Source organism: Hyaena hyaena, unplaced genomic scaffold (assembly GCF_003009895.1).
Source record: "Hyaena hyaena isolate Hyena2069 unplaced genomic scaffold, ASM300989v1 scaffold_24, whole genome shotgun sequence".
Taxonomy (NCBI): domain Eukaryota; kingdom Metazoa; phylum Chordata; class Mammalia; order Carnivora; family Hyaenidae; genus Hyaena; species Hyaena hyaena.
Window position 1 is genome coordinate 5156729 of NW_024080656.1, and position 71941 is coordinate 5228669.

Here is a 71941-nt window from a genome sequence, read left to right on the forward strand (position 1 = left end):
GATAGTAGTCTCCTGGTTCCCAACCAACATCACATTTGCCCTTATCATTTCTTTTACTTACAAATGTTAGCTAACTTGCCCAAAACGGGATTGAAATATTGGTTCTCCCCAAACCACTGAACAGATCTGACAAAGAACCATCTCTGTAAACACTAAAGTTTTTAATGGATGAAATAATCATAACAAAAGCTAAAGAAGGACGTATTTCCAGAGCTGTGAACATAGCTGGTGCTAAGTATTGAACATAAAGGATAGCTTATTGTCTCACAGAAAATGGTTACAAAAACCTCTTTATAAATGGATCCTCATAAACCTTCAATGAATTTCCAGCCAATTTTCACACCCTTAGTCAGGTTTGTAGATGACATTAATAACTTGTAGTAACTTCCGCCCATGCAGCCCTATCCTCTACGAAGCGCGGAACCGTCAATACGCGTGATGGAGGAAGCCTTTCCTGCCACCCAGACCTGAAGCCCTCAGAACCAGGTTCTAGCACCTCCACGGTACAGGTAAGGAATGCGCCCAAAGACAGCACTCACTCTCCAGATGGAGCTCAACAAAGGAAACAGGGGAAAACAAGTGGGAGTGGTTTAGTGGTAACTCAGCCAGAGCTTGTAGCTCAAGGGAACGCTGAGCCGGAAGGAGGCACAAAACACTGGGATGAAACATTTTCGTCAATGACAACAAGTAACAAAAGTTTGATGCAAATTCTAAAGATCAACTCAGCACAGAATGACCCTCACATTTCAGAGAAATTACAGGCAAGCCCATTGCATAGCTGTCGGGACGGCCTTGAAGCTGTGTGTATACAATTCCAGAACATCTGGTCAATTCAGCAACTCCCATCAGTCCCCCACTTGTTTGCTCTTCAGTGCGCCAACCAACCAACCAACTGACATTCTCATCGCTCAGCCCATCACTCTGGCAATGTGTCACCAGAGGCCGCGTGAAGGCCATGGAAGCTGTGAGTCTATGAACCTACAAAATCAAGCTTTTGAAAAGGGTTTTGGATCCTGGAGGTTTCTTGACTGACATAACAAAAACTTACTGTTTGTAAACCCCAGAGATCACACGGTGGCTTTCTGATCAACGTGGTAGAACTCTAGGGGGTTAAAATACCTGAAAAATAACCCAGCTGATTTCCACTTAATCACTGTCTAGCGGTGTCTTTTCTCTGGCTTGTTTTTAATATAGGCTTTATCAATGTAGAAACAGCCTACAAGGTCACCTAACCCATGTCTTCGCTGAGAAGTATGAATTCAAGCCTTTGGAAAACAGACAACTAATTTGAATTAAAGTCAGAGAATGTTTGTTCATTGTCCCTTAAAATAACTCCAGATCTCTACCTCCTGTCATGGGCAGGCACTCTACCCCAATCTGTGAGGACCAGCTCTGCTCAGGAAGCAGTGCTCACTTGATGATTTCAGACAGGTGACCAGGAGCTCGCCTATTCTTTTCACCTTCACTGTCTAGCTAGTAATCATTCAAAATCTCGTTTTTTTCTTTTATAATATCTTGAAAGTCTGTAGTAGGGTCCAGAGACTTCCCAAACAACCCTAAAATGGATTTCTATTTGGGAAGTGTGGCAGAGGGTCAAGAGAGTTACGGTTTGGGATGTGGAAAGTCTGCGAGGAGGACATGCTTTGGACTCTGAGGTGATGGTAACAGGACGCTGACAACTGGAACTCTTCAGAGGACCAGCTACTACAGTGTAAAGATTTTGTCCACTAATCCCCAGACCCATCCTGGGAATTTTTATTGAAGACCTCATCCTGGGAAGCCTGGTGATCGATCCCTTCATAAAACGAGCCACCGTTGTGCAGGAAAGTCCCTACAGCCCGCCCCTGCCGGGCATGACCCACGGCGTCGCTGAACACTTTGTTTATCTGTTCCTCCGAGGGCATCCACCAGTCGGGGTTGGAGGTACAGTGCATCCTAATGAATTCTGTGGGAATACACACAACAATAAAGAGAGAGAGAGAAAAACAGCTGGTTTTTGCAGAAGATGACAGGCAGGCTGCTTAAACATTTACAGAAGCTCTATAAGAAATCTTTATGGGAAATCCAATGTAATGCTATGATGATGTCACTCCTCAGACTCAACTTATTACATGTAAGTTTTCTACTCATGGGCAAAAGTAAAAATCCTCCTAAGGAACATCTGCTATTGGAATGAAAGGTAAATGTCATCTGCAAGATGTACGATACACCATGCTTAGTAAGAGTTATGGAGTACGTTTCAAACCTGTGGTGGTATCTAACATTTTTAGAATGTTAACTATTTCCAGAAATACAGCAAGTATCGTTGGCATGGTATTCTTTAACCAGCCACTAATCTGCAGAGTAAGTACAACAGAATTAACAAAATCTCAATGACTGAGAAACTGCCCAAATTGTAGTTCAGAAGTGGTTTCCACATTCTCAACACATATCGTAGGTTATACGTATTTCTCTCATTGGGATATCCACACATGTGCTGACAAATATTTTTTACGTCAGATTTCCTCTAAATATTTACTTTCACCAGAAAGCAATCAGTACACCTAGAAGGGTGAATATATAAAAAGTAGTTAAGACTCCCATGAAACAAACTCGGCTTCCCTTTGCATTCAGCTCAAACGACCCGTTCTTCTGGTTTTCTCAGGGGGTCAGGCCCCAGGCATAACCTCTACCTGGCTATGAACCCTCGTAAACTGAAGTGAGCATTTTGGAAAAAGTTCTAACTCAATCTGTGTTATTTTTGCATAGCTGATTCCAAGTGTGATGTGACTATTATTTGCACCCAGTTTCTTCTCCAACAGGTCTGGTTGTAGGACTGGATTTGTCTAAAATTACTGTGTGAAATCCTGGCCCTATCTGCCTTTGGGAGACGCTGATGCTTTTCAAGTACGTGGACCACAAAAATCTCAAGAACTGAATTCACTGTGCCCATCTTAGTAGATAGAGTATATCTCAATGGAGAAACAGGGGCATCACCAAGTTCACTGGCATTCCCTCCAATTTTGTTCCTGGGGTGACAGCCTCGCTCATCTCACCGGAGTCCCAGCCTTGGTTGCCTTCCTCAACGGAAAGAACAATGTTTGTTCAGCAACTCATCTTCCCAAAGTGCCAGAATCAGATGGCTTAGCCTTGGGCACAGACCTGGGAAACACTGAAGGATAATTCCCTAATCCTTCTCTGTCCCCTTCACACCCCTTCTGTATTTAGTTAGTGTTCAGTAACTTGTAGTTTCCAGTCGTCTGTGTCCGGACTCTTCACTCTTATCAACCCGAGGATTTAAAAGCTAAGGAATGAGGACACTGTGAACTTGCAACTCTGAGAATGTGCCACTCTGTGACACCTCTCAATTCCACCCTCTCTTTAGTGTCTGTTGTTGACATAGGACTTTCTCTAATATTGTGGTAAAGACTATTAAAATCTAAAGGCAGAATTCAGGCTGTTACACAGATAGGGAGCATTTTCACAGGGCCTCTTCCCTCTAGGGTCAAACCACCTTCAGCAGAGGTCAGCCTGCAGTTTGGTTCCATTTCGCAAGGCACCTTGTTTTCCATCACTAAAGTGTTCAATGGTCTGAGGTTTCCTCGGCTGTTCTAATCTTGCTTACGACAGGGTTGTCCACTTCGGGCATCACCAGGTCTAAGTCTTTAGGAAAGGGATGCCCTCTGGGTCACAGGAAGGCCTTAGGATTTCAGCCTTTGGGACAAACATGTAAATGCTCTAACTGGCTGCCCCTGACACAAACAGCCACCATGTTTTGCCTACATATCTCCACCCGGGGGCTGGGTGGATGCCTCTGGGTGTGTCCCCATGTGAGGCATGAGTTGGAGAATGTAGATTCTGGTTAGCCAACCTGGATTTTGTCAGTGTCACAGTGGGCCAGGCAACATTTCAGGACAGCAGCACCGTGGTTTGGAATGTGCGCTAATCCCTCGGTTTCACTGACTTGCTGGTTAAAATGTAAAATGTTTAATAAGAATTTCTGGAAAGGGATACAACTGTGAGGCCCCTTTTTGGGACTCCCCTTAAAATTCCTAGGGCAACCTCTTGGAGTACAATGTTCCCAGGAGTGTCCCAACCTCACAAATGCCTGTCACTCTTGGTGAGTAACTGTCAGCTCTGATGATGCTGAGGAATGAAGGAAACTATGACTAGTTTGCTAAGACCCTGGAAATTTCCATCACCCACTGAGTAGGTGGAATTTTCAGACTGGCCAACAGGGGGTGCTCTGGCTCACTCGTGCCTCATGGAGTGGTGGTTTCCTGGTGGTTTTCTCAAGGATGGGCCACCTGCACCAGAATCACCTGTGATGAGCAGCGATGCAGGACTCTCTCACTCCCACTCCAGACCTGCTAAATTGGAAGCCTGGGGGTGGGGTTGCTGAGGAATTTCAGCTGCTAACAAGCCTACATATGTGTCTTAGGCACCCTGACGTTCCGGACTACCACGGGCATCCCGGGAGGGAATGCTGGAGGGTTCTTTCTGAAAACCAAGGCCACATCAGTAATAATGTTTCTTTACTGTGACTGCTTCACCAGGGAATACTTTGATCCCTGCCCAAGTAAATTATTAGTTTTTTCCAACCAATAAAACTACTATTGAATTATAAAGGTTAATGTTTGAGCCTTCTGATGTGAATTTGTCCTGCGTGAACAGTGTTCCTGGTGGCACTATAATGTTTCTACCTGTCTAAATCTGTGTTTATTTGCACCTGCTGAATCAACTTTATAGCTCGATTCCTCCTTCTTACCCTCTGCCTGGCCTACCATCATGTGGATCAGCTGCAAAGTAATCAGTTGTTAATACAGAGGGAATGGTATTATCTAAGCAACATTATAAATACAGACACTTTAAAAATACTAACGAAATAAAGTCTGACTGGGCAATGAATACTTTAGGCACCCCAATTTTAAGGGAAATTAATTCTAAATAAATGTAATGAGTTAGGTGCAAGGGTGCAAATACTCTTGAGAAGGGTGTGGTGGGGGGGCACAAGCTGCAAATGGAAATGGGAGGTATCGTTTTACTAAGTTTTGGAAAATTCCATGTCTTCCCTTCCTCCGTGCATTTCCCAATGCTCCAGTTTTGCTGGAGGTGGCCTTCTGAGGCAGCCAAGAAACCCTGGATTTAAAGCGTGAAACATGAGGTGCTATGCAATGCTTATGTGCCACTGAGAACACCAAGGCTAAAAGCAAACAAAGGTTTTTTTAAAGAACTTCTCGATACCAAGTAGATGGGCCACATGAAGCCTAGAAAGGTCTCAGCAGGAAAAACCAAAATACAGTAAAGGCTGAACACTTGCACGGGGGAGCCACAGCCAATGCGGTGAAATGAGATCACAGATGGTGACACTGAGCGGAAGGATGCAGTACCTCGGAGGCATGTTACTTTAACTGGATCCAGAGGGCGTCTTTCAGGACCTGTCTCTCCTGACTGCACTGACCTTTTCCTTTTCCCAAGGCCGCATGAGTACTTAAGCTCATCGGTTGTGAAAACAAATCTGATGAGGTATCGAAGGAGCCGTCTCCCATCTTTCTTTGAAGAATTTACCGCCTCGTCCCACTGTTTGCTCGTTATGTAGACAGGATAGTTGTTCAACAGCTGCTTGCTTCCCTGGAAAAGCGAAGTATTTTCTCATTACCTACTTAGCCAGCCAGCCAAGGCGATCTCCATTTCAAAGGCAAACATGCTTTTTAACCAAGTGGCTCTGCTGACAATGAACCAGGTACTGAAGAGCACAGGTAATTGCTCACACTCAGAACGGGCACTTTTCAAATTACATTTGCATTTTCTATAACAAGAGCCAATGAGGTATAATGAACACCTTTGAAAAGACGAGCTATTTATAACTTGCATTTTAACAGGTAGGTTAAAATGTGTCAAGATCCAATGACAGGGAACAGTATTTAAATATAACCCGTAACTTTCCTTTTCAATCTATTAAAATATGCAAAAATGACTTTGAAGAGTGTGATCAAACAGGTCTCTTCATCCTTTGGTTGGCGGTTAAGTATTTTTAGAAATGATGCTAGTGGTCTATTTTCGTAAGGTATTACTTGTGTTTAGTTCACCTAACACCTATGATAGCCATTGCATAACAGTAGAAACAACATTAAAAAGTGAATTAAAAAGGGGGGAATTGTGAAAACTAAAAAAAAAATTAATAATAATAACGCAAACCAGGTTTCCTCAAATTATAGCTTCTGCAAATGCCACTATGTCAACTCAAAATTTTTCTTCCTTTTCATCTTAATTTATGTATGCTATAAAATTCCCAGGCTCAATAGCTGCAGTGGGACTAATTACAGGAATTTCTGTAACATTTAGAAGCCATGTTTAGTCAATTCCACCTACACAACCATTACTTTAGTTCTGGTTGTCCATAAAATTCTACAGTCCAGGACAAATTAATTAACCCATGATCTTAGTTTTAATGTACTCCTTCCCTAGTAATTAAGGTGTACCAAATAAAAAAAAAAACTCGTTCAGTTTTACAACTCTGCAAATTTACTACAGGTTATAAATTTGGCACTGTTTGGGTCTGATAGGGTTTTATTTCAAAAAGTGCTGTTAGTTAAGCACTGAGAAGGGCAAACAGCACAAGGCCCACAGGGAAGGTGCAGACTGTCCTCTGAAGCTGTCACCGAGTCACACCTACGGAAAGTCATCACCACACTGGTCACACTTCCTGGAACTAGGAGTAGTGTGACTCGGATTCCTTGTTAAGGGAGGCAGTTGAGGCACATGGTTCATACTTTGAATTTAGACCAGTTTGGAGTCTGAACTGAATCTTGGTTCCAGGTCTTATTCGTGTGTTTTGAGCTAGTGACTTCAACTGGTTGGACCAAAGTTTCCCTGTTCGTAAAATGGGAAGAACTAAATTATTGTGGGCTTAAGATCTGAGTATACGGGAGCATAAGCCAAGCCCTGGCTCTGGTGCTATACATGATTCCACATGGACAGGAGTCCAGAGTTTCCAAAGGGTCCCTTCAGCCCAGGCCGCTCTCTCACGGTGGGAGGTGAGAGACGGAGGGAGGACGGGGGTCTGGGGGTACAGAGAAGCGAGGAGGAAAGGTACAGGATCCAGGGGGTCAGACAACCATTCCAGTGAGCCAGGGTGTGCGGGACTGAGGAGTCAAGGTGATTCCCAGGTGAAATGGTGGTGTCTTTCACAAAGACAAGAAACAGAGAGAGGGTCACGGTGCGGAGGAAGGGGTGGATTGCAAGGAAGAGAATCCATCTGGTTCCCATGCACAGGGAGGAATGAGTTTATAAGGGTTGTGATGAGAGGAGCCCTCAGGACAGCAGGGTGGGGCCTGAGGAAGGGGGGACCCAGGGCTGGGCGCCTCAGACCACATATTGTGTCAAAAGTATTTCTGTGGAAGAACATTACTAATAACCGTCACCATTTATGGAGCCAGCAATGCACGGCCTGAGGCCAGCCCCGTGCACTCTGTAGCTTTGGTCTCTGTGACCCTCACGGGTGGTACCATTGCAAAGCTGGGCTCTGGGGCGTGCCTCAGACAGGTGACCAACATCTAAACTTCAGCTCTTTCTGTCACACTAAGAATGACAATCTTAGCTTGCAGGTTTGTGGTGAGGAAACTGCCAGTCTCTCCACCTGAAGATAAGCCCAGGAGGGCTGACGTGTTTAGTCTGTGCCTTCCTCAGTGCTCTACTCTCAGGGCTGAGAACAGCGTCTGACACACAGCAGGCACAATGGATATCTGCGGAATGACTGATGCAGAGGATGCTAGCGCAGCTGGTATGAAGCGCACACTCAAGAATGGTAACTATGATGAAAGTTCTTTCTTGTTTTCTCTCTTTTTATTGCTGTGGCACTGGGACATCTGAAGAGCTTCTGATGAATATAAATTGGCAAAGTGAAAGATCTTTAAGGAGAACAACAAAGACAAGGGTCTCCATTAAGCCCCCATTTTAAGTCCCCATTAAAAGCGGGTACTGGGGACAGAGGGCTTCCACTAATCCTTAATTTAAGATCATCCTCTCCATGATGGTCCTTGTAAGTACAATGTCAGCTTCAGAAAAGGAGACTGAAGCTGGTTGTTAAACCTTCTACTTATTTAATGCCGTGCAAGTTTTTTTACTACTAAAAAATATTTTTACTGTTTATTTTTGAGAGAGAGAAACAGAGTTAAAGTGCGGGAGGAGCAGAGAGAGAGGCAGACACAGGATCTGAAGCAAACTCCAGGCTCTGAGCTGTCAGCAGAGCCTCATGTGGAGCTTGAACCCACGAACTGTGAGATCATGACCTGAGCTGAAGTTGGATGTTTAATTGACTGAGCCACCCAGGTGCCCCTAATGCTGTACAACTTTTAAAAACAGCTTTCCCTTGCGTGTCGGAGCTCTTTGAGCTCATTGGGCAAGCCAGCGTTCCTGTAACTGTCTGGCCAAGGATGTTAAATCATTTTCCAAGGTCTCACAAGGCAAAAAGGCAGAACTGGGGACCTGGTCTCCGAATTCAGAGTCCACCCCTAATACCAGGGTTGAGTCTGTTTCAAGATGAGAGGTACCAGAGATGAGGAAGCTCACAAACCAAGGAGCTTTCTCGAATCCTTAGAAAGAATCCACTCGTACAGAAGAGCTCAACAGCTCTCAATAAAATGAAGCTCTCCATAAGTGTAAAAATACCATTTGGAGGTAATTTTCTTAAAAAAGGAATAGCAGGAAGAAAGCAATTTACAGTCCCAAACAACTCAGATGCTCCCTGTTTTGTGTAAGGACGAGATTTACCATACTGTTTTAGCATAGTTAATAGAAATAAAATGTGATCAATAATACTAATGAGAAAATGCCCAAATGCCTGAAATGACAGTAAAAATAGAATAATGGTGATGATGGGTAATAAAAGTTTAAATATTCCAATCCAGAGGAAATGTAGATATGTCCTTTTTTTATGTTTTTATGGAACTCTCACTGAATATTCTCTTCAATTAACCACCAACAGGTTATTAAAATCTGATCTATATGTCACTTTGAAAAAAACCCAACTCATTTAATGTTTTCACAGACTCATAAACAAATGGAAGACATGTATGCATTAACATTTAAGTAGCTTTTGAATTACTCTTAGGAACAATGTACTCTGTGAGCACAGAGAGGGTATGGCAATCAGGGAGAGCTTCTTGGAGGAAGTGGGCTTTTTGGAAGTGCTTTTCTGTATAATAGAAATGTCAAGTTCAGAAATGTGAATCCTATTCTAGGGAGCAATCAAAGGATTTCAAGCATGTGACATTTATTCTGGAATAAATGCTAGTTTAGAAAATTAACTTCCTAGTGTGGAGAAAGAAAAATCTTGTTGGAATAGCCCAGGTAAAAAGTGTGGGGAGGGAGAGAAAAGAGAAACTACTCAATGTAATGCAGCTGTGGAACAAACAGATGTCAGGAATGAGGAAGAGGAAGGAGTCAGTGATGACTCAGAAATTTCTGCCTGCGGTTATTGCTGCCTTTCCTGGAGAGAAAAGAGGGGTAGGGATGGGCTGTCAGAGGCCGTGTCAGGAGTCTGAGGGTGCGAGAGCATTCCACTGTGGGTCAGCAGTAGGACACAGTGGCTGGGAGTTGGGGACTGGTGGTCCAGATCTAGATGTGGGACTTGTTAGCCTGGATGTAGCTGGTGTCCAGAGCGAGAACATAACTGACCTAAGAAGGGTAGTGGATGGCGAGAGAGGGAGATGAAGGGGGACACTCTGGGGAACGATGGACGGGAAACTCCCTGAGGTGTAATAAGGCCAGGGAACCAGAAGAGAGTCCTGACACTGAGGCCAAGAGAAAGAGAGAGCATGGAGTAGGAGGGTGAGGTCCCAGGGATGATGGGAGCTGGAAAAAGGGCCTCGCACTGGATGGCTGGGAGCGTCCCCAGGGCCACTTGCAGAGGACTTCAGTAAGTAGTCAAGGTGCAGCCAGATTCCGGGGGATGAAGAGCAAGTTGGAAACCAAGAGCAGAGAAATGAATACAGACCAGTCTTTCAAGTGTTTAGTCACTAAAAAATGAAGTGACCATTCCGCAAGTGCCTTCAACAATAAGCGCTGGGGTCATGAGTGGGATGAGACCTGGCCCAACCTTCAAGGAACCCGATGCGCAGTGGTGCCCAGTGGAAGTCTGGACAGAGGCTGCACTGGGCCTATTTTCATGGTGGGAAGACTTGAGCGTCTGATACTCAGAGGAGCGAGCCAGTAAATCGGTGCACAAGACAAGGAATAACTGAAGGCACGAAGCCCCAGAAGGGGGAGGGCAGTGTGGGTGAAAGAACAGGTGTGGATGGATGGCACCGGCAAGGGGGTGGGGCAGGGCTTCCTGGGGGCGCCAGGTGTGCCAGAAGGTAGGAATCAGCACGGCAGAATTCGCTGGATTGACTTCAACTTGGCATCGCTTACTTATTTGCTGAATTCAAGAGAGGGAGGGTGGTGGGACCAGGCAGAGGGTGCTGGAGGAAAGGAGCAGGCCTCTGATGGAGGTCCGCCAAACTTCAGGGAAAGGGAGTGACCGCCAGACAGGTCTCACGCCACAGGTGAGTTTCAGGGTCTTTTCATCCTCTGGTCAATTTTATGTGCAGAAAAGTGGGAAGTTGTGTGTCCTTGTCTATATTCAGCAGAGAGGCATGGGTTCAGGGTGGCAGGTGTGCGGCTGGATCTATGAAGCGGTTCGCATGAGGACAGAATTTAAAAAAAAAAATTAAATATTTTAGAGAGAAAAAGGGAGACAGTGCAAGTGGGGGAGGGGCACAGAGAGGGGGACACAGAATTTGAAGCAGAATCCAGGCTCCGAGCTGTCAGCACAGAGCCCGATGTGGGGCTTGAACCCATGAACTGTGAGATCATGACACGAGCCGAAGTCAGATGCTTAACAGACTGAGCCGCCCAGGCGCCCCACGAGGATGGAATTTCAAGATGACTTCACTTAGACACAGTGAGTGTGGAAGGATGTGTGATGAGGAGACAGGAAGGCCCACAGCCTGCCATCACCAGTGAACAACTCACCTTGCCAAGGGAAGAAAACTATGTGAAAAGAGCTGACGTACTGCTATCAATCCAGGACATTTCTAACCTCAGCAAAGTACAGTGCTATTGTTTCCTCCACTGCATTTAGGTTTGAAAATTCATACAATTTAAACAACATATATTCGAAACCAAGCCTTGAAAATCTCGTAAAAATGTACCACATTTTTTTTTTTATTTTTTTTTATTTTTAAAAATGTACCACGTTTAGACCGACATACCAGCAGAACAGACCTTTCTCCTACACTTTGGGAGGGACTGTGGTCGCTCCCACTGAGCTCCAGAGGAAGAAATGCTCGCATTCCAGAGCCCCAGGTCAGGAAAACACCCAACTAAAAATCAAGAAGCACGGGTGGTGCCTTAGACCAAGGGGCCTTCTGGAACACTGGCTCTGCCAGAGAGAAGGGCGGGCTGGCGTTTCCCACTTCAGCCTCTGTGCGGAAAGAATGCCAAAAGACTTGCCTATGCCATTTAAACTGGTATTTCTTTGCCGCCCCCTTGAGAGTACAGCGTTGAATGTTGGTGAGTTCAATACACGCATGATCTTCCTCCACAGTATATGGACTCACAGGTAATAAGCACCGTAGACCTCGGAAAGTCAGAAATGTGTCGTGCCGGCCACCCTGTTGAGGCGCATCTGCGGAAGCTGTGGAGGAGCTCTGTCCGAGGGAAACTACAAACACAAGGACATCTACCTTTTGGCTGGAAACCTACCTCGGCGGGCTGGTCGGCGGGCTGCGGGACCAGGAGCTGGTTGTGATGCTGCAGCACGGTCTTCAAGTAATCCAGAACAGTCTGGCAGGGCACTGGGAGGGCAAGATGGCAACGGTGACACGTTAGCTACCCCGGGGCACGGAAATTAAGAGCTTTAAAGTTTGAAGAGATTTTTGATGTAAACTTCTAAAAAAAAAAACAAAGACTTATTTTCTAAAGGAAATAGAATCTTCTTTCACTTGACATCCGTAGTTCTTTCAGTTTGTAAATACAGAACAGATGCTACGGTTTGGGGAGAATTTTTAGGCTCAGCACAATTCACTGGAAACTTTCAAGTCATACTTACTCTGAGATGAATTTGGGTCAACGATAATGATCAATGAACCACTCACAGAAGAGATGTATCTTGTCTTCTTGAACTCAAGTTGTAACATCAGCACTCAGTGATGCTTTTTCAAATCAAGGTACTGCAAACTAATGTTTCGCGAGTTTTTAATCAATAATATAATGCTCATTTTTACGGACAGATTCATTCCTAGTTCTGCAAGAAAGCAGCTTCCCAACGTGGGTACAGCTGGCCACGTTGTGTATTTCATTATCTGTTGCACTCATCTTTTGAGGTTGAATCTCATAGATTCATTGACTAATTACCATAAAACTAAACAGATATTAACCCAACATGAAGCCTGACAGTTTCTGTACCACTGAAAAAATAATTCCTCCATCATAACTGATATAAGAACTGTTTTAGAAGTAGTACTAATTGCTTTTAAAGGTCTTGGTAGCTTAGTTAATAACCCAGTTTATAGGAATTATTGCCACTATCTATCTCAGCTGTGTGTTTTCTTCGGCTTTTTTTGTCACATTAAAGAAAATAATAAATATTTAACCTAAACCCCTAATTTAAAGTATCACCATTGCTTCCTACACTTGGTTTTTCTCACCTTTTTTTTAAGATCGCAAACAGAAGTTATCATCTTTATCCGCACAACTTACAGCTTTGGGGATTTTAGGTGATATCATGCTGTACTATAACAAATCAAAAACTAAATCAACATCCTTTTGAAGAACTTGAATGATAGGAAGTAGCAGCAGTTTAGGAATCTTTTCTTCTTGCCAAAAAAAAGTACTGTATATTCCTAAATAACCATCCTTGTGGACCTGTGTCTCACAGGCCTGTCACAGGCCATGCCAAAGCAGTCCTTCAAATATGGTCTTCAAACCTGAGAAGCATGTGCCAAACAACCACAAAGTCAACAAAAAGAAGGCATACATGTCTCAGTTTGAAATAGGCCTTTTCTTAAGCTACAGCTTAATAAAACCTGTCAAGCGCCTCTAATTTCACCAGCCTGTTAAGAGTCTAACCCACTTTACAGATGCCGCAGCAAGTTAAGAATGACTCTTTTGTTAATGGCATCGACTGGGGGGGGGGGGGGGGAAGCAGGGGACCTGGGAAGGTAATGCTGAGTTTCTGCTAACTGTGTGGCCTGCGGGACCCCACTGAGCTTGCATGTCTAAGTCTCCTGCACGCAGGGCTGAGTGGGAGGCACCTAACAGCAGCACTGTGTCCTTTGCAGTTAGCGCTCAGAACCAAACGCTGCCGGACACGTCACTGCTTTGCCAAGGGACACGTGCAAGGTGTTACTCTGGGTTTATTTGGGAAGTTTCAGTAAAACTTGCAAATACTCATGGACTTATTAGGATTTGGATGAAACCTCTTTTGATCCCTTACCCATGTTTTACAGTTATTAAGATCTCTATGAAAAAATGTTTAAGCACTAAAATGCTACAAGACTGAGTATTCACCATGACCTCAACCATGTTATGAACAGTTATGTACATAAAGAGATTGCAAAGAAATAAGCCGAAGGGTTAATAATAATTAACGATTATATGTTAGTGGAAAGATTATATTTTGCAGCAAGCGGCAACGATTATACAATACATCATCCTTGCAAAAAACCAGTTTAAATACATTTCTACACTGGGCACGTATTATTATGTAAAAGTGGTTTGAAGAATGTCTACATAATTATTGTCTCCCCTTCCTTTGCTATATATTATCTACAGTGTTCATCTAGCCCTGGAAAGGCTTGGAGGCCAACTCTCCCATCTCCTAGCAGTGCCAAGCTGTGACCAAGGCCAGCTGATTCAAATGTTGGAAGAAAACAGAATTTCATGCGCATTTACTGGGTGTAGGGGGCAAGTGGGTCCTGTAGGTCGGTATCTGGGCACAGGACCGAAGGCCAGGAAGACAAGACAAAGCTCCTATTTAGCCAGTTACAAAACAGAACTCAGTCGTTTAAGCATGCGACTCTTGGTTTGAACTCGGGTCATGATCTTGTGGTTTTGTGAGTCTGAGCCCCATGTTGGGACTCTGTGTTGACAGGATGGAGCCTGCTTGGGATTCTCTCTTTCTCCCTCTTTTTGCCTTTCCCCCACTTGTGGGATCTGTCTCTATCAAAATAAATAAATAAACTTAAAAAAAAAAAAACGAAACAGCCACGGGGCACGACACTGGGCCCTGGGTGACCCCCTCCTCCAACCCCTCCCTGGTGTGCTCCCAGCCCAGACCCTCACAAGCAGAGGCCTCCAGGCCCCTATCCAGCCTGGGGCTAGAGCCTGTCCCTGCTGTTACCAATTTGGAATGTCACTCCCTACTGGGGCTCTTTGGAGGGTTGCCTAGATTTATAATAGAGAAGCTGTACAATCAAATGAAATATTTTCAGTGAAAAAAGAAAGTCAGCCTGGAAAATAGAGATAGTTGTGTCTATTCAAGAGGGATGAGAGTGGAAGGAAACATCATCCTGACCCAGGGCTACACCACGCTGCCTTCTGGGAGAAGCGCCAGGCACCAAGAAGGCAACCATGGAAAACCCCTGCCCTCTTGCCCCGCTGTTCCTCAACCTACAGATCTGTGGACACACTGTGGAATTTCTCAGTGAGCACATGGGGCCCTCTGAGAAGGGGAATAAGGGGCCTCTGCTTCCTTTGAGATCCCTGCAGTCCTGGCCAGACGCTGTTCCTCTGGCCTCCAAGAGATAAGAGACAGGGTCAGGGCTTCTGGCAAGAAAAGAGCAGCAGGGTCCTCAAGGAGCCGATTATGTCCCAGATGCCTTCACATCCAACTGACTCCTCATGCACATTCTGAATATTAAGCAAGTCGTTCCTGCCGATGGAGAAGTTACCACCTTGGACCCACTGGGCAGGTTTCATTTATTTACTTACACATTCCATAAAAGAAAGGCACATGCACCGAGCAGGTTTAATGAGACAATAAATGAGAAACCAAAAACCCAAGCTTCTATTAAAGGGAAGGGAGAACAGGAGGGTACCCCAAATGTCCCTAGTATCTATCCTGATATTGAGAATTCTCCCTCCAACTATGTAATAGGATTTTAATTTTTTTATGTTTATTTATTTTTGAGAGAGAGAGAGAGAGAAACAAAGCGGGAGTGGGGGAGAGGCAGAGAGGGAAACAGAATCTGAGGCAGGCTCCAGGCTCTGAGCTGTCAGCACAGAGCCTGATGTGGGGCTTGATCTCACACACCATGAGATCATGACCTGAGCCGAAGCTGGACGCTTGACCAACTGAGCCATCCAGGTGCCCCCCACCATGAAATAGCATTTTAAAATGCATAACAGAATCCTAGAAAAAGCAAAATACCTGAGGCAAAAAAAGCAAGTTAGGAAGATCTTTTGTGTCAACAAATAAAGAATGAGAGAAACCGATTACAAATACCCTATAGGGTACATAAGACATCCAGATGAATATGCTACTCTCAAAAACAAACACACTCTTTGGCTTCGATGGTTTGATTTTCTCATGGTCAGAGTTAAGTCAGTTAAATCCACAAAGACAGGGTCTTCAACACATTCTCAGTACTAGTATATAACAGCTGACAAAAAGGCATGAGAAAAATTGGTCCCAAAGTAATTCTTGGGTACTTTCTTCCCTTGATGTACTGCCTCTGGCACTAGGAACTGTGTGATTCTGGGCAAGTTACTCAACCTCTCTTAGCCTCTGTTGTCTCATTTGTAAAACCTGGGCAATTGCCTACTGTATACGGTTACTGTGAAGATCGAAATGATACATGTAAAGCAGAAAGCACCCAGTAGATACCTGCCTAATGTAAGCTACTATTTTACGAGTAGGAGCCTAGAGAATTCCTTAAAGGTCACTTAACTGACTGCTGACTTTGTTTTAAGGCTCTTCCAAGGAAAACTGCTCCAATACTGTTTTCCCCCCATATTAAGGGTGCTTGGGCTTGAGTACCCAATTTTCATTGCAGATCATTACATTAAAATCTTGATCAGAGTTTCTCTTGTTTCTCAAGCATTATTTAATCTACTTTGCTGTATAATTATTTTTAAAGACTCATAAAACAACACCTATGACTTTATAGGGAGATTGAAGTTATTTACCATCCTCTGATGACCATGCCATCTGTGCACTTACATCATCTTTAAGTGTCCTACTCACATTGTGTCTGTAAAGTAGAAGCACTTGAACTGTAAATTTGTAGAGATAAACAATGAGCTTTAAGTAATGCTCAGCCTTACAGATGCATGTTTATGCTTTTGATTATGACAATGTCCCACCTCCATCAAATTTAACTGACGAGGGTAGATGCCACAAAATGCCTGACCCTAGGCTAGGATTTAGGAGACACAGATGATGCTGACTTCATCTCCTCAAGGAGCTGAGATGGCCTGCCCTCTCCTCATATTGGGACACCAGGGAGAAACAGAAAAGAGAACAAAAATACACACAGTAAAAACTTCCCCTGATATGGACTTTCACAGACGTATGCATGATATACTATGGCAAGCGGTTCACTCTGCCTGGGATCAGGGGGTAGAATTCGTTACAGAGGTTAGTGTCACCTGAACTGGGTACTGAAGGATAAGCTGGAGTTTCTCAAGTAGGGAAAAGAAAAGTATGTTCTTGAAATGGAAGGAAAAGCGGGAGTAAGGGAAGACCAGAAGCAAGTAAAAGGCTGCTCAGGAATCACAAATTGTTCCCTGGGGATGGAATGCTTGGTGTGTTGTGGGAACTGAGAGTCTAGTCTCCAAAAACAGACAGGAAAAGATTCAGGTAGCAAAGGACTCCACGTGTTATACTGAGTGCTGGAATTTACTTTACAGACCAGGTGAAGCCTTTGGAGGCTTTTCAGCAGGGAGAGGCTGGAGTCTGGGAGGAGGGGAGCAGCTACTGGAACAGTCCATGTTGAGACAGGCCCGGATGAAAACAGCAGGGGGGACCCATACCGATGGGTATGCAAGAGGTGGAATCCAGACAGGAGGCTGACAAGACATATGGGAGAGAGATGCATAATGGATGGATTGGACATTCCTAACTTGAGTCATTGACTGCATGCTGACCTCTTTTTAAGAACACCACTTACAATCTGGGGCGCCTGTGTTTCTTAGCTGGTTAAGTGTCCAGTTTGTGAATTTGAACCCTGTGTGAGGCACTGTGCTGTCAGTTCAGAGCCTGGAGCCTGCTTCAGACTCTTTATCTTCCTCCCTCTGCCCCTCCCCTACTCACACTCTGTGTGTCTCTTTCTCAAAATTAACCATTAAAAAAATAAGAAAAAAAGAATACCACTTACAATCTAAGAAAACCACTTAAAATTTCTGTATTACTAGGTACAGAACAGCTTCCCTCTCTGTTTCTTTCTTTTTAATGTTTACTTATTTTGAGAGAGAGAATGAGAGAGCAGAGGAGGGACAGAGAGATAGGGAGAGAGAATCCCAAGCAGGCTTGAGCTGTCAGCGCAGAGACTGATGCAGGGCTCCATCTCATGAACTGTGAGATCATGACCCAAGCCGAAACCAGGTCTCTGCTGCCTAACCAACTGCACCACCCAGGACCCCTCTCCTCTCTGTTTTTATAGTTGCTATTTATTGAGCACTTACTGGAAGACCTAACAGACACTCAACTGCTACTTAATGGACTTAATACTTCCAGTATTCTAATAGAATTATTAATCCCATGGTACAGAAAGAAACAGGCTCAGAATGGTTAAGTGGTTTGCCAAAAATCACAGCTGGCAAATAGCAGAAGCAGAATTCCAAACCCAGATTCGACTCCAAACCCACTGTCTTTTATCAAACATTCTGACTCTGGGTCTCATGGCCATAGCAAGAGTTGTGGGAACTTTTAACAACTTCTAAGAATTAAATCCTTCATACCTCTTTGTTCTTATCATTTGCTCTAAGTTTTTACTCAGAATATTTTCACAGGTCTTTGTCCTCCTTAGAACCCTCATGTTAAATGTGGACAATATACTTCCCAGGACTAGGAAGCGCCCTGAACCTTCCTGCACAGGCATTGCTGGGCACGCGTAAGTGGGAGGTTGCCGACATCCACACTGCACTCACTCCAGGGGCTTTTTACTGTTGTAAAACGATCCAAAACACTGACATTACTAACTTAGCTTTTAAAAATCTTCTTAGAAAACGACAACTGTGGTCTAATAGGATCAGGGCTGCATAATCCAAGGTGAGTTTTCTGGTCTGTACCCTCTTGAGTAAGTATAGTCAACCCTCATTATTTGCAGAGCACATGTTTTCAAATTTGCCAACTTGCTAAGAGTATTTGTAACTGTCAAATCCACGTTTGCTGGTGCTCCAGCAGCCATCGGCAGACTGGCTGAAGTGTGGTCTAGAGTTTCCGAAGTGCAGAAAGGCTGTGATGAGCCTTAGGGAGAAAGTACATATTCAATAAGCTTCATTCAGGCAGGAGTTATAGGGCTGTTAGCTGGGAGTTAAATGTTAATCTGACTGTATATTAAATAAGGTCTCTTTATACAAAGCATAAATAAAATAAGGTTATGCATTGATGAGCTGGTAAAAATGTGACTAGAGGTTCTCAGGAACATAGCTCTGTATTTTTCCTAGGGGTAACAGTTTGGTGTTCGCTAGTTCAGTCTTGACAGTGACTTTATAGAATGTAACTACAATGAATAGTGAGAATAAACTGTGGAGAATCAACAACTATTTTTAGGGTGGAAGAGAGTAATACACTAGATCTAGAATAAAGAGACTTTGATTATAATTCTAGCTCTGCCACAGGGGTGCCTGGGTGGCTCCATCAGTTCAGTGTCTGACTCTTCACTTCAGCTCAGGTCATGATCTCCAGGTTTGTGAGGCTGAGACCCGTGTTGGGCTCTGTGCTGATAGTGTGGAGCCTGCTTGGGATTCCCTGTCTCTCTCTCTCTCTGCCCCTCCCCTGCTCATGCTCCCTCTCTCTCTCAAAATTAAATAAACTTAAAAAAAAAATCCTAGCTCTGCCACAGACTTCACCTGTCCAGGTCTCAACCTCTTTGTCTATAAAACAGGAATATAATATTTGTTTGGAGTTATGAAGATAAATGGAGATAATTATAAATGTACTTTTTAAAAAAGTAGAAACTCCTTGGGGCGCCTGGGTGGTTCAGTTGGTCGAAATGTCTGACTTAGGATTGGGTCATGATCTCACAGTTTATGGGTTCAAGCCCTGTGCTGGACTCTTTGCCGATACCTCAGAGCCTGGAGCCTGCTTCAGATTCTCTGTCTCCTTCTCTGTCCGTCCCTCCCATGCTTGGCATGCACGCTCTCTTTCAAAAATAAATGCACATTCAAAAATAAAAGGAGAAAGTTATTTAATAACATTAATAGTGTACTTCTGTATATCTGGCACTTAAGAAAGTCCCAAGGTATTTTTAAAAAATGTTTATTTTGAAAGACACAGAAAGAGAGAGCACGGGTAGGGGAGGAACAGAGAGGGAGAGAGAGAATCCCAATCAGGCTCCTTGCTGTTAGCGTAGAGCCTAATGTGGGGCTCAATCCAACAAACTGTGAGACCATGACCTCAGCCAAAATCAAGAGTTGGCCACCTAGGCGTCCCCATCTCAAGTTATTTTTAATATGTCATAATTATTTTACTTTGGAAGTTATTTTCAAATTACTGTATTTTATGTGATCCTAAGACCCACATTTTTTTTCATATTTTAAAATCTCTGAGCTTGTTCAAAGATGCAATTATGATTCAGTGGTTTTTCCTTCTTTCTTAGTGGAACATAGAATATTGGTGCATCTTGCATTCAATGGGTCTTAAATGAGATGACACATGGTATTCTGTATCTACCCTCCATTATGAATTCTCTCATCTCGCATTGACGGTAAGCTTTCCAAACAAGCGTGCCGGCTCTAACCTAACACCCTCTCCAGTGAGAAGTTCTCCCAACATTTTCCTTCTTTTAATCATGTCTCAACATTTTGTATTCCTGATCCAAGTATCAATTCTTCTGTGGCTTTTTACTTTTAAACCTAACTTTGCTTTCTTTCTTTTAAAAAACTTAAACTGGGGCGCCTGGGTGGCTCAGTCGGTTGAACCTCTGACTTCGGCTCAGGTCATGATCTCACGGTTTGTGGGTTCAAGCCCCGTGTTGGGCTCTGTGCTGACAGCTAGTTCAGAGCCTGGAGCCTGTCTTCGGGTTCTGTGTCTCCCTCTCTCTGACCCTCCCCTCCTCATGCTGTCTCTCTCTCTCAAAAATGAATAAAAAAAAAATTAAAAAAATAAATAAAAAACTTAAACTTTTCAACAGACTCTCTAATTTCTAGTGTGATCATCTACCACCAAAGAGTAAGTGCTAATACTCTTTCCTTGGGATAAAATATTTAATTGCCTACATCTGCAAGGTCCCAGGCTGCCACGGAAACATATTGCCCTCTGGAACAACAGAGGTCTATTGAGGCCACTGGGAAACAGTGATGCTGCTTAAGGAAAATCCATCCCAAATTCCACAGGGGAATTTCTGCTTGCAAAATACTCTTGTTACATGCAGAACAAGAGTGTATTACTTGCTGCACTTTTCTTCAAAGGGCTGTCTAAAAATAACAGATTTCCCCCACAAAATTAATAGCTAATGGAGTGAAAAGTAGATTCTTACGTGATCACTCACTATCTGGTTTGTTGTTTAGCCAAAGATGGAGATTGGGAGGTGAGGGTAAGGGGATTAGTGAGGTCTTCCTTCGCTTCAAGTTTTCATCATAAGTGACATGTTCAACAGAACACCCAATTCTAACGTGTCCCTAGGTAATGAGCTTATGTATTAAATAATCACAAATAATTCTTGAATTTTATACTAATTTTTTTCTCTTCATAACTGACAAACTGATTTTCATTTATACAGCTGAGTTTCGGTATGGATTATAGCAATCATGGTTCTCCATGTGAAATGGCTACTGAGTCAAGTTTACGGGAGGGACTATCAACAGGGCTGGAACGTTTGCACTAACAGTGGTGACCACAGCCTAATTTCAACAAGTGTCATTCCATATCGGACCAGGAAGAAAGCTCAAGAAATTTTAGCATTTTCGTCTTTCTGCGAAATGGGGCAAGACAGTGATTAGTGGCAGGTCAGCAATGAGTTAGTTTTCCACGACACAGCCCTTCCACCTGGCACAGGTTTGGGAAACAGGAGGAAGACTAAGGCCCAAATGTGCTTCACATTTACCGAGGACAAATATTTAGGACTGGGAATTAGACAATACCACTCTGGACTTCGGTGTCACCTGTCCCTGTGCTGAAACTCTTACCCATAGTTCTGAATGGCTGATGTAAGTATCAAAAATTGGCTGATCTCCAGGATACTTATTTTCTCCCCCAGGCGGAGAGGAGGGTGGGGAGTAAGATGGAAAACACCTCTTTGGGCTGGATCAAACCCATAGTTAACTGACCACAATTTAAGGAATTTAACAGTGTGTGAGCTACACTCCCCTCTCTCTGTGCCCTGAGAGCCCAGCAGAAGTCTGGTCCCACTGTATGGTCCCACTGTATTCTCTGAGCTCTACCTAGTGTCCTCTGTGGTCCCTGCCTTCCTGGCTTGGGAAAACACCATGGCCCTTTATCTAACCCCAACGCTCAACTGCAAAGACAGAGAATGAATTATTTATTTATTTTTTTTTTTGAGAGAGAGAGACACACACACATAGTGCCAGTGGTGGAGGGCAGAGAGAGACAGACGGAGAGAAACACAGAATAGGAAGCAGGCTCCAGGCTCGGAGCTGTCAGCACAGAGCCCGATGCAGGGCTTGAATCCACAAGACAGGAGATCATGACCTGAGATGAAGTCAGACACTTAACCAACTGAGGCACCCAGGCGCCCCAGAGAGAGAATGAATTTACTTTACCACCCGCTTCTCCCCCACAACACAACTGTACTAAACCTAATTCCAAAATATTCTAAACCAAACCTCAGGTCTGAGGAATGATTTTAAATGAAATGACGGAAGGAAAATTTCTGATCTGGCAATTCTTAACACTCGTTTTTATTTTTTGCTTCCTATGGGTACTAATAAACAAGTGGGTAATGTTTTTCAAGATTTCCTTCTTTTTAAGTCAGCTGCCAAATTGGGTGGTTCAAAGACACTGAGTTAGGAAAAGAACATACTTTCTATTTATATTTATGTATCAGCCTTTAAAAATTTTAGCATGTTATATATGTTTTATTAGCATACTAGGACATGTACGTAGTTAACCAAGAAGCATGCACATCGGTGGATACATTCTCAGAATTTTTTCTCAGTGGGCTGCATGATGAAAGCGGGTTGAAGATAATGCCTAGCTAACGATCTTATTACTATCTTTTGTAAGCCACATACATGCAGGAATGAATTCAAAGGTATAAGCAAAATTGGTACCTTTTCAAATAGTAAAAAAACGGCTTTGCAAGCCAGAGTAGATGCTGCCATAAAGATGACTTTACTATTTGGCAAATCTAGTGTCTCCAAGAGGCAGGAAATGCCTGCTTTGCCATGGGCACAAATAGTTTGAGATCCGCTTAATTACTGGTCTGTCTTTGATCTATTCCTTTCAGTTTGCAGTGCTTATTTACTTTAAGGGGGAGCTTGCATGCAAAAAAAGAGATGAGGCCTGCTGAAATTTAACAAGAACGGCAAGAAATTAAAGGCACAAAAGAGGCCACTTGTTCAGTACTACTTAAGTCCACCACCTAAAGTATCCATTCACTTTCATCTCTATTACTAATAAACACATACAGCAAAGTCTTTACACATACAAAAGCTGCTTCTAAAAAAGAGGGCCACTTTTTGAAGAAAACTCAACCTCATGGTACTTGGCCCATTTCAATCTTATTGCATCACGTCTGGAATCACTTTTATAAGGATAGAGACATCTTTGTAAGGGGTGGTGGTCTTCAGGTCTGTACCTCATAAGACTGAACTTAAACATAGAACAAGTCTGCCCTAGTAGTTTGTCCTAAAAATTGCTGTGTGGCCCTGGAAGGCTAAGGACACCCTGTGCATGCCTGTTTTTTCAACTTTTTCTACCTTGCTGGCTGAAACCAAAAATCTATATGTAGACATGCACGCGTGCACGCAGACAGCGGAAAGGAATGACCTGCAGTTAGGTCACATGGAATATGGCACAGTACCTGGGATGCTCTCTAATTTCCGCCGGAGCTCTTCATTTTCTTGTTGCAGTGAAATAACCTCCTGCTCCAGCTCTTGGCATCTGGGACAGTAGCCTTCCTCTTCCTCCTCCTCTTCCTCCTCTGGCAGCGTAGAAGAGGATGGGTGACCATGGGATTCGGATGTCGCCGGGGAGGTCCAGCCACCTAGTGTATGCACGGGGGAGGTGGACAGAGGATCCACGTCGGCCAGGTGGCCATACTCACTGACCGATGAGGTGTTTGGAGTCGGAAAGCTCCCCGAGAGCAGGTAATTTTGTAGGGAGTCAGTGAAAACCCTCAAGAAGGCAGAAGTCTGTTGTTTCCTTTGAATATATTGCATGTCTACGTCTACATTATCTGAGGTCTGACTGTGGACCCCTTTCCCGATGTGACACTGCTCCTGTCTCTCGGTGTAACTCGAGCCTTCCTGCTTGACACAAGAAATCATGGATTGAGAATGGTTGGAGTCCAGTAGTTTTCCTCCACAATTTAAGAGACTAAGAACTCGACTGCACTGCTGGGCAAAGGCATCCAAGATCATACGACTCTCTGAAACACATGAAAAAACACATCAGAGACGGACAGCCAAAGACAAAGGATTACATAAGGTCCTCAATTTTGAGTTTAACATTCAAAAATGTTAAAAAAATATGTGTTTCTGCTCTCCATCCCAAACCAAGGTAACACAGTGAATCTACTTCTAGTAAGATGCATAGCTGCCTGTCATCCTGCAACCAGAGGGGTGTCTCAAGAGTCATCCCCAGCCCCGTATTCTGGGAAATGGCTGGTCTGTCACTTTGGGCACCACAGAGAGATTTCCCTCTCTGTGGCATTAACTGGCCTGTACAAGTCTGAACTCACACCTTTGGCTTCATTAAGATCCTTACTCTAATGAATCGAGCCAGCTACCGCAGACTCAATTCCTCATTGATAGGAGGGCTTACGGCAATCATTACTTCTATTTCTGGAGCGCCCTCATGCCCTTGCTATTAATCAGCTGATACAATCTCTGACGAGAGTACGTTGCTCCCAGATGCAAACTGGAGAAGAAAGATAAGTCTTTTTGAAGAGCTCACTAGGCATCTAAGGTAAAACAAAGAGTGGCCTATAAGGCAAAAGATGATGAGCCCGAAAGCAAAGCCGTGTTATCCAACATCTGTGTTCGCTATTCTTTCTCTCCGTTAATCTGTGAACGTGGATTTCTTGTCAAGGCCAATGTTTAGGCCGATCCATATAAGTATCATGTGAAAAGGAGCAGTGTGCTTCTTAGAGCCTCTTCCATTAGATTGCCAAATCTTTTAATGGCATGTGTCCAGGCTACCAGTTGACATAAATGTATTCTATTATATGTGCTGCCGAAGCGAGCACGACATAAATGTATTCTAAAGCATACTGTCAATCAGTGAAAAAACAAAAAGCAAACGGAAAGCAATCAGTTCAGAAAACCAAAAAACCCCTCGAAAACTGTGAAAATGGGATTTAATGCTGTCATTCTCGGGTCTTGAAAATTCACCCTAAATGCAAATATCACCCTAAATGCAGTCTCTTCTTTCCGGACTACCACCCAGAATGGGCTACTTTTAAATACAGAAAGATACCTTATAGGCCTTATATATAAATATAAGATGCCTCTTGTTTCCTCTCTTTCCTATCCAGAATAATGACAAACAAAATACTATAAATTTTAGATACTAATAACTATTTATGATAGAAATTTAACTAGTGGGGCGCCTGGCTCAGTTGGTTAAGCGTCCGACTTTGGCTCAGGTCATGATCTCACAGCTTGTGGGTTAGAGTCCTGCATTGGGCTCTGTGCTGACAGCTCAGCGCCTGGAGCCTGCTTCCAGTTCTGTGTCTCCCCTTCTCTCTGCCCCTCTCTGCCTCAAGCTCAGTCTCTCTCTGTTCCAAAAAAATAAATGAACATTAAAAAAAAAAAAATTTAACTAGCTACCTGTTGTCTCTGAAAATGCTGATTGGCTCTATCTTTTCTCCAGGGAAAAAACTTTAAAAATGAAAAATGGTGAAATGTTTGAAGGCTTCTATGGGAACAACAAAATATTTACTGAATACATGTGGGTTCTCTTGTAAATACACTGATCTTAGTTTGTAACACTGGGAGTTTCCTTAGCTAGGGTGGCAAGAGCATTCTGGGCAGGCTGAGTCCACAGGACTTACTTTTCTTCTTGCCATAGCGCTTTCCCATGCGTAGGAACAGTACCACCCTTAGACACAGGGAGGGGGGCCCTGCCCTAACCATCCTCCTCCACCCTCCCCACCCCATGGTGAGATACCCCAGATCCAGGAATTCCTTACTTAAACTGCTTCGAGGGCCTGTGCTGGACTCTTCCCTGAGCCATTCTCCCAAGGACAGACCATGGTGCCAGAGCCTGGAAGTTTGGACGGGGGCATCCATTCGTGTGTATGTGAGGTTCCTCCTATTAGAAGATGAAGCTGGGGGTGGGGAGAGAAGGCCATGGGCTGGCTGAAAACTCCAAAGTCAGAGCTGGTCATTAAGAAGGTATATTTGTCAGGGAAGGTGGATGGAACATATTTTATTTAATAGTTTGTTAATTATTTAGATACATGGCACGTAGGCCTGCATCTGTACTCTTGTCTTAAATCCCACCAATATTAGGCACAGGCCTGTTTTTTCCACAGTGATCTTGAGTGCTGAAGAAAAAAAACAGATGTCAGGCATAGTTTCAGGCTAGGCTTGATTGATGGGCTGGGAACTTTACTGAAGCAGCAGCCAGGATAAAGTACACTTGGTATATTGGAGTGTACATTTTACACACCAAACACTGGAATTGATGCCTCTGCCCCCTGCCAGGTGGACGGGAAGGACTGAGCCCCTGATTTAAACCAAATGGTAATGGGAAAGGCCTCAAATATTTGGGTATCAGTTCTTTACATTGACCAAAACCAAATAAACAAAGTAAACAGCTGAACCATACAAGTGGGAAGATTTAAGATGTTGCACGGTGGTCTTCACTTCCGGGTTTTTGTTCTTTTATTAGTAAAATCAAAGGATGATATTGATTGGGAATTTTCAATTCTAGCACACTGGCAGTTTTCATTCATTTTAATCCTATAATCTCATTCTAGACCTGAAGTTGTATTTACTGTTTGCATTTTAATCAGCATGGCCCCAATTGATTTATAGCCTATACACCTTTAATGTAACCTTGATGAAAGGAACAAAATATGAAAGGAAAGGCTAAAATAGAAGTGCCTATAAAGAACTGCTCAAATATATTTGTTCAATGTCCTAAAGTACACTCAGTAGCTTAAATCATATTGATAAATCACATTAGAGTATAGATTTTAAGGGGAAAAATCTGACTTAGGGACAAGCATGATTTGTTTTCTTAACTGAAGGATAAACTCATAATATGTTGAGAAAAAATCATTATGTAACACAGTACATTATGAAGATAATGTATTATAGTGTACTCAGAGTATTGGAGAATAACTACAACCATAAACACTCTTTGCCTTCAGTTTTTAAAAATGCTTCATTCTGAATTTGTTCTCAGAATTGATAGATGCAAAAATAATGACCATAACCCATGAAGTTGAATTTCTCCTCTTTTTGATACCTTAAAATATTTAAACGCTAGTTAACGTCAATACATCAAAAGATATGATGAAAAATATACTATTACACTTGGCAGAGAACAGCAAATCTTTCTACCTACTACATATTGCAGTCAGCAATACTTTAGCTTCCCAGACAGAATATAATTAGAAATGCAAGTACTGTGCAATGCCCATTATCGCTAAGAAATGGAGAAAAGTTCTGTTTTCATATGAACACAATTGAATGGTCACTGACCCATGATTCTTAATTGAGCAAAGTGTGAACATGTATTCTGAAAATTTTTTAACTGTTTTTTTTTTCCCCTAGTTACAGAATGCTCACTCAAGAGATGGCAGGGAAGAACAAAGTCAACAGTTTATAAAGGGGCTTTAAAACTACCTACTTTGTTCTTAATTTCTCTAAAATTAAACACCACAAAATCTTCATAAATCACAATCACGAAGCACTATGAAGTGACCACTTGTGATTTATTTTGCTCTAGTGTGCAATCTGTTGGGATACTATCATGTTGCAAATTGTGCCTAGCCTGATTCCAAAATCTGAACCTATGATTATTTTTTTAATTAAAAAATTCATTTCTAGAAATTCTCCTGAATTTAAGTGGTTTAAGCCATCCTACATCTGATAAGTGAGTAAGAAGAGGGATGGGAACTTGGCAATCAAACACAGGCGCTTTACTTTAATGTCCTTCTTTGTAAGTAAAGCCTTGAATGGAATTTGCCCATCACAGCATATACCCAAGAGTATTCTGTTACCATGAAGGAGATCACAGTCGTCGAGATTAGTGGTAACCTTTTGATTTTAGCCCAGCGAAGGGTGAAATATATTAATATTAAAAATGCAGAAGCACAAAAAATTTTTTGTGACCTATTATCATGTATCCATACATTATATCTGCCAAAAGGATTTCTAGCTAGTTCAAAATAGATGATTTCCTTAAAACATTAATGTGACTTCTTAAGAGAAGACTTCATGGCATAGAAAATAGAAGTCAGAAAATGAAAGCACCTTTGGAAGCATCACCCTTGTCTTAAATCAATGAACTATGTCTTTTAAAAAAAATGCCATCCAATTTTTTTTCATAATGGCAAACATCAAAACAGCAAAACAGGATGCAATTTTTCTAAATAAATAAATCAATGATGTGTCAAAAATTAACAGATGAGTTAATATACTTGGTGCTATCAAAACCAGATGGTGCTTCCTAATATTCATCCTGCTCAGTCAATCCCTGAATATTTTCTGGACCATCGGTATATAAAATAGGATGCTGCTATTTGTGATGGCAAACAAAAGCAATCATGCCTGCCAAGCACATACTATAACAGGCAGCATTTCAGCTCTGCTAGACAGAAAGTAATTAGAATGCTTTTAATGTCCAAAAGAATGATGCTGATAGGCTGCCACAGATGTGTAGATTTATGAATATTTATATGGTGGTTTATAGCTGACACTTTTATCAGTTGAAGAAGATAAAATATCTGCCTGACTCAAAAGCTTGACAGTCAGGTTAATAAAATCTCATTAAAGAGAATGACCTATGCAATTATATAGGATTTATTGTAATTCATTTTTGATTGTACTCTGCTTAAAGATGCAATTTCCCATTTCCTGATGCCAAATTTAGGCTGCATATCAAGATCTACGTGGGTTTTAACTCTAAGCCTCCCACAGAGGAAAAATATGCTTTTAAAACCATGGTATATTACCCCTTTTAAGGAAAATTATACTCTTCATGAGATTTTATAAGAATGCTGAAAAATCTATTTTTAATCACATTTCGCCTCTCAATGGTTTATGGCTTTTAATGGCAAATAAGATTCACTTCAACCTTTTCATCTTTTCACTGCCTTTACTGTGGACACTCAGTTTTATCTCTTCTATCCTTGACTCATTTCATCACATCACTGTTTTGACTATTTTCAGTCTATTAGGTGGCCCCAGAGGTTACCGTAACACTTTTGTGAGGGTGCAACAAGCAACTTACCACCTCCTCCAGCCCCCTCCCCAATATGCTTAAATGGTGTCTGTCTGTACACACATGCTCATTGGTTCAAAGTGGAACCACTAGTTCCTCAAAGAGCCAATCAGCTCTTAAGGTGACTGTCCCTCTGACGGACACTCACATCTCTGTGCTGGGTTAAGAGATGGCTTTGTCCATCAATGATTAAGATTATGACCACAATCCAGGATGTCTAGTACTATGGCCCGTTTTTGTTTTTGTTTTCCCTTTTTGCTGCCAGACCATTTTCTTCACTGCATGGAAGAAACCTACTATCCAATTCCCATTTTTCCAACAAGCAAATGGCATCCTGCCCTTGGTGCCATCAAGCTTACTCTCTATGACCTTAAAAAAAAAAAAAAGCAGCAGCTTTTGAGAATAAAAGGAAATAAAAAATATAGGGAGTTTCAGCGGTAAACAAAGCCCCTATTCACTCTTTTAGATTCAGCGATGTTGTGATTTCCACCTGGGGATGGAGATAAAATTAAGAAGAAACACTGGAGGAGTACATTTAGAACAAGGTGAAAAAGAAAAAAACACACATAAACTCCTTGTACACACATAAACTCCTTGTGAACGAAAGACAGCAAGGAGACTGCCAGAGTAGCAAGGAACATGGAAGGGACAGCAAGTGGCTGGTGCAGAAGAAAGAAACAATGCAGGAAAAATAGCAGGAAAAAGCAAGGTTAAAACTATGGATGAAAATGGAAATGAGAGGGAGATTTATAGTGTATAAAAGGAAATAAAAGATAGAAAGACAGCAAAGACTGAAAGGATAAAGCAAGATGAGAGTAAAGATTGAACAGGCAGATTAAAAAAAAGGGGAAAACCCCCAGTAAACATGGTGGAACTAAGGTCATGCAAAGGAGCAAACAAGTACGGAAAACAGGAAAAGAACCCAAACTGCTGAGAAACAACATAAAAAAGATAAAGATTAAGCAGAACCAGGGAATAAACATGGGCATCAACTAAAAGTAGTACGGAAGAAAATTAAGACAAGGGGAGAGAACACATTGGAAAAATAATGAGAAAAATGGAAGTGGATGGGTAGCCTAACAAGGAATATAAAAACACAACAGAATATTGGGTCAGGAGCAACTGAAAATAAAAACCCACCCCACAAACAATAAGACACCTACATAAAAAGCCCACTCCGAGCCGCCAAACATCTCCAAATCTGTGAGAGATGTGACAGAACAAGTCTTCACTATTACCTGTAATTACATTTTCTTTTTCAAAACCAATCCTTCATGTGTCAAAATATTGACAAACAACGTAACATTAGCATAGGCATCTATAACTCATTTAGAGACAAAGCTCCTATTTTCATTAGGACAAAAGCCTTGGATTCACTGATATGCAGAATTTGGGGAGGGTTCTAAAAATGCCCTAAAAGGCCTGAGCAGGAACTTTTAGTTCTGAAGAGCGAGATAAACGCACTGTGCCCTTGAGCGCAGGCCCCCAGGCTACGGCCTTTCTACCAGCCTACGTCCCCTTAGCCTAACCCGCAGGAGAGCTGACTTTTCCCAGGGGACCTCCTGCGGCCTCCGGGTGGAGAGAAGCCTCGTACGGGGGTGGGGTGGGGAGGGCTGGGTGCTCCCCAACAAGCAGTTCTTCAAGAAGCGGGATAGATGCTCGGGAGGCTCGCGATCCCGGGGTGCAGCCCCCTCCCTCCTAGCGGGGAGTATGGGCCTCGGGCCCCGAGAGCCCGAGGTGGGGGTGGGGGATCTCCTCGGCTTGGGGGGGGGGCGGGGGCGGGACGTCCCTTTCCCTAAAGTCCGCCACAGGGACGAGCGCCGGGTCCACCCGCGTGGCTGGTGCAGAGGCAGCCGCTGTGAGACCCGGGTTGGGGCTCTGGGGTGGGTGGGCAAAGAGGGGCAGAGGGAGCAGACCGCGCGCGCACGAGAAACACCAGCGCACAGAGAAAGAAAAAAGAACCCAAGAGCCAGCCGAGTGGACCGCGACAGAGTAGGAGTGCACCAAAGAGGTGGTGAAAAAGAGAATTAGAAGGCCAGGAAGGAGAGAGAGAAGCAAAAGCAAGCGGAGATCAAAGAGAGATAAAGGAAGAAGTGGGAGGAAAAAGTGGAAGCAGCCGAGGATAAAGGGAAGGCGTCCCCGAGCGCCGCCGGAGCAGCTCCAGCGTCTCCCGGAGCGGCGGCGGCTGTCACCCTGGGGTGTCCGGCGCGCGGCCTCGGCGCCAAGACTGCTTCCTTGTCCTGCGCCCGAAAGACCCCTGCCGCCCACCGCCACAGCCCGGCTTCCTGCGCGCCAAGCCGGGTTCGAGCGCGGAGCCACCTGTTAGGCGCGCGCGCCGTCGGAAGCTCCGAGCGCCGCGCCGGCGGCGGCGGCGGCGGGGAATCCTCTAGAAGTTGCTGCCCGCGCGTGGAGGCCTCAGGGGTGCGCTCGGACGCCCGACTCGCTCTCAGCCCGGACTGCGCTCGCCCCTCTCCCCCCGTTCTCCCCTCGCGACCCTCCCCCGCCAGGCCCGACGCGCGGAAAGGATGTCCGCCATGCCCGGCTTCTGGTTCCCCGGCCGAGCGGGGAGGAAAGTTGCGCCCAGGAGTTGGTACCTGCGCTGAGCTCCAGGCTGGCGCCGTCGCTGCCCGCGCTGCTGCTGCCCGCGGCGGCCGCCGGGCCCGGGCCATACCTGACGACGGCGGCGAAGGACGAGGATGATGAGGCGGCGGGGGCCGCCGGCGGAGGCGCCGAAGTCCTCAGGTGGCCCTGGGACGCGGCGGGCGTGCACGACGGAGACGACGAGGAGGCGGCGGCGGCCGCCCGGCCGGGCCCGGGGGGGTAAGTGCTCTGCGCCTGGAACTGCTGCGGCGGCGGCGGCGGCGGCGGCTCGCTGCTGCTGATGGAGACGGCGGCGTGCGGCGCGAAGGGCGGCGGGGGCGGCGGCGGCCGGACGTGCGGCAGCTCCACCAGGGTGGGTCTGTCGTAGCGCTTGGCCAGCGCCGGTCTCTTGCTGGGGAACGTCTTGAGGACGCTGTAGGGGCTGCGCTGCTTGTAGATTTTGGGGACGCTGGGCCCCTCCTCCGCCGGCTGCATCTCCTCCTCCATCCTGCGCCTCGGGGCTGGTTCCCGGTCGCACGCCCCCTCCCCGCCGGGCGCCGGGCTCCGAGGGTGCCTCCGCCTCCCGCCCGCCGGCTCTGCCCGAGTGCGCGCGTGTGGGAGGGTGTGTGCCTGTGCCTGGGCCGCCGCCGCCGCCGCCACTGCCGCCTGTCGCCGAGGCTGGCATAGCTGAGCCCCCGCGCGGGGGGCTGCCGCCCGAGCGCTGATTGACAGGCCGCCTCGCCAATGCCTGGAGGGAGAAAGGAGGTAAAGAGCAAGTGTTTAGGGTAATATCTGCTAATGATAATGGGAGCGGGGGCGGGGCCTGGCGCCGCCGTCGCCCGTGGGGTCCGCGCGCCGGGTGTGCGCCTCCGACGGGGGGGTGGGGGGGAAGGGGAAAGCCAGATCCCGAGGGCGCGCGGGTAAACAGGGCGAGGTTCCGGCCAGCGCGAGACTTTGGAGACCCACGTGCGGACTTGAGGCCTCTGCCTTTGCGGGCGGGGTTAAGCTTCGGAAATGGGCTCCTGGCGCCCCCTACTTGACCTCAAACTCTCGGGGTTGCACGGAGGGGTTGGTAGTAGTTGGGGCGGGGCGTGTGTGCCTTGGGAAGGTATCGCAGCGCGTTCTTCTGCCCACGGAGAATTGCTCCCCCAACCTTCTTAGATGGACATCTTGAAGGTCCTGACCCACCGTCGCGGCGCGTTGTTAGCGCCTCTCGGGTTCTGCCCCCATGGTCTTTGAGCTCGTGCATAACACAAGACCACACAAGGCATCGGACTTTTACATTATTTTATTAATTCCCCACAGGGGCTCCATAGTGTGTAACAGCGTAATTTACTCCATTCTACAGATGAGTAAACCGAGGCTCCGCGAGGTAATTACCCAAAGCCAGACACTCAGGAGTGTGCAGCCTAGTGCAGAGATGCATCCCGATCATTTGAATTCATATCCTCACTCCTTCTCATAGCACATAGACTCTCTGTGCAATTGAGGGAAAAATATGACCAGATACCTCCCTTTGGGATGGTGATTAGATATTTTCAAAAATGCCATTTGATACATAAATAAATGTGCTTGTAGAACCAAGGTGGCCTAAGAGCTGGCTCCCTGCATTGCCCACTGCATCTGGGGCCACCAGGCCAGTGTTTCTGGAAGACACACAATTTCAGTAATTATTTGAATGAGAGAAGAGACTCTGTGGTTTGGAGGAGGATCCCCATGGAGTAGCGATGTCTTCAAATCTAGAGAAGTGTCCTGGCCTCTCCCAGAGGCTCATCGGAGCAAATTGTCCCTCTCCTAGGCCGGCTCCAATGCCAGCATACTCCCTCCCAGGAAGATTGGTTTCCAGCGTCAGTCTTCATTCTTCAGGTTTAGGATTCTGGGTGCATCTCCTCCTTGATGTATGACTCTCCTCTCTCCACTCTGAAGTTACATTTCTTTTCAGTTTTCCTTTTAGTCTTGGGAAAGTGACCCATTTTCTTCTAGGGGTTCAGGTCTTCCCCTCTTCTTTCCCATATCTCCCTTCCCTTGGAAGCCTTCTCTCCTGGTTCAGCCTCTGTGTTCCTCCACCCAGGATAGTCTCCCTCTCTCCTGCAGCGTCCTCACATCATGCTGTGGGTACCCCCCCTTCCATTTATTAGAGATGAAATAAATAATGCCATAAATAAAAGTATTTGGGAGTCCAGGAACTGTCAGGGCTGATTAGGGCATAGAGGACATTTTCTTTCTCATTATGCAAAAGCATTTCATGGGGAAATAAAAGAGGTTTCATTGTAACTCATGCATGTCATATTTCAAGGAATTCAAGATATTAATCATATTTAACATTATTTGCAACGTTTCTCCCTGGCTTCTGAAAACTGCTAAATGAGGACACGTGGATCAGTAGGAAAGAGGGAGACAAGCATGAGAGGGACAGTTAAGAAATAATGAAATGCTGGTAAAAGACAGGGAGAGAGAATGAGATTCCAAAGAGATGTTTCTTAGGCACCTAAGTGAGAAATGGGGGGCTTCTCCTGAGACGTGAGACAGCTGAAATGGAATGATATACTGGAGGAAATAAATGGTAACAAGCCTCCCCACACTTTTCTTTCTATAAAGCAGTTCTGAATTTTGCATCGAAATGTTTCCCTCCCACTTTCCTCCCAGACAATTTGCCAATAAGCCGTGGCTTTTGAAAAGAAATTGGGGTAGTGGCAGTGTGTGTGTGAGGTGGCTTCAAGGGGAGAAATTCTTGAGTCCTTCTACTGAAGAAGTAATTTCCTCTACCTAAGAGCTTTCTCTTTTGCTTATGGATTTTTAGTTTGTATCATCCTCACCACTTACACACCTTAAGAGACCGGGAACAGTACTGCTGTTGTATTTTCCCAGCTAAAAGGACCTACTATCCTATATGTCAGAAAGTGGTCGTTTCTATAAAACTTAAGGCTAAAATTAGTGGTTCAGCATTAAAAGAAAAGGCGGGGGGAAGGCTCCTTGTGGAAAAATGCTGGAAATTTAAAAATGATCAACTTTAAGGTCTTCATGCTAACATCTGGGTCCACAGAAAAATGAAGTGCTTAGTAATCACTCTTGAGAAAATAAAATGGGCATTTTGTTCAAGTGTGTAGTTAAACTCAATTTTAAAAGCGTAACTGACCACTAATCCCTGTCTGGGATTATACTTAGCTGGGTATTGTGTATAAGTAATATATTGGAGTGTTTATAAAATCACTTGGAGCACTTTGTAAGCATCTTTCTGTAAGTTATAGTCTAAATGATCAGATGGTGACTTTGCTGATATCTTCTCTTTAGGGACTCATAGGGGCTGATAGGATGGTAATTACACCCATGCTTTAAATCTCTTTAGATATTTACTCTTATCTCAAAAAAAAAGGGGGGGGTAGTGAACTTTTAAAAGCCAAGTGGCTATTTATGGACAGGGTGATTTTTGATTGGCAGCATGTCAATTCCTTGAGCAGTCCAGAATATAGCTTTTAAATAATAAGTCAGCCATGGGAAATGCTTTTTATTGCACCAATTTCAATGATATTTAATGAGCTTCTGATTGACTGTTTGATCTCCCAATGTTTTGTGCTACTTTTAATTCATTTCGTATAATAGAAAAAAAACGTAATTGGAATAAAATTTTGTGACAAGATAATGACCTTCCACTTTGAAATTAAATGTCTGATTAGCTTCAACATTTTAATGCTGAGATGATATTACGGCAGGAACAGGAGTATGCATACCATCATTTGGTGGAAAATGTCTGAGGATTATTTTGCTTTTCCCAATGCGTAACAGAAAGGGTGTAGTAGCCGTAGAATCATAGCCTCCTAGTACTAGAAGAGACCTTTAGGGTCTTTTATTCTTGTGACCGAGCCAATGCCGATAGTTTCTCTATGACATTCCTAAATGGTTGCACAAACCATGCCTACATACTTCCAGTGATACCTAAATACCTCACTACTTCCAGAAGCGTCATTTACCCAAGGATTTTTTGGTTTGTTGTTGTTTTTAAGTAAGTTCTTTGACCCATGTGGGGCTTGAAGTCATGACCCTAAGATTGTATGCTCTACTGAGGAGCCCCTCACCCAACAATTTATTCAACAGATATTTACTGAGTGCCTACTATGTGCTAGGTACCTTTCTAAGCATTGGGGGATATAATGGAACCAGATTCCAAGATCCTACTATTACAGAATTTGGGTGGGCAGGTAATAAATACACTAGAAACTAACTAAGCAATATTAATATGTCACATTTACATAATATGCTAAATACACAAATGTATACACTTATATGATTATTTTACTAATATTAATATAATAGAAAACATATATAATACATAACAATACAATTATTGATAGTATTTCAGAAATAACTGTGATAAAAAAATAAGAGGGGGATGTTACTTTTGATAGAATGGTAGGTATGAGAAGGTTTCTCTGAGGTGGAACAGTGGAGCTGAGAATTTACTCCTGAAAAGTAGCCATCCATGAGAAGAGCCATCTAGGCTGGGGGACAGCAGGTACAAGGATCATAAGGTGGGAACAAGTGTGATGTTTTCAGGGAGCTGAAGCAAGAGCAAGTAGTTGGAGTGTCCTGGCCAGGGGCAGAGTAAGGAGAAGAGGCCCTGGGGCAGGCTGGGCCCAGGCTTGGCCATGTTTTATATACCTTGGGAAATGTTTGACATTCATTTTATTTATTTATCATTTTTTAAAAAAAGTTTTATTTATTTTTGAGAGAGACAGAGACAGCGTGAGTGAGGGAGGGGCAGAGAGAGACAGGGAGAGAGAGAATCTCAAGCAGGCTCCTCGTTGTCAGCACAGAGATCGATGCAGGGCTTGAACTCATGAAACCGTGAGACCGTGACCCAAGCTGAAACCAAGAGTCAATGCTTAACTTACGGAACCACCCAGGCGCCCCTGGCATTCATTTTATTATTTTATTTGTTTATTTATTTATTTTTTCCTGGCATTCATTTTAAATGCAACAGGAAGCTTGGAGGGGGTTAAGCTGGGGAGTGACACAACCTGATTTATGTTCTTAAAAGATAATTTTCAGAAAAAGTAAAATTATGATTCTCATACAGATGAAAGTAAATGAACAGATGTTAAAGATTTTCTTTAACGTGTTCAATGCCCTCATCGTATTCAAAGGAAAAGTCAAAACACAGATACGTATGGAATAAAGCAATGTTGAATTGAATGTGTAAATGGTTTTTCCATGTGTAAACTCATGTTTCCATGGAGGGGGAGTTCAGGTAAGTGGGGGGAAGGGAACCTTTACCAGACAGGACAATTTGCATGTCTATCAGTTACTAAACTTTCAGAGTTGTAAAAGCAGTTCAAAGACAACGAATAGAATCAGGTAACTGGGAAGGGTGTGCTGTACGTACACAATGCAGGATTTTTCGCCAGAACACGATTTCTTTTCTAAAAGTTTTTTTAATAAACTTTTTGTTTTGAAATTATTGCAGATGCACAGGAAGTTGAAGACAGGTCAGAGAGGTCCTGGGTACCTTCCATCCATTTCCTCTAATGTAACTGTAGTTATATAAATGGAACCATGTAATATGTGATCTTTGGAGGTTTTCTGCTTAGTTTAATGCCCTTGAGATCTCTCCGTGTGGTGTGTATCAATAGTTTGTTCCTTTTTATTGCCGAGTACTATTCCATAGCAGGGATGTCTCTCTGTTTGTTTAACCATTCGCCTATTGTAGGATATTCTGATTGTTTTCAGTTTGGGACTGTTACAAACAAGGCAGTTCTGAAAAGTCACGTACAGGTGTTTGTGTGGATGTAAACTGTATTTTGGGGGGGAGTAAACGTCCAGGAGTTGATTGCTGGGTCACTATACAGTGTTTTAAAAGATTCATTCTGCGTTGTGAACAGTGGACTGTAGAGAATCAGATTGGCAGCAAGAAGACAATTTATTTTCCAAACAGCAACTGAGTGACCCTTTTAAAATATAATCATGTCTCTCCGCTGCCCTTTATTGTCTTTCTCCTCCACAGAGTGAAATCCAGAGTCTGTGCAATTACTTTCTTAAGACCTCTTTTAATCCACAACCATCCCCTGCCTCTTGGACCTCAGTCTTTCTACCCTCCCCCTCCTTCACTCCACTCCAGCCTGGCTGGTCTAGAAGAGGCCCTAGTGTCGTGCCTCCAGATTCTTACTCTCAAATATTTCTTCTGCTTAAAGTATTCTTTCCCCTGATGTCTGCATCAGTCCCTACCATCTCCTTAGCTCTAGACTCTCTTTGTCAGTGAGGGCCTCACTGATCACTCTATTTATATTGCAACTGGGCCCTCCACCCACGCTCCCATCTTCTTTCCCGTCTAGTACCTAGCGCCAAGTGTCATGTTGTGAGTTGTTTGTTTCCCCTGTCCAGAATGCAGACTCCTTTAGGGCAGGGGCTTTTGTCTGTTTTGCTCCCTACTCAGCATTTTTATCTGTTCTGCTCCCTACTGAATTCTCAGCATCATGCCTGGCACAGATTAGAGACTTGATACATATCTGCTGAGTGCATGAATGACTTTAGGAGGCTCTGGTAGTAACTCAGATAGATGGGAGCTGAGATGAGATGGACTGGTGCAGCAGCAGTGAGGATGAAGGAAAAGTAGACGGATGTAGAACATATTCAAGAGGGGGGTCTGTTCCATTTTATGCAGCTCTGAGTTGTAGGAAGGTGTTCCTTACCTTGAACCCAAATTTGCTTCTTCCAGCTGCTGGCCCTTGGGCTATTCAGAGGAAGTTTAGTCCCCTCCCTTTCCTTCCTGTGACCACTTCTAGGCCCTTTTTAGAATGGATGCATCTTTTTTAAAGAGTAGAAAAGAATAGCTATATTTGATCTAATTACTATTTTTCTCACTAACAGGGTTCCATATATTTATTAGGACTCTTTTAGTAGCCTGTGACAGAAACCCAATGCAAATGGATTAAGCATAAAAATGCTTGTGGCTCACATGACCCTGAGGATTATATATATATTATATATTATGTATATATAATATATATATAGGGTGTATAGTAGGCATCGATGCTCCTCTGGTGTTAGTAGGAGGGATCTATCTCCATTTCTCTCCTCTGATTTTCCTTGTGTTGTTTTTTTCATTTTCTGGCAGGCTCTTCCCCTGTAGCGTTCATCTAGCTACCAGCAGTTGTCACCTGTGTGGAAAGAGAGCACCAGTTTCCCATGGACTCCAGCAAAAGTGCCAGAATTGGCCATCATTGTCTAATTATATCAGGTTAATGGGTCCGTTTATTTGTTCGTTGACCCGCTCACTGTTACAATACATTGGGGCTATTTCCAATAAAGTAACTAAAGAACAAGGAACTGAAGAAATTTTCCAAAGTCACAAAGCAAATCACTGGAGGCTTTAACGTAAGTCAAGGTTCTTCTGTTTAATCAAAGTAGCAAATATACCTGGTCAAGCTTAGTAAATTTAATCCTTTATTCTCCACTGTTCACTTTCCTCCAATTTCTAGAATATTTCTTCCAAAGAGCTGAAAGGACCCTGGACAGAAGTATGAGCTTGAGATATTTATGAGAACAAAGTTGGCTATTAAAGCCAGGAGGGAAGATGGTGGAAAGAACAAAAGCCATTAAGAGAAAGTTGAGAACATGTGGTAACAAGCAAGTCAGATGGTACTTTCAGGTTCTTAGAGGACTTAGCAGTCTCCACCAGCAAGATGCATTCTGCCCTCTCTTAATTTCTTTGTATGAGTGTTGTATTGCCACAGGACAGGATGAGTTCATGATGTCAATTAGTGTTTAGTCCTGCATCTTATTCCAAAATACCACAGGGGGACCAGCTTTCACAAAGAAGGTTCTGAAATGAGCCGATGAAATACGGTCTCAGATAAGGGCAACTTGAGATTTGCTTACATCACACATTATACAGTTTCCTGGGCTTTCTACACATTAATCCATGCCAGATGTCCCTAACCAAAGCAATTAGATTTGACTGATGCACTGGTTGCTTGGAGTATTTCATAGTTTGCTAACAAAGCTTCTGTTAGTACCCATTTCCGAAGACCAATAGAAATATGTTTTTGGTATAAAACTTACGATAATTTCCTAACTGATTTCTATAATGTCCAGGCAGCTGGGTTTTTGGGATTTGTTTTCTAGACTAGGAAAAAGGAAAGTTTTGGTTTTTGTTCCTCTTCTTTTGTTTTCAGAAAGCAGCTGGTAATAAACTTCACGCGTTGCATAAAGATCAGCAATGACCCTTTAAATTACTGTTTTTGGGTTATTCAGACTTCTGGGTCTTTCCTCTGATCACTATAGGCAGCATCAAAAGTGAATGATTACAGAATCATAGACTTTTCTGCAAGGGACTATATTTGTCTCCTAAGGCTATCATAACCAAGTCCCACAAACTGGGTGGCTTAAACCACAGAAGGTTTTTGACTCACAGTTCTGGAGGCGAGAAACCCAAGAACAGGGTGTCAGCCACAGTGGTTCCTTCTGAGGGCTGTGAAGAAGAGTCCCATAACCTCCCTTAGAGTCTGGCTGGTGGTTTGCTGGCACTCTCTGGTGTTCCCTGCCTTGTAGAAGCATCACCCGCACATCTGCCTTCCTCTTCATGTGGCCCTCTCCCTGTGTGTGTGTCTGTGTGCCCATTTGTTTGTGGTCCCTAGAAAATTAATACATACACCATTTAGGCGGGCTATAGGATCGTCTCTGTTAACTTTGTCAAAAAGGTCAAGTGTTTGATTTTTTTTTTAAACAAGTCTACCAGAACTTGAATGATTTAATGTATATAGACAGAAGACCAATGCACCCAACAGATACACAGTTGGGCACAAACACTGGGCTCCCATGAGGACACAGAAAGGGACAGTGTGTAAGTGTGGTTAAGAACAGGGCCTTTGATCATCCCCAGCATACCCCAGGAGATATTCACTGTGCTTATTTGAGCACCCCCCGCAGAGATACTGAAGGAGAGTTACATAGGGCCGACACCTCCATGCCTCCTCCAACCCCACTCCCAAGGCATGGTCAGAGAAGAAGTTATTCTAGTTGAATCAAACCTAAAAATCATTAAAAACACATACAGATATTTTTTTAGGTCAGCCAGTCTTAATCTTGGCTGACTTAACCTTGGCTGGGAGAATTTTAAAAAAGATTGATACTCAGGACCTTCCTCAGCCCAATTAAAACAGAACCTCTGGGGCAATACCTTGGCATTGGTGTCTTAGGAATCTCTTCAGGTGATTTGAATGTACAGCTATCTTAAGAACCACTGCTTAAAGGAATGGCAGTGTCACTGGTATAAACACATCACAGTATCAAGGTAACCACTTAGAAGACAACTTCACATTGGGGGGTGCTTGAGCATTTTGCTGTTTATGAGCAAACAGGGTATGGCCCTGTCTTTGCAAAGACAAAGTTACTGCAGCTAGAGAGTAATCACACTGGCCCGAAATCCAAGCTAAGTGGGGCATGAAAAAGGAAGAAATGGATTAAAACCAGAGGATGGTTCAAACTAGAATGTCGATGGGTTTATTGGATATAAAAGAAACTCAGTCCTTTGTAATAGAGGGAAATGCATTCAGCTCAGGCAGACACCTTCTGGGAGAGGTCAAGGCAATGATTTAAACTTTTAGTCTTTTGTATTATGACTCTTTTGGTTACAAGAGACAGAAATCCAACTCAAACCAGATTAAGCACAAAGGGAAATTTATTGGCTCATTCAACTCAGAAGCATGCTAAGGCATCTCACAGGAAAGAAGAAAAGACTACAGGAATTAGAGTCTTCAAGATTAGAAAAAGGGGCTCACTGGTTCTAGGATTTTCTCTTTCTTCACACTACTCATCTCTCCATGTTGCAGGAAAGATGGCCCCAGCAGACACAAGATGTCATCTTCCCGGCTTAAAATCCACAAGAGAAAGAGATATTACATGCCATCCTTGGACTAGTGTATTGCTCGGGAGAGAAGGTTCTGTTACAGGGTAGACGTGGATAACAGGGCCGCCCACCGGAACTGCACAGAGGGGTGTGCTTCCTTAAGGAAGGGATGCCAGGTAGACCACAGCAACTGCTGTCTTGGAGAGCAGACAAATAGCCCTCCCTCAACCTTTAATAAAAGCCATTTCTGTGGGGTAAAGATGTTCCCTAAAACAAGGAAAAAGTCTTCCTTGAAATTATAAGGGAAAAAACCGAAATGACAAAGGAAGACCATCTTGAATATCAAAAGCCAGTTTTATGCTTTGCTATCTCTCTTTTCTACTTGGTGAAACTTAGGAGGATTGATCTGGACTTGTTTGTTCACGGACAGGTACACCTGTGCAAACAGAGACTTGACTTGTGACACAGTCTGCTCTGTAAAGCAAGTAATGTGTTTTCTGTAATATGCATGTCAGCAGCTGTTACTTAGCTGTTACTTTCCCTTTAATGACAGAGCCTAGTGGTTTTGTTCTGTATTTGTTTATTTCCTCTTCCAACTGGGATTCCAGGCTTCCCAAGAAAGGTCATTCATGAATCCAGAAGATAAGAGCAGAAGTGTGGCTCCTGCCTAGCTGCCTAGCAGAACCGCCCCCCTCCCCCCCATGTTGAACCTATAGGGATATTTGTTTTCAGTCTGTTGATACTATCATAGGTGTTTGGGACTTCTAAGAACACAGATATGGTTTCAAGTATAGACTTTTTTTTTTTAACGGAATCAAGTTGAAAAAGGCGAAAGATTTATTTGATCTGAAGAGAAACCAGAGTATTAAATGGAATCAAGTTGAAAGAGATCCTGTTTTTTTCCTTAGAAACTTGTAAGCTGCTCCATGTTCCAAGGGTCTCATTTTTGCCAGTAGAAGGGTAGCATGAGGGTTGTTCTGAATAAAAGTCTGAGTGGCACAGTGTAGAATCTGGAAGTTGTAGCCTGGTGCTAACTACCCATTATCTGTGTGTCTTCGAAACAGGAGAGTACAGAAGTTAGGAGTATGAGCTCTGGAGCTAGTTGCTTGGGTTTTCTGTTGGGTCTTCTGTTTACCAGCTGTGTGTCTTCATACTGGTTACTTTGCCTTCAGTATCTTGGTTTTCCCTTCTATAAAATGGGGATAATAACAGTGCCCACTTGGCCGCACTGTTCTAAGGATAACAGGAATGGATACATGGCCGATAAACAGCCTAGCACATGGAAAACACTCAATAAAGCTTAGTTCTTATCATTGTCTTCATCATCATTAGCTATAATCAAATGAAATCCTTTGTATATATCTTAATCCCAAACAACCAGCTGCCCAGGAGAGGGATCTTTGTATTTAGGCTAGTCTGCTGGCCTCCCCCTAAACCGCGTGAAGAGCACAGATGTTGGAACCAGCTCCCCTGGCCCCAGATTTAGGCTCCGCCACTCACTGACCCTGAGATGGTGGGCAAGTTGTGTGACTCTAGGCAGCTTAGGCATGCCCCTGAGTCCCATTTTCCTCAATTCTGAACCCTGGAAAATCACACTGACCTCCATCCTCTGCTGGCTGGATAGGTGGAGGACACCATATTTTCCTGCTGCCCCAGACCTGAGGCAGGGCACCAGTGGGCGGCCCGTGGCTCAGATGTACTCCATCTCTCCTTTTCCCCCCCGGTAATATATCAGTAAATGCAGGACACCCTAGATGCACTGGGACTTGTTTTTAAAGTCCCCCATTCGGTCCCTGTCTCATTCTCAAGTTTTTGCCATTCTGAATTTCAGGAAATAGTTCAGTTGCCAAAACTGGTTGAATGAGCTACTTTCAAAATTAGTCAAGTGATACAAAGTACTGCTTTGCAGAGTGGTTCTAGCAATTCCCTGTCATGGAACTATTCTGTAAGAGAGTGTTTTGACAAAAGGGGAGGATTTATAAAATTCACATTATGAGAACGCTTACCATCTTACCCAGGAAAATCCCTGTGTCATATAAATCTCTTCCCTTCCTCAACGAGAGTATCAAGACAAATCAAGACGTGGATCATCATCAAGTAACCTTCTGTGGAGGTATCCAAAGATAGAAATTTTAACGTTATTATTCTTACTCCCTTCAACAGCGAGGTCCCGTCTTGGGCGACTGGTTTGGTGCTGTCTGGATGGCCTCAGGTTCTAACCTTAGCTATGTAGTTTAAACTCAGTTCAGCAGCTCATGTTTATGGATAAATGAGCAAAACAGTAAAGATCAAAAGCAAAAAATAAAATTACTATGGAATTCAATATTTCAGAAGCCAGAGCTGGGTAAATGTTAGTCAAGTGTGGCGTTCAGAACGAAAGGCCCTCACTTATGATAATAAGCCTAACAAGGAAATGAGATTGACACAGCAATTCTCTGTTTTTGTTGTCCCCTGAGGTTAGAGATTATGCAGTGCATGTTTCTGTTTTTAGCTTCTTTGGTAATTCCTATGGTGAGAGACTACACTCCGCATATTTGTCAAGGTTGCACTCCTCTTAGGTGCTGGCTCTCTGAGGTAGTGCAGGAAACGCTGTTCTCACCTGAGCGTGGAGCGCCCAGCCCCCCACCCCCCAGCTGCCCCTTGATGCTGAGGCGCCCCCCCAACCCCCATGGCTGCCTTCTTTTTTTATGTTCAGTTGCTAGGGAATTCCACAGAGGAAACATAGGTCTGTCTTAACCACAGGTGTTGCTGTGAGAAATGTACAAATGGGTGGCCGGTGACAAGATGTTTACGTTCTTTATTTGATGTCTCATTGTGATCCTGCAGCCTTTTAACACCAATTGAAAGTAGACTAAGAACAAGAAACTAGGGAAGATGACATGGATTTGAATAAAATATAAACTAGTTAGGTTTCTTTTAGGTATGACAAAAAACAAAGCAAAACAAACAACAAAACAAAATCTCCACATGGATCCAGGGTTTCTTTGGTATTAGTTACTGTAGCTGAATCCTAGGGTAGAGGCGTCACCAGTAACCCCGGCTGAGGCCCAGGCTAGAGGCGTCACCAGTAACCCCGGCTGAGGCCCAGGCTAGAGGCGTCACCAGTAACCCCGGCTGAGGCCCAGGCTAGAGGCGTCACCAGTAACCCCGGCTGAGGCCCAGGCTAGAGGCATCAAAAGTAACCCCAACTGAGGCCCGCTGAAGGAGCAAAGGGCTGCATTGACTGAGGAAGGCGGGAAGGGGTAACAGGTTCTCCAGAGCAGCTGGAACCAAGGACTTAAGCTGGCAGAACTCCTACCTTCCCACCTGCTCCTTGTCCCTGTGCACCTCAGTTTCTCTCTGTGAGTCGTCCTCATTCTGCCCTACTGACGATGCACTGTCTGGACACCAGAGCCAGCAGACTGTCCCCCTCAGGTTTAGGTTAGTACCCAGGCAAAGAGAGCTTCTTTCATCCAGCACTTGCATTATACATCCAGGCTGGGAGGTGATTCACTCTACTTTGGGATATAGCCCAACGCTTGGACCAATTGATCTCTGTTGCCAAAGACTACATATTACAGTTGGTTGGTCTGATGCTTACCACTGTGGCCAGGGGCAGAGTGTGTGTTCTCAGGAGAAGAGGGATGACATCATTGTCAGTGGAGTCCAGGGCAGTCCATCCCTAGCTACCTGTGACATACGTAGCATAAAATCACAAGAATGCGTTCATTTGTCATAACTGTCCCACGTGCAACCAAAATATGTTCATATACTCCCTATCAAGAGAATCAACCTAATGTCACACCCAGTTACTACATCTAGCTCCAAGGGTAGTGTTTCTAGGCGATCCCTTTTCCTCTAGGTCAGGTTCAAGCATGCATCTTTATGGTCTGGCTTATGGTCAGACTAGTCTGGCTAGTCTACCTATGACTAACAGTCTCCAAGTACCCAGTATACAATAATGGGGTAAAAGGATAAATGCAATTAAACACTCCCAGTTAGGGGCGCCCGGGTGCTCAGCTGGTTAAGCTTCCAACTTCGGCTCTGGTCATGATCTCCTGGTTTGTGGTTTTGAGCCCTGAGTCGGGCTCTGTGCTGACAACTCAGAGTCTGGAGCCTGCTTCAGAATCTGTGTCTCCCTCTCTCTCTGCCCGTCCCCTGCTTGCACTCTGTGTCTCTCTCTTTCAAAAAAATAAACATTAAAAAAATTTTTTTAATTAAAAAAAAAAACAAAACTCCCAGTTAGAAAAATGAAAATGGAAAGCAAAATGTAGCAATCATGGTCCTTAGCCTTTTCCATATCCTGGTAGACCGGATAGCAAGGAATTCCTTCTCTAGTAGTGAGTTCCCTCCCAAATCCAGTCACTTGATATGAAGTGGTTTTACTGGGGAGCTTAAAATTGAACAATGGGGGGGGGGGTATAGCACATTTCTCTGAGGAGACGTGGAGTCTGTATTCCAAGCCTAACATCCACACTATCCCCAAGCCAGACTTTCTATGGCTTATGGGATGTGCTGGCCAAATATTCCAGAACCCAGCCTGGACTCCATTGATCAGTGATTCAAGAACTACTTTCAGACATGTCCAGGAGTATGTAGGTTTAATTTTGATTTTTAATTTTTAATGTTTATTTTTTTGAGAGAGCGATAGACAGAATGTGACTAGGGGAGGGGCAGAGAGAGAGGGAGACACAGAATGCGAAGCAGGCTCCAGGCTCTGAGCTGTCAGCACAGAGCCCGATGTAGGGGTTGAACTCACAAACTGTGAGATCATGACCTGAGCCGAAGTCGGGGACAGTTAAACCAACTGAGCCACCCAGGCACCCCAGGTATATGTAGTTTAGATGAGAAAACATTCGCATTTTAGGGACTTTATTTTTCTTTTCTTTTTTTTTTAATGTTTTTTATTTGAGTCTAGCTGACACACAATGTTACACTAGTTTCAGGTGTGTCAGGGACTTTATTTCACTGAACCATTTGTGTTAGAAGCCTTCCTAGAGTATAACATGCACTCCTCTACCTCTAGCGAACAATCCATGTTCCTTGTGGGAAAGGAAAAGACACAGATGTGCAACAACAGAAGTACCCATAATATCACAGTCCAGACATGACAATGATGGCTTGGCTTCCATTCTTCGGGGTGTTCTTTTTTATAGTGCCCGAGTGTTTGTGTGCATGCTGGACGGAAGTGGAACCCCATCACATGACTTGCCTAAAGCCTGCCTGCTTCTTCCCTCAGGCCTGCCTCGGAGGGGACAGGAGGACTCAGGGGAGAGGGAAGAGGACTGGCTGGAGTGCCTGGAGTGACACCCGTCGCCTTGTTGAATCCGGATTACGAATTCAGGACCATAGCAGTGAGTGGTGGCCCCGGCCGATTACTCAGCTACTGCGCACCACGTCTGCACCTCCCCTTCCTCATCACTCCTGAGCATCATTAGTCCCCCTGGGTAGGTCTCCCTCCCTCCAGCCTACCCTTCTCTTCTCTCTGTGATGAGACCTCTGATGTCTTCTTTTGGGCAGCTGTGTGGGAAGTTCTTCAGGGACAGGTTTTAACAGTTTGTGGGGCCAGTGGGATGTGCTGTATGAAATCATGGCTGTCCTGGAATCTGTGGGACCACAAGTCACCATTGAACTGAGCTGGGAAAACTGAAGGGACTCCACGTCTAGAAAGGGCCCGTGCCTGCTGTTTTTCTGCTAGCCCCCATTTAGTAATGTTTTGTATTTCCCCTTGCATCTCAGTAAGCTGAGGAAGCTCTGTTCCCACGCCAAGGGGGAAGCGAGAAAGTTAATCATTCTCTGAGTTTCTTCCCAGGCCCCTAAGCACCTGGTAGCATCTAAGGAGAGCCAGATCTCAAGAACGTTTCAGGACATTAGCTTCGGACAACCCTCGGCCAACGCTGGTGTTAATAGCCCCTACCATCGATGATCTATGAAAGAGCACCTACTATTTACCTGTCACTCGCCTTTGATTGGACCCCGTCCTGGATTCCTGAAGAAATATGTACCATGGACCGCTTTCCAGTGTGAACCCCTAACCCCAAGTGATGACAAGACTTCCTCTCCTTTCCTTTCTGACTCTCTCTGACACCCGGTCTGCTGTCACTTAACGCCATTCAGTAAACTCAGCTTTCGCTTCCTCTTAGCTCACATTTGATTTCTTCCCTGCACGAAGCCAAGGACCCTCTTGGCTGGTTCTGTGGGCCCCCCTCTGGGGGTCTTTGGGCCCGGCCTGCCTACGTCAGAGCATTGGAGTACGTGCTGAGGTCCTGCAGGGAGGGCACGCTTCTGGCCCTTTCCTCAACACTGAATTTAGGTTTGGGGTCAGATGCAGTCCTTTCGTTTCTTCCTTCGTTCTCTCCTCACATTCCCCTCAGCCACTGTACCCCCAAATCTGACTGGGCCCGAAGGGATCTGTGCGTGTGGTCTAGGAGCTGTCGGCCTGGGCACGTGTGTAACCTGACTCGTTGTGGAGAGGCGTCTCTGTTCCATCCTGTCTTACCCTGTGCGTCTCTGTGCTGTGGTTAAGAAGACAATTGCTGTTTTTGGCATTTTTGCCAAAACCCCTTGGCCAAAGTTTGAAAATCTCAGCAGGAGTATTGAAGTGGAGTTGGTGGACGGGTAGGAACTTTAGTAGTTTAAGTGTTAATTTTTTTGGGGGGGTGGGGCCTTCAGGTCAAACATGTCTCTCACTTAAGGTGCTGCTACCACAGTGATGCTTTTATTTATTTTTTTAAGTTTATTTGTTTTGAGAGAGAGAGAGAGAGAGCGAGCCTGCACATGAATTAGGGAAGGGCAGAGAGAGAGAGAGAGGGAAGGAATCCCAAGCAGGCATCTCACTGCCTGATGTGGGGCTTGAACCCATGTACTGTGAGATCATGGCCTGAGCTGAAATCAAGGGTCATACTATCAACGAACTGAGCCACCCAGGTGCCCCCAGAGTGATGCTTTTTTATTTTCTTTTATTAAAAAAGTTTTTAATGTTTATTTTTGAAGGGGAGAGAGAGAGACAGAGTGTGAGTTGTGGAGAGGCAGAGAGAGAGAGAGAGGGAGACACAGAATCCAAAGCAGCCTCCAGGGTCTGAGCTAGCTGTCCGCACAGAGCCCGATGTGGGACTCGAATCCACGGACCACGAGATCATGACCTGAGCCAAAGTCAGAAGCTCAACCGACTGAGCCACCCAAGCACCCCTGGAGTTGTGCTTTTTATTTATTTTTTTTAAATATAGATATACTTTTTTATTTCTAGGAGTGTGACCGGGGGTGGGGGTGGGGGGTCAGAGAGAGAGAGGGAGACACAGACTCTGAAATAGGCTCCAGGCTCTGAGCTGGCAGTCAGCACAGAACCCGATGCGGGGCTCGAACCCACAAACCGCGAGATCATGACCTAAGTGAAAGTCGGACGCTTAACCAACTAAGCCACCCAGGCGCCCCGAGTCGTGATTTTTAAAGGAGAGTTGGGTCACGTCACTGCTTTGCCCAGACCCACAGCGCTTTCCCCTCTTACTCACGCCAAAGCCTGCAAAGGCCTTCTTGTTGGCCCCTCTGTCCCACGCCTCTGATCTCTACTCCCACGGCCAGCACACTCCATCCACGTCAGCCTTGCTATTTCTGGAACACTTGAAGGACAGCCCCATCTCAGGGTTTTTCTTGCCATTCCCTCTAGCTAAAACTACCCCCCCACCCCGGACCTGCTCCTTCACCTTCTTGAGGTCTGTGATCATATTCTCAGCTTGAGTGAGCTTGCCCTGAGTGAGATCAGAATCTCACCTTCTCGTGAGACAGGCCCTGTCCCGCTGCCATGCTCACTGGCCTTCCTTCTGCTTCCTCTCCAAAGGCCTTATAATGAGTACTTTCTCTGCTTACTTCCGTTGTTTATGGTCTGCCTCCCCTCACTGGGATGCAAACCCCGTGGAGGCAGAGAGTTTTGTCCACTGTAGCATTCCCAGCCCCAATAACAGTGTCTGGCCCAGTAAATATTTGTTGAATGCGTGAACTGAAGGCAGTTTCCTCAGAGGCTATAAATGATCATCGTCTGGAACCCCTTCTTTTTAGAAGTGCGATGTTTACTCATTAGGGGAATAGATAGATACCTTTTTGTATGTTGGCTATAAAATCAAATCCATTTGCCTCTTGATTTTCATTATGAAATTAAAGATGCATTTCTATGGGAAAAAAAACAACTCCCATGGAGATTAAACAAGGATTAGGACAACTTCCAAGCTTTGACATTCCGGGCATCGCTGCCATGCTGTGTTTGCTTGCTGCCTTGGCATTCACCCATCAGTTCCTGCTCCTTTGTAATATTTACAGCCCATGGTGGTGATTCTAATGCTGTCTCTCTCTCTCTCTCTCCAAGGAGGGGATTTTTTTTTTTTTTTTAACGCTAGATCCCCTTGTTTCCTACTCGTAATGTTCTGAACTTTCTTCCCTTTTCCTTTTCGTTATGCCTAATACATCATGGTATTGCCCAAAGTTTACCAAGCACAGCACCTTACGGGTACAAATGAAGTTGCTACAGCATCAATTTAGATTTACTGTTCTTATTCTCTCACACTGCAGAGCCTTGTGGCCTAAAAGCACCTCACCTATCAAATACTGCTTGAAGTCCTCAAAGATGAGCACTTACACAACTTAGAGGTCAGATGTAGACACTGTTTGGTGTCTGCCATGTTGTTTTGCTCTTGCTTTGGCTCTTCTTAGCTGATACAGAGTGCCAAAGTCACCGTCTGGAGGACTCTACCTTCATCGGTGGTGATGGTGTCTACTGGGCGCTGCTGTCATGCCCTGAAGGCTGCTGGTTCTCTGGGTGCCCAGGGAGTTCTCACCTCCGAGAAGTGGAGCGATGACCCCGTGCCAAGGGCACTCTTGTATTTGGCATTGAAAAATGCTGCTTGGCTTTTTCTTTTTAGTTGCTCTTTGTTTAATGTCTGCCTGAGGCTTTGGGATGATGACTGATCCAACATCTACCATTCTTACTAATGTTTCAAAAAATTTAAGGTCAAGGTTTGATCAGAACTCAAGCCCAAGATCTCATGAGCTTCCTGACCCCATAGGCATACCTGAGGGATTTGAATGATCTCATTAGGGAGGTTTGGGAATGGGAGCCTAGAGAAAATGATCCACATCTGGCTCCAAGGGATCACTACTTTGTTTTGCATAGGGGAACTTGTTAGTTTAATAAAGTAGGGCTGTTGCAAGTATCCGTGGTAATTTCAACGCACAGTTCAGGTTGTGTTCCATTCATTCATTCCTTTATTCACCAGATCCACTGAACACTTACCCATGCTAGGTGTTGAAGATACAACAGTGAGCAATACAAACACGGCTCCTGCCCACGTGTAGCTCACCTACAGTCTGGTAAGGGAGGCAGATATGAAACAGATCAGATATATGCACATTGATCACAGATGAGTTAAAAGCATTAAAGGAAGGGTCCAGGTTTTCTGAGACTGTGTGGGAGGGGCCAGTCGGACAGCCTGCAGGAGTGTGGGAGAGGAGTCAGGGAAAGCCTTTCTAAGGGACTCATTGTGAGGGGAGCTGAGATATGGAATGTGGGTAGAAGTTATCTAGGAGTAAAGAAGAAAAGAATGTTCCAGGCAGAGGGAAAAACACAAAATTTCTTAAGATCAGGGTTTCAAGGATCTATACATAAAACTTTAATATATTAGTAACAAAATGGCTGACTGTGACATGTTATGTCCAATTTAAACATGCATTGTAGTAACGTCCTAAATAACCCATCTTATTTCCTGTGACTCAGACCACATTTTGGTTTTTTTTTTTTTTTTTTATTTCTAGGAGAGAGAGAGACAACATGAGCAGGGGAGGGTCAGAGAGAGAGGGAGTCACAGACTGAAAAAGGCTCCAGGCTCTGAGCTGGCAGTCAGCACAGAGCCCGACGCGGGGCTCGAACCCACGAACCGCGAGATCATGACCTAAGCGAAAGTCGGACGCTTAACCGACTAAGCCACCCAGGCGCCCCTCAGACCACATTTTTTTGCACCTGCTTTTACTCTGATAATACCAGTGTTTAAGTGGATATTAATGAGAATGCCAGGACTCTGGTTGACCAATTTTTAGGTCCCAATTTTATTTAAATCATTCCTGGGCACCTGGGTGGCTCAGTTGGTTGAGTGGCTGACTTTTTTTTTTTTTTTTTAAATGTTTTTATTTATTTCTAGGAGAGAGTGAGAGAGACAGCATGAGCAGGGGAGGGTCAGAGAGAGAGGGAGTCACAGACTCTGAAACAGGCTCCAGGCTCCGAGCTGGCAGTCAGCACAGAGCCCGACGCGGGGCCCGAACCCACGAACCGTGAGATCATGACCTGAGCGAAAGTCAGGCGCTTAACCGACTAAGCCACCCAGGCACCCCGAGTGGCTGACTTTTAATTTCGGCTCAGGTCATGATCTCATGGTTTGTGAGTTTGAGCCCCACTTGGGATTCTCTCTCTCTACCCTTTCCTGCTCCTTTGCACACGCTCTCTCTCTCAAAATAAATAAATAAACATTAACATCAATCAGTCGTTCCTTAAGTCCTCCACTTAAGCCACAGAGTTTCATGTTTTTATGTATGTTTTCAAAGTAGTCATAGGCTTTGTGCTTTGGTAGGCTGGGTCAGCCCATGGAAAGCCCCTAAGAGTACAAATAAGGGAAGTCCCTGAATTCTGAGGCACAATTAAAGAAAGAAAAGCATTGCATAATAAAGGTGCAACAGGATTTCAGTATGGAGACAGTGGATATTAGGCCTTGGCGATGTGGCTTGATGATAAGCAGAATGAAGGCCCTGTACATGGGTAGAAGTTGCTTTTGGAAACTGATAGGATTTTTCTGGCAGGGAGTGGGGGTACAAGCAAGAAGCCAGGGATCCCCTTTTTGTGGAGACCTTGGGACCTGGTTCATTTTTCACGCATTATGGACTGCAAGAATAATTTGCATTCATGAGACTCTTTTCACAAACCATCTCTGTTTCTTCTGAATCTAATCCTGAGACGCAGAATATGGATGTCTGAACCACTGGTACTTCTGGGTGTTGTGTATGTGGTACCTTCAGTGTCCCTTTCATATGCCAGTTTTGACAGTGTTCCCGTATTTGTCTATAGAAGAATATTGATTGCACATTGGAGAGGTTTAAAACTGCCTTGTGAAGCATGCACGGGTATCTCACCTCATTCAGTCAGCACGTACTTAGCACCTACCATGTGTGAGGTGGCATATTATGAACTGGTGATGAAGAAAATAAAATTACTATCCTAATGGGCTCACATTTACTCGTGAGATACAGGCAACACATAAGTACATAGGTAAGTAGAGAAATGTATCAATAATATAAGTGCTAAGGAGGAAAAATGACTGGAGAGAGAGAGGGACTTGAGTGGGAGCATATTGCTTTGTACAGGGCAGCCAGCAAGACCTCTCTGAGCAGATAACAATTAAGCAAAGATCTGAGGCAAATAAGGGAAGGGACTATGTGGTTTAGTGGCATCTTACACAGAGGGCATGGCAGATGCAAAGAGCTGAGGAATAAGTATGTTTGGCTTGATCAAGGAATAGTAAGACAGCAGCAATGGTAGATTGGGGCATCAGGATGGTGGTGGGGGCAGAAGGGGAGTTGAGGGGAGAAGGAAAATGTGTTAGGACATGAAACACTGAGTGGTGGTCAGAACAACTCTTGGGCAAGTGTGGACTTTGGGTTTTAATCTCTGTGTGAGTGGCAGCCATTGGAAGGTCTCGAACATCATCTATGGCATGATCTGACTTATGTTTTATTCAAAAGACTTTGGGAGTAGCAGAGACCTTGGTTGTTGGGCTGGGAGTTGTTCTAGAAGGGCTCTAGGTCTCCTACCTCCCTTCAACCAAGGCAACTTCATTTTGGTCTATTTTATGAATTTGGCCTCTGGATAGAATTTTTTTTAAAAGAACGGTTCTTATTGTTTTAAAATTTCTGAATATTATTGTTTTATGTTCCTGTGATATTTATAAAAACAAGTGGCAAGTGGAAAAATTAAAGTGATAAGAAATGAATATCTCATTCATTTTACTCCACTAAGGCAAAGAAGGAAACGTCTATGAAGACAGGTGATTAGTCTTTTTTTTTTTTTTTTTTTTGAGGTGATCAATCTTAACCTTAGCTGGACCACATGCTTTTAAGCCAGTTGAATTGCTCCTTTGTATTAACCACAAAGGAAAATGGCAAAATTAAAAGTGAAGATTAATTTTTAAAATTATTATTTATTTTTTAATTAGGCTCTATGTGCAGGGTGGGGCTTGAACTCATGACCCCAAGATTAAGAGTCGCTTGCTCTACTGACTCAGCCAACCAGGTGCCCCAAAAGTGAGGGTTATTTAGGGAATTTATAATACCTTTTAGTTGTGTGGGAAGAGCTGTTTGTTCAAAATGGGTGGATCGTTCACATCCATCTTCAGGACGTGTAGTCAAGGTGGTGAATGTCTGTACGATGAAAAACTGAGGTTTCAAAACACGCCACAGGGGGTGACTCAGTTGGTTGAGCATCTGACTTCGGCCCAGGCCATGATCTTACAGTTCATGGGTTTGAGCCCGGCATCAGGCTCACTGCTGTCAGCATAGAGCCGGCTTTGGATCCTCTGTCCCCCCGCCCCTTCCCCACTTGCCCTCTTGCTTTCAAAAGAAATAAACTTAAAAAAAAAAAAAAAACATGCTATAAATTATCATATGTAATAGAGTTGGTCATTTTTTCTTTTTTCCCTTTGCATTACATTGGTGAATAGGAAAAAATATAGTGTTTGAATTTTAAAAAATTGATATTGTTAGAAGTTTTGAGAAATTCTTAAATTTATTATCCTAGAGAGGTACTGCTTTATTAACTTGTTCCCCAACATTTATTGAGCGACAACAATGTGCTAGGGCCCGTGATTTAATATGATTGATTTAAAAAAGATATAAAGCCTTTAAACCTCAAAGCCGTAGTTAAAGTATGTCATTATTTATAGGAAGCCTGTCCCTGCTAGGCTCTATGTTGAATATTTTGCATGCATTAACCCCTTTGATTACCACAGTCACCCAAAACTTGGCATTATTTTATCCATTTCATAGATAAGGAAACTGAATCACAGAAAGTAAAGCATTTGACCTGATGTCATAAAGCAGAGGAACAGTTGAGGTGATCTTGGAGGTGGATCTGTTGGCTACAAGGCCGGACCTATTACTGCTTCACAGAGCCACCTCTCAGGATGGGAGAGGCGGTTTATCTGGAATGTTCAAGATGGAGTCCAGATCTTGGTGGTAGAGAAGTTTGACATCCTCTGCACCTTCTGTGAAAAGCTATCTTTACTTGAGCCTATCACGTGGTGATCACATAGAAACTCTTCAGAAGCTCTGGGTTATGGTACTTTAACTTAACAGCATTTTTGTGTTTGGGGGCGGATATTTACCATCTGAAATAGATTGCTTAAAATATGACATAATAAAACCTCGGAACTTTTTTTTAAATAGCTTATTGTCAAGTTGGTTTCCATATAACACCCAGTGCTCATCCCAACAAATGCCTACCTCCATACCCATCACTCCCCTTCCCCTCTCCCCCACCTCCATCAGCCCTCAGTTTGTTCTTGGTATTCAAGAGTCTATCATGGTTTGCCTCCCTCCCTCTCTCCAACTATTTTTTCCCCTTCTCCTTCATGGTCCTCCGTTAAGTTCCTCCTGTTCCATTTATAAGTGAAAACATATGTTATCTGTCCTTCTCTGCCTGACTTATTGAAAACCTCAGAACTTTGATCTCCATAAAATAATATTAAAGGTGCTTGTAGCAACGTATGCTCTGGGGTGTGAATCCCTACTACGGATGTATGTTTGTCAAAGTCCTTCTTTGCAAGAAATTAAGACATCTTGGAATATTCGTCCTTAGGATGCTCAGTGCTCTAATACATTTATTTCTTAGTCATGAAGACATGAAAGCCTTGTCTATATTCTTTGGACCTTAATGTGTTAAAAAAAATGAAATTGATTAAAGTTAGATATTGACACTAAAGAGAGGGAACTGACATATTAGGTCACAAGGCATTTATTACATGTTGATGGAAACTGGATTTCTTCAGCTGGAGTAAACCAGGCTGAAGAGGGACTAAAATAGCCTCTTCAGTGCCCTCTCTCTCCCTTCTCTCTCTCTCTCTCTCTCTCTTCATCACTCTGTTGCTCTTCCCTCATCTGAAAGATGAAAAAAAAAAGTACGGGGGTAACAAAAATTTTTTAAAAATGGGGTCCCAGCCCAGTAGATTTTATTTTATTTTTTTTACAAATAGTTTATTGTCAAGTTCGTTTCCATATAACACCCAGTGCTCATCCCCACAAGTGCCCCCCTCTGTGCCCCTTCCCCCCCCCACCCATCAGTCCTCAGTTTTTGTCAGCATTCAAGAGTCTCTCATGGTTTGCATCTCCCCCTTTCTCCCACCATTTCCCCCCTTCTTCTCCCCCATGGTCCTCAGTTAAGTTCCTCCTAATCCTCCTATACATGCAAACATGATATTTGTCCTCTGCCTGACTTATTTCACTCAGCATAACACCCTCAAGGTCCACCCATGTTGCTACACATGGCCAGATTTCATTGTTTCTCATTGCCGTGTAGTATTCCATGGTATATATAGATAAACCACATCTTCTTGATCCATTTGTCCGTTGATGGACACGTAGGCTCTTTCCATGTTTTGGCTATTGTTGAGAGTCCAGCCCAGTAGATTTTAAAACACATGGTAAGTTTACAAATATTAAAACAGTGCTTGGCCAGAAATGAAGCAGCAGGTGATGAATCAGATGAGAAGGTCAACAGACAGACTTGCTTCCAGTTTAATAAAGGAAAACAGAATCAGGGAGTGACTGGATGGATTATTCAAATATAATTTTTGAATAATTTTCTGATTCCTTAGGAAAAAAGAATGACCATGTGTTTTCTCACTGCTTACATCAAAATACATTCAATTTGGAGAAGATTTTAATGTTAAAACAAAACTCCATAAAGTGTTGGAATGAAAGTAAGTGTCTGAGTCTGCCAAAGGGCTTTGAAAGCATAACTCTGAAAGCAGAAATAAGAACAGCTGATCTATTTTATTAAATTTTAATTAAGAACATCTATATGATTAAAAAGATAATACCCAATTGAAAAGCATATAAACTTGGACAAAAACGTGCAGTCATACAAAAGTTAATATCTTCATTGTATAGAGAGCCCTTAATGTGAAAAAGACCATCATTCCAGTATCATAATTTAAGTTCACGAACAAAATTTCACTGAAGAAGCAACTATTTAGTAAATGTTTAAAAAATACCTTTAAGGAGCGCCTGGGTGGCTCAGTCAGTTAAGCATCCGACCCCTGATTTTAGCTCAGGTCATGATCCCAGGGTTGTGGGATAGAACTCTGGGTTGGGGTCTGTGCTGAGAGTTGAGCCTGCTTTAGATTCTCTCTCTTCCTCTCCCTCTGCCCCTCCCCTGCCTACGCTTGCTCTGTCTCTCTCACTCTCTCCAAAAATAACCCCCAACTTCTCAAAAAATACTTTTAATGTCACAAGTATACAAATACATGCATATTGACACAAAGAAATTCCAGTCTTTTCATGTCAGGCTCCCAGAGATTGTAAAGAGTAATTTCTAGTCTTGCTTGGGGTATGGGGAATTTGGCACCAAGGATCAGAAGGTTATATAACATTTCTGGTTAAAAAATTTGGCAATGTGTATCTGAAACTTTAAAAACATTTCTAGGTTTTGACCCAGTAATCTCACTTAAAGTATTTATCTTAAAGAAATAATTAGAAATAATCAGAAATGTACACAAAGGGGCACCTAGGTGGCTCAGTCAGTTAAGCAGCTGACTCTTGATTTAGGCTCAGGTGATCTCACAGTGTGTGACACCCAGCCTCACATCTAGCTCTGTGCTGACAGCATGCTCAGTCCTGCTTGGGATTCTCTCTCCCTTTCTCTCTGCCTCTCCCCTGCTTGTGCTCTCTCTCTCTCTTTCTAAATAAATAAGGTAAAAAAAACCCAACCCCCCAAAATGTAGACAAAAATGTTTGCACAAATATATTAACTAAGGCATTAAAAATGCCATAAGTAAAAGAAGAGAAATTCCTTTTGATTAGGAATAAATCTATTTACACACACACATAGATACCAAAAGAAAGTACATCAACTTGTTAATAGTGATGATCTCTGGCATTATAGATTATTTTATTTCTATCTTTAAACTTTTTAAAATGCTTATTTATGTTTTTGAAAGAGAGAGACATAGAAGGGCAGAGAGAGAGGGAGACAGAATCTGAAGCAGGTTCCAGGCTCTGAGCTGTCAGCACAGAGCCCAGCACAGGGCTAGAACCCACGAACCGTGAGATCATGACCTGAACCGAAGTTGGATGCTTAACCGACTGAGCCACCCAGGTGCCCCTATTTCTATCTTTAAACTTTTGTGAATTCTCTGAAATTCCTACAATGCTTATGTATTTTCTCTACACTTAAAAGAAAAAGGAGCAATGAATGTTAAAAAAAAAAAAAAAAAAGGTCCCTTGTCTTTGGCTTCAGACAAATTTGAAGCAAATCTTCCTCGGATGGCTACCCAGTAAGTCATCAATCGTTAGTGCTTCAGTGTGAATGAATATGTCTATCTTTTCCTTTGTGGCTGAAAGAAGGGCCCTTGGCAAGGCAGTCAGAGAGGAAGGCAGACCCAAGCAGATTGCATTATCCTCTGAGTACTTTCGCTTTGTGGGCTCTTTCCTCCATAAAAAAATGTCAACAATCATATTTTATGATTGCATTGGCATGTAGATAAATATAATCCACTCTGGTGGATTGCATTCATTTTTTTCTTCTGACTTAAAAAGAACGTAAATTAAAACATTTTTGTGGGTTCCCGAAAGGATCGTGGCCCTAGGCACTGTGCAAGCTTGTCTAGTGGAGGGGCTGGCCCCAGTGGCCAGGGGGAAGTACAGGGGCGCAGGAGCTGGGGATTGTGGGCTTTGCCACATGGAGGAGTCAGTTCTTAAAAGGCAGGTGCCATCTACTCCTGAGTGGCCTTGAGCAGCTCAAGTTTATTGTTTGTCCTTGTGAGAACCACTCAAATTTCAGGCTGCTAGGGAGTCTTCTCTAAACTCTGTTCTGAATTGTGCGTTACAGTTCCACAGTTATTTCCCCACAGAGGTATGGGAAGGTGTGCTAGAATTATGTGACTTTCTGTTTGGGGAGAAGAGCAGTTCACAAGAGGCAGGGTGACTTCCAGATTTCTGACCAGAGCATCTGGCTCATTGGAGGTGCCATTCTTCAGTGTAGGTCACAGGAGGAGGAGGAGGGTTTCTGTCTAGATATGTTGAATTTTAGATGACTTGGGACACACAGAAGGAAGTGGGGAGTGGAGTTCCTGGAGATGTTCTAGAACTTAGAGGGGAGCTGTGCGCTAGATTACGGGGCTCGAGCCATCAACACACAAGAGGTGGGATGGATGGGAGCAAGGATGAGTGACTCGGACAAGACAGGTGGCCTGAGAACAGAATTCTCGGGATGTTTCCAGAGGCTGCAGAGAGCACCCGGGAGCAGGAAAGAGGAAAATCTCGAGATAGAAATGTTGACACCAAGAGAGGATACAATTCCCAACAGAGAATGTGACTCACAGTTTCAAAAGACACAGGAAAGTTTAGCAGACTCAGGGTTTAAAAAGTAAAATGATTTAAAGGTTAGACAGTTGTTGGTGACCATGATGAGAAAGTTTGATGCCAGGGCAGATTAAAGTGGGTTTAGGAGTAAGTGGATGGAGAAATAGAGATTACTCTTTTGAGAAGCTGGCTATGAGAGAGAAGAAAGAAGTAAGGTCATAGTAGATATAAGTTATTAATTTTTACTTTCATTTATAACAAGGGGAATTAGTACAGTATGCTCATATGTCGAGTGAGTACAAGTGGTTTGGGTTGAGTTGTGTTACCCAAAATGCATGTGTTGAAGTCCTAATCTCTCCAGTACCTCAGAATGGGGCTTATTTGGAAATAAGGTCTTTGCAGATATAACTAGTTTAGATGAAGTCATGCTGGAACGGAGTGGGCCCCTTGTCCAGCAAGACCGGGGCTCTTCATAGAAGAGGAAAATTTGGACACAGATGTGAAGAGGGAGAATGCCCATACGAACATGAAGGCAGAGTTTAGGTGACGTGTTTACAAGCGGGAATGGGGGGAATCGCCAGGAAACAGCCAGAAGCCAGGGCGGGGGCAAGGGCAGATTACTCTCCAGCCCTGAGTATATGCTCTGCCTTGTCTAGCACACATGGTCCTAATCCCAACGTCTGAGAACATTTCTGTTGTTTAAGCGCTCTGTGGTACTTCGTTGTGGGAGCCACAGGAGAGAGGCAGGCAGGCAGAGAGGCACCTACATAAATCCTCCTCCTGAGGCTCTGGCCACATGGTATTGTTGGTGCAGCCTCCTGCCTAGTGACCAGGGCAGGAAATGTGTTAAAGAGTACATGCAAATGCCTGCAGACCAGACTAGGTCACGTGAAGAGGGCCACATCCAGTTTTGTGGCTGTACCTCCTATCCAGAGGTCATCTCTACATACTGCCTGCTGGAGGCAGACCTCATTGTGAGGCTTTTTTTTTTTTTTAATTGATCACTTCTCTATTACATAAGTTCAATAAACTCTAACATTACATAGCATAATTCATACTGCTCTCAGAGATAGCCGTTACAGTAACTGGGCAATATAAATCTTGGTAGTATTGACAAAAAGTGTTTATTTAGATATTTCCGAGTATCCTGACTTGAGTAGAAAAGTGGGAGTGAATAAGTAACAAATTGCACTCAGCAATATCTTAACAAATTGATTTCCACTAAAATGAAAATGAAAAAAGATTCCTATCTTGGCTGAATATTAATTCTTATGCTCTTTATAGAGAGCCAGATTAATCTTTAGGGTGAAATTCATGTTAGCCAAAGAAAAACTATATGTAGTGAGAAAAAGAGCTCAAAATTTATTCAATGAATGCAACTACTATTTAATTCTAACATGATCTTCATTTGTTTATTTTTGGGGAGCAAATGCATTGTCAGACAATCGCTACTTTATTTACTTTGTAAATGACTTTTGATACTGTGGATTATACTAAAAGATATAAATAATATGTCAAACAGAAGAAAGGTTCTTTTGTGTTTATGGATCGCCTGGGAAAAGCGGCTTATGAGAGGAGGGAAGGTTCAGAGGTGAAGAGCGAGAGAAAGGGGCAGTAAATGGATGGGTTGCGACTTGCTAAGCTACACGGCCTTGGGCAAGCCACTTAATCTCTCTGGGCCTCAGTTTCTTCATTTCTAATACAGCATTAATAAGACCTACTTCAGTGTTGTAGCTGAAAACGTCTAGACGGATGTCTGAGGCAGAGTAAAGACACAATTGGTATTAGCGGCATCTTTTTTATACTAGAACTTGTAATTGGAGGCAGTGTGGTAGAGCATGAAACATGAGTTTTGGAATAGGCTGATCTGTATACAAATGTCGGCTCAGCTTCTCATCAGCATGTGGTTGAATTTGATCAAGTTAGTGAAGTTCTCAGCTTCTTTTTCTTCATCTTTATACTCTTTATTTTATAAAGTTGTGTATTGATTAAATGAAGTCACATAAAAGAAACCATCTGGCATTGTGACTCTCAGGGTCTCTGCTGGCCTTCATGACAATTTTATGTAAATTAGAAAATATCAAACCCTTCCTCAAATGATTTTACTTCTACCTATTAGGGACTTTTCCTAATATACTGATGATTATAAAGAAAACACTTTGCTGTTTATATTAATTTGCTGGAGCTGGCAAACAAAATGCCACAAGCTGGGGGGCTTAAAGAATAGAAATTTACTTCTCACAGCGTGCCTGGGTGGCTCAGTTGGTTAAATGTCTGACTTTGGCTCAGGTCATGATCTCACGGTTTTTGGTTCAAGCCCCATGTCAGGCTCTGTGCTGACAGCTCAGAGCCTGGAGCCTGCCTTCTATTCTCTGTCTGCCTCTCTCTCTGCCCTTCCCCAGCTCACTCACTCACTCTCTCTCTCTCTCTCAAAAATAAATAAACATTAAAAAAAAAAAGAAATCAATTGCTCCCATGTAGAGTCTGGAAGGTCAAGATCAAGGTGCTGGTAGGGTTGGTTTCTCCCGAGGCCTCTCTTCCTGGCTTGTGGACGGCCACCTTCTCACTGTGTCCTCACATGGACTTTTCTGTGGCACATATCAATGGTGTCTCTTCCTTCTCACATAAGACACCAGTCTTATTTGATTAGGGCCCACCCTTCTTTTTTTTTCTTAATTAAGGAAACATGTTTATTTATTTATTTTGAGGGAGACAGTGAGTGCACAAGCTGGGGAGGGGCAGAGAGGGAGAGAATCCCAAGCAGGCTTCGTGCTCTCAGCACAGAGCCTGAAACAAACTTGAACTCATGAACCATGAGATCATAAGCTGAACCAAAATCAAGAGTCAGATGCTTAACTGACTGAGCCAGTTAGGTGCCCAAAGGCCCATCCTTCTGACTCTAATTACTTCCTTAAAGGCCCTATCTCCAAATACAGTCACACTGTGGGATAGGACTTCAACATATGCATTTGAGGGGGACACAGTTCACTCCACAACACTGCTATCTGCCAGAAAATTGTCAGAATATACAAATTTATGGTATCTACACTTTGAATGTGTACCTTTGTGCAGTGTGCAACCTGCGGAACCTTACACAAGTCTGACACATAATGGGTGCTGATTTCATATGTATTTCCTCTTCCCTCTTCCTCCTATCTCTGTTTTTCTTTCTTCCTCCCAGGCAGGGCACTCCCATTGATATATCCTGTAGCCTTATGTGGGCAGTCTTCATTCTGAATGGAGTTGCCACAACTCTTAACGAGGACTCTCCATAGGAAGCAAAAGTTATTGAGACTGTTCCCCATTAGTAACTTGATTTTTCTGGCCCCCACACATTCCCAGAGTCAGGGTTGAAATTTCTACCCTATGTTCTTCTTTATCCCACTACCTCCTGATCTCCTCAAGCTGATTTTCTCAGTGGGAAAGGGCAGTGGACTCTAGGTTAGCAGTAGCCAAGTGAGGAAAGAGTGAAGAGAAGAGGAGCAGATGCAGGACCAGGTGCTAAAGAGTCTCCCCTTTAATCTTTGTTCCTCCGCTCCCACTTATTCCCTGGAGGCTTGTCTGTGGTCTTCAGTCTTTCCAGTCATGCCAGTGCTTGTCGTTATTTTTTTTAAAGTTTATTTATTTATTTTGAGAGAGAGTGTGTGCACGTGAGTGGAGGAGGCACAGTGAGGGAGGGAGAATCCCAAGCGGGCTCCATGCTGTCAGCGTGGACGGAGTCTGATACTTGGACACATAAACCATGACATCATGACCTGAGCCAAAATCAAGAGTCAGATGCTTAACTGGCTGAGCCACCCAGGTGCTCCAAAGTGATTGTCATGATTGATGGCATCAACTTCCAAGAATAGATCCATCCAGTTCTCAAGCCAGTGACTTTCATCTCCATTCCAGGCCATGTAAGCACTAATCATCTCCAAGTATTGCACCGTTTCCCAAACTCCTGCTGTCATCATCACTGTCTTCAACTGAAACCTCCTGTGCATGCAGTTGTCCTGCGTGGCCCCCCGCTGTGACAGTTCTTTGGTGTCACTGAGATCTCAGGTGTGCTGATCAATCCCCTTTGTCTGTATCTTACAGCTCCCTCCTGCCCTGTCCTGGCGCCTGGTCCCACTCAGAGTCCATGATCATTGCAATCAATGTGGTGTAGATATCCCGAATTCCCTTGATTGTTTCATGTTTTGTTTCATTTATCGGGCAAAGTTCTGACCTTGAGCCCAAGCGTTTGCCTTCTCTGAACTTGCACCTGAGCATGTGGGCCTTGCCACATTGTACTGTGTGGCAGTCCTACCTCAACCTCAGAATAGACTTGCTTTCCACTCTCCCAGCAACCATTTTATGATTCGTTTCATATCGCAGACCTCCCTCCCCTTCTTCCTTTCTCCCACCTAGTTTTCAGCTGATGGGCTTGTCTTCCTTGGGAAATAGAGGCAGTTATGTGGGAGCACGTTTGACTTTCCATCACCTCATCTGCAGATAGTTCTTCCTGTGTCTGCATCCGTCCCCTTGCCCTCCTCTTCTGTCACTCCCTCCCTGCACATGTTATCTTTGTGCCTTCTCTTTCTTGACCTTGCTTTCTCCCCTTTCTACTGGATCACGCAAGCATCCTCAGACTCCTCCCTTGAACCCGTCTTTTTCTTGTAACTACTCCATTTCTCTGCTTCTCATCACTGTCTGACTTCTCAAAAGAGCTGTCTGTCTTTTGTCTTTATATCTCCACCAAAAATACTGATGTCGTTTTTATTGACTGCCCAGTAAGATGGGCCCTCTTTAGTTTTCACTTTATTTGGCTTAATAGCAGCAGTCCACAAAGTTGAAAACCCCCTCCTCTTTCACACTGGGACATAACTCTCTTCTAACTTTATATCTACCTCCCTACATCCTTCTCCTCTGTTCTACCTCTGAGTACCAGATATTCTTGGGAATTGGTCATAGGTCCTCTTTTTCCTCCATACTCCGTTTCTCTGGAGTCCTCTCCAGTCCCATGGGCTTTTTAAAATATGTTTTGTTTGTTTGTTTTTTAAGTAGGCTTCATGCCCAGCACAGAGCCCAATGCAGGACTTGAACTCATGACCCTGAGATCAAGACCTGAGCTGAGATCAAGAGTCAGATGCTTAACCGACTGAGCAACCCAGGCACCCATCCATTCCCATGTTCTTAAATAGCATCTGTGTGATGTTGATTCAAGCCCCAACCTCTCTTTTGAGCTTCAGGTCTCATGGTATATCTGACATCTCCACTTGGATGTTTTCCAAGTATCTTAGTAATGAAATGTCTGAAATTCTTAAGAGTCACTCCTCAAAACATGTATCGCAAAGCCTTTACCGTTTCAGTATATGATTGGCACCCGGTAGCCTGCCACAGAAACTTGGGGGTCATTCTTGATTTTTCTCTTTCCCCCACCTCTCCCATCTACTTCATCACCTGAGACTTTATACTTCCAAAACGGCTTTCCAGGTGGTCTTCATCTCTCCATTTCTACTGCCATCAACCAAGTGCAGCCAGTGTCAGTTCTCTCCTGGACCAGTGCTCTAACCTGTCTTCCCCATCTGTCCCTGCAGCCCTGTAGCCCTCCAAGCCACTTTCCAGCCACAGCACAGTGGATGTTACACAAGGTGCATTTCATTCTGCCGTTCCCCTGTGGAAGACTATTCAGAGACCTTCCACTGCTCTGAGATAAAAGCTGGACACCATTCCATGTCCACACAGGTGTGCCCTGCATGGTTTAGTTCCTGCCGTCTTTCTATGTCCCGTTCTCCTTACTTCACCTTTCAGGTTTTTCCCACATGCCGAGCTCTTTTCTTCTGAATCAGTGAATGGGCTCTCACTAGACATTGCATCTGCTGGCACCTTGGTCTTGGACTTCCCAGTCTCCAGAACTGTGAGAAATAGGATTCTGTTATTTATAAGCCATCCAGTCTACGGTATTTTTGTTATAGTATCCCAGGCAGACTAAGACACTTTCCTTGGAGTTCGGTACATGTGATACCCTGTGCCTTTTATTACCTTCCGTTCAATCTTTGTAAGTCTGTTTTCCCCCTAACTTTGAAGTCTCTCTCTCTCTCTCTTTTTTTAAATGTATTTATTTTGAAGGGGGTAGCAGGGCAGAGAGAGAGGAAGAGAGAGGGAATCCCAAGTAGGCCCCATACTGTCAGTGCAGAGTCCAAGGCAGGGCTTGAACTCACAAACCATGAGATCATGGCTTGAGCTGAAATGAAGAGTCAGACCCTCAACTGACTGAGCTACCCAGACACCCCTAAAGTCTCTTTTGAAATGTCTACACTCTTGTCACGAGGGTCTTGCCTGCCCTCTGTCAAGTATGTTCTTTTCCTTCACACATTTATCAGAATTGTAATTTCATATTTACTTTTTTATCCACTTGTTTAAGCCTGGCTCTCCCTCTAGACTGTCAGCCCCCTGAAGGCAGGGACTCTGTTGGATTGTCCTCCATGATGAGCCCAGCACTTAGCATCATGCTTGGCACCTGGTAGGCACATTTATTGAACTTTTGATTGAATGAACCAGCTGTTAGATTTTGGTGAAGTCTGTTATTTCACAATGTAAGCTTCCTCACCTGCATTCCCTAAATTATCACCCTATGATTTATAAAATGATTACAAGAAACATTATTATGAGTCATTATGTTTTTTAAAACTATGTGTTTTCCATTTTTAATTAGTATCTGTTAATTTCCCTGCTAGGAAATGTTGAGGAAATTAGCACTCTCACTTCCTTCCGTTTTCCTCCCGCGTCTCCTGTTTTTGTTAGTTATCTTATTGTATATTGGCAATGCTTATAACATTTACACCTGTTTTGTATCTATAATTCCCTTAGTTACTTAATCTTAGTTTTCTGCCAAAATGGATTAATTGCTCACCATCTGTATCATTTTAGGTTCTTGGTTTTAAACAACAAATTTAACTTTGGTTAATTTAGGCAGAAAAGGATTGGTCAGAGGATGCTGGGCGAGACTAGAGGGAATCCTGCTCAGAAGTGGAGTAGGAACCAAGGGAGACAGAGGGATGGGAAGACCCAGCCCAGGTCCTGCCTTGTGAGAGGCTGGTTAGGGCACACTGGGCCCCCACTGGACCCTCTCTCCTCTCTCCCTCCTTCCCCCCCACCCCCGTCCTTCCCTGGCATTTCTTCCCCCTCTTTTGTCGTCATGTGCTTGGATGGTGTCTTGTCCTCTATTTGTTTATCCCTACTGAGGAGCTTTTCCAAATGGTTGATCTGTTTTCATGTGGTGTGAATGAATTCCCCTTCCGCTGGGTCTGAAACTTCATCCTTTCCCACGCTCAGTTATTTGAAGGCTAGATATTTGGTGTCCTTTCAGCCCTGTTTTTATTTTTCTATCTTGTACCATTAGGGATGAGGAGAAACGTGGCATAAGCTGTGGGAAATCTTTCTCAGAAGACCCATCGTCTCTTCTAGAATCTGATTTTGTTAAATGTCCTCTATGAGAATTCACTTCAGCTGGTGAAGGTGGATTATATTCCCATGTGCTGGGGTCTCTGTGGTCCCGATTATTTACTTCTCACCCCATCCAAGGCCCTAGATTCACTGAAGAGGCCGGAGGCCTTCATTTCTGGCAGAGAAAATGGGCCCCTGGGTATCTACTATTTCATCCATTCCTTCTTAAGAGCCATTTCTATTTTTCTGCCAGTTGGAAGATGGGAAATATAAAGATATGCCCTCAATACACTTCTATCCAGATTTGGAGTAAAGTACTTTTTTGACTCCCTAATACTGCATCTGATGGGCCGGGGGTAGTTGGTGGTGGATGTCTGGAGGGCATGGGGGCTAAAGGCCATATTTAGGAGCTGTGCTAGGCCAGAAAGTTCTGCTTCATTCCTTATCTGCCCCTTCCCTTGTCCAGTATTGGTGGAGTGTCTTCTAATTGCTTGACTCTAAGCATTGGAGGAGGGAAAGGCTCTGTTTATCTTCATTGGTCCCAGCATCCTGATAAACCTCTATTTTCTTAATCTGGTTCAAGCTGGATTTCTTTCACTGTGAACTGAGCAGTAGTAACAAATGCAGTGCCGTAGATGCAGGGGGAAGCCTTCACTAGTGAAAATGAGGGGCCCAACTTGTATCTGATAAGATACTGATAAGTTGATAAACTCCTGTACCCTGTCTGCACAGATGTGGGCCATAGGGGACCCGTGATCAGAAGCATCTCTTTCTTCAGGGGCAACATTGAAGTATCTGCTTACTTGCTCATTTTGCAATCTCATAAAATGATCATGTTAAGCATAAACAGACCCAGTTCAGATTGGATAATTTTAAGAGCAGCATGATGGTTACTATTACATGTCAACTGGGTTAGGACCAAGTATTTGGTCAAATATCACTCTAGATGTGAAAGTATGTTTTAGATGTGATTAACATTTAAATCAGCAGACTTTGAGTAAACCAGATCACCCTCTGTAATGGGCCCTGTCCAATCAGTTGAAGGCCATTAAGAGGTCCCATAAGGAAGAAGGAATTTTGCCTCTAGACTACCTTCAACTCAAGCTACAAGATCAACTCTTCCCTATTGTGCCAGCCTGCCCTACAGATTTTGGGATTTCGTATTTGCCAACCCCCATAATTATGTGAGCCACTTTCTTAAAATCTCTCTCTCTATACACACCTATACACACACCCCACCACACACCCACGCCCTATTGGTTCTGTTTCTCTGGAAGACCCTAATTAATACAAGTAGAAATTACCGAATACCACAAGCACCACAGATTTTGAATATGTCTCCCAAGGGGCAATTGATTTTGCCCGTTGCTGACTCTTGTAGGGTCTGCCAAGATGCGTTTGCTGCCAAGGAAGGAGGCAGGCTCTGGAGTCAGGCTGCCTGGATTCAATCCCGAGTTCTGTTACTTACTTGCTGTGTGACGAGGGCAATTTATGTAGTCTCCGTGTGCCTCAGTTTCCTCATCTGTGAAAAGAGACAGATGTTCAGCTGTACCTCATAAGACTATATGAAGATTAATTGAGATAATACATGCAAAACATTTAGAATAGTTTCTGATAGAGAGAAGCTCCTTAGTAGGTCTTGACAAATCTTACAGATCTATTGTAGTCCCATATCTGAGCATAGGCTGGGCCTAGGGAGCATACAGTGCATGCTGTATAACACCACCAGCGGGGGCTGGGTAGCACCCGATAATCAAACGCGGTCGTATTTCTACCAAGTGACCTGCACTTACAGGAGTAAATACAGATCATAAACAACTACCTATCAGTTCAGGTCAGGTTTTACCAGTAAGCGGGTTAGGGAAGGAACTTGGTTTTCAGAGCTTTGGGGATTTTAGGTATTTGGGGCGGGGCGCACAGACCCGCATCCTCTAAGAACGCGTTGGAGATACCTGGAAACAAGTGGGGACAGCTTGTTTAGCAGCTTACGCTGGGACATCGGAGCACATTATAAAAATAATGTCTGTTGGGGTATCATTATAAAGAGCTACTTTTTTTTAGATTCAACAGGAAATGATAGCAGTTCCTTCTGGAGACCTCTCCTGGTATAGCCTCCGGGGAAAGAGAATTCTTGTCTTTTTGCTGTGCTGTTTGTCACAGCAAAGCGTGTGCCTCCACTTCATGCTGAATCCTCCTTTTTTTTACACAAACTTTGAGACTGAGACCCAGACTGGCAGTGTGCTGGAAAGAAGCCAGCAGCCATAACTCTTGCTGGAATGTGAGGGCATTAGAATCCTATTCCTTTATCCATTCAACACATATCTTTTTTTAAAATTTTTTTTTTAACATTTATTCACTTTTTTTTTTTTAATTTCTAGGAGAGAGAGAGAGAGAGACAGCGTGAGCAGGGGAGGGTCAGAGAGAGAGGGAGACACAGAATCTGAAACAGGCTCCAGGCTCTGAGCTGGCAGTCAGCACAGAGCCCGACGCGGGGCTCGAACCCACAAACTGCGAGATCATGACCTAAGCGAAAGTCGGACGCTTAACCGACTAAGCCACCCAGGCGCCCCAACATTTATTCACTTTTAAGAGTGAGAGGACAGAGCATGAGTGGGGGAGGGGCAGAGAGATGGTGGGAGACACAGAATCTGAAGCAGACTCCAGGCTCTGAGCGGTCAGCACAGAGCCTGATGTGGAGCTCGAACTCACGGACCGCAAGATCATGACCTGAGCTGAAGTTGGATGCTTAACCAACTGAGCCACCCAGGTGCCCCTCAACATGTATCTTTTGAGCACTTATTCTGTGTCAGATATTAGAGGCTCTATTTGTATAGCATTTTGTGGTTTATAAAGTGCATTCACATCCATTGCCTCTTTTAGTAACCCTTTGAGGAAGATGTAGTAAATACTGTTATCTTTGTATGATGGTGAAGAAGCAGAATCTTGGAAAGTTCAAGTGTCACTGTAAGGCACAGAGATAACTGAACTAAGACAGAAACCCAATTCTTCACATTCATCTATACCAGAAGGAATAGAGGTTTGTACTTCACGAATATGGGGTAAATATATATTTTTTGGTTTTAATAGTAATTTATTTGTTATTGTAATTTGTGGCATAAACAAATGCACAATTTATCCTGAATGTTTCTCAATAGTCTTCGTGCCAAATAGAAATATTAAATTGCAGCGAAGTGGGGGGAGGGAAGGAACCTTTAGCATTATAAAGGATAAAAGACAACCATAAAGAATCAAAAGCAACCTGATACAGAGCCCAGGGACCTCTTCAGGGTACCTGAAATATAATTAAACTACAATCATGAAGGCTTTTACAAGTCATAATTCTAAATAAGAGTATTATTTATAAAGAAGTACAAATTGACTTTTGCATTCAACATTGGTCAAATGAAAGTATTCAGTAGTCTTATTATTTTATAATAAAAGAATCTTCATCTACTCTTCTCACAGCTGTGTGATGATTTCTCTTCATAATGTAGGAAGACCTGTGAACCATAAGATGCTGTAACTAAACCGGTTGGCATTAGTACAATGAATTTTTCTTCTGCTGAAGTATTTAAGCTTATTATTTGAGATAGAGAGAGAGAATGTGCAGAGGAGAGGCAGAGAGAGAAGGATAGAGAGAATCCCAAGCAGCTAACAGCACAGAGCCTGACACAGCACTTGATGTGGAACTCGAGCTGACAAAGCCTGATATCATGACCTGAGCCAAAATGAAGAGTTGGACACTTAACCAACTGAACCACCCAGGCATCTCTTTGTTGAAGTTTAAAGTGAGTATATGTGAAACCAAGTTCTTTTGAGATATAGCTTGTGCTGTGGTCAGGAACAATTAGTGTTACTCTGGAACTGTTACTCTTCTGTTAAACTTCATTATTGCAGAGGGGGAGTGTTCCACCACGGTTTTCATTCATGAGTAGGTCTTGTCTTCTGAGCTCCAAAGCTGCCCAGAGTCTACTTCTTAGAGAATTGGCACCTCTAATGTCGTTAATGGGCCAGTCATCCACTTTCACCTCCACAGTCACATTGGCTTTGCGCTCCTTTGTGGTGATGAGCATCAGTGTTTTCTTACCTAGCTTCTGTAGTGACAGCAGGAGCTAAGGGGTCAAACTCCATTACCTCGTAGTAATTGAGTGACTGGAGAACATTCTTTGTCATTGCTGAGTGATTGCTGGGCAGGGATGACAGTCCCTGGCTTGATAGCATTGCTGGAATTGTCTGTATACTAACCAGTTATAGCAACACTGCATTTGAGTATTCCAGAAAACTCCCATATATAGGACTTAAAGGGAGATTTTGGCTGGTCCTTTGGGTAAACAGGGATGTTTCTGTATTTACCAAGGTTGGCAAATCCACTTGTGGATGAAGACTAGGTTTCAGGTTGTTACAACAGGACTTGGAGAGCTGAAATGTAAGTCTGAAAGCTGAGCATTGGTGTCCCAGAGTGGCTGAGCTCTCCCAGAGTGGCCCCATGCATTGGAGGGCTGGGACTTAGGTCAAGGAGATTGCAGGATGGGGCTTCAGTTTCACTGGTGGTATTGGCATCTTTCCTCTGGTTCTTATTTGGTCCAAAATTCTTTGTCATTTTTTAGTAAACCTCTCATATCTAAGGATAGCATTATTTAAATCCTCATTCACTTGAATTAGCTCAACAGTTATATTTTCATTCTCCCTACTCTACCATAAGCACATCCATAATCCTGTCCTTTGCCTCCTGACCCATATTTTATATAAAAGTTTTTATATAAAGTTTCAGCAGTAGCTCCATGTCTTCAAGATTTTCAGACCCAGGAACACGGTGAGTCTGCATCAGTATGGTGGACAGCACCCTCACATTCATTTTCACCATGTCTAATTCACTGTGCAATTGTCCAATCTGTTGTGGGACCAGTGTAATCGTAGAGCTCTTGAGAACAATTACAGAAAGAAGAGCTAGTGCAGCAGGACTCAATGAGATCTGAGCAGTCTCTTGTCTTACTATTTCATTCTCTGTATCTGAGGGAGGAAGCTGAACACCTGTCTTAAGAAGGTCAAGCTACACTTCTTTCACTTCGCTTACGTCCACACCTCCTGGGAGATGCTGTGACCAAATCTTAATGAAATTTAAGATTCTACTCTGAATGTCCAATGGCAAGACATATCTGGGATTCAGCAGCTTAACTAGATTATCTTTAATGAATTCCTTCTTCACAATCAGAGCTTGAGAACTGGGACCACAGTTTTGCATGCACAGGTCAGTAAGGGACAAGGTGAGTTGGATTTCCTTATGATTGCAGTTTTTGGAAACCCTTTACTTCAGAGATTGTATTGCATCTTTTTTGCCCATGATGGGCGATGTTAATTACGACACACATGCACAAACTGGCTCCAGTCTTCAGTCTGAATGCTAGCGTATGTAGCCTTTTTGTATTTTTGGGTATTGTGTCTGTCACTTGTAAGATACAGATATGACATTGTTTCAGAGGCAGGATTCTGTTCACCTCAAAGTGGGCATCAGTCAACATAGATGGTCTTCCTAGAAGACCACTTAGGGATCAAGCCACAGAAGCCATCCTTGGTGGGAAGAGTGGTTAGGAAGAAATGGCAGGTAAGAATCTTGAAGCCAGGACCCTGTTCCCGCAGGATGCTCACGTGTGACCAGTCCCAAGTGCTTCAGATGATTGGTGTTTAACTTCTAGACTTGAACTTTTCAGATTGTGCACTGCTGTTAGTTCTTTCACAGAAAGACCGGGCTCCTCTTGCTG

At 43.8% G+C, this 71941-nt stretch overlaps 1 protein-coding gene, 1 long non-coding RNA gene and 1 pseudogene across 2 annotated transcripts; 1 reads left to right on the forward strand and 2 right to left on the reverse strand.

Moving 5' to 3' along the window:
- Positions 1 to 203: 203 nt before the first annotated feature.
- Positions 204 to 31855, reverse strand: BEND4 (BEN domain containing 4). Its single transcript, XM_039227018.1, has 5 exons — positions 31363 to 31855; positions 23172 to 23738; positions 11728 to 11819; positions 5370 to 5610; positions 204 to 1945 (listed from the first exon to the last, which is right to left on the reverse strand). The coding sequence occupies exons 1-5, from the start codon at positions 31853 to 31855 to the stop codon at positions 1728 to 1730; spliced, it is 1611 nt and encodes a 536-aa protein (XP_039082949.1). The 3' UTR covers positions 204 to 1727.
- Positions 31856 to 46445: 14590 nt separating this feature from the next.
- Positions 46446 to 47310, forward strand: LOC120228564. Its single transcript, XR_005527528.1, has 2 exons — positions 46446 to 46615; positions 46981 to 47310. It is a non-coding gene; the product is annotated as an uncharacterized LOC120228564 (long non-coding RNA).
- A 22886-nt stretch (positions 47311 to 70196) lies between these two features.
- On the reverse strand, positions 70197 to 71651 carry LOC120228526 (annotated as a pseudogene).
- Between the last annotated feature and the right edge of the window lie 290 nt (positions 71652 to 71941).

Excerpts from the sequence above, each read along its gene's own strand:
- BEND4 (XM_039227018.1), bottom strand. The coding sequence starts at position 31,855 with ATGGAGGAGGAGATGCAGCCGGCGGAGGAGGGGCCCAGCGTCCCCAAA. Across the intron at positions 11,820-23,171 it reads GAAATTAGAGAGCATCCCAG|TGCCCTGCCAGACTGTTCTG; the intron begins GTACTGTGCCAT and ends TTGCCCTCCCAG. Across the intron at positions 1,946-5,369 it reads TAAAGTAACATGCCTCCGAG|AATTCATTAGGATGCACTGT; the intron begins GTACTGCATCCT and ends GTATTCCCACAG.